Below are 60,948 nucleotides of genomic sequence, written 5' to 3'. Positions count from 1 at the left end.
GTGACCGCTACTTTCAGTTAATCCATCTCAATAATCAACAAGCGCGAGGCTTCTTCCTTTTCTCTTGGGAAAAATACCAGTGCCCTCTAGTGACCAAAATGCACCTCGCATAGTACCCTTCATAAGAGTAATAATAATAACCCGATATTAGAGATAATTTTAAAAAATAAATTTGGGGGCATTGAATCCTGGACCAAGCATGAGATTATCCTGCAAAATCACGATCTAAAATACTCTTCCCCCGCCTTCCATGTTTTCAAGAGTAAGGAATACACAAAAAATAATCCCCTGCAGAGGACAGAATTTTTTTTTATCCACTGTTCTCTAAGACTTCCGATCTTTATTTGAACTTCTCTGGAACCCAGATAATAATCTCATTATCCTTATCTTCTAATGCAAATGACGACTGCGTTTATTATATAGTACGCAGTAGTAATTGAAATTATAGATACAGAAGCTCTAAAGACTTAGTCATCGGTGGTGGCGGAAATTTACTGTAGCATGCCTGCTTGTGCAATTGTTCAACCCTTTGCATTCCAGCTGCGCGAAGCCCCCAAAGCGACGTCACGCTTGCCCAGGGCACTTTTCCTTCTGTCCAAGCGCGTTCCAGTCTACCACACAGCCGGGGCGCGCAGGGAAGGGGATCGGTCCGAGCCGCGCCGTCCCCGGTTTGCCTTTTATTTGCAGACGAAGCCCGGGGGGACCCTTCGCGGCGGAGGATTCAGAAGACCAGCCCAGGCTTGCCCTGCTCCCCAGCCTGCAGGTGGCAATCTCGTCCTTCCGCCGTAGAGGAGTGGCGGCCGAGTCCAAAGGCGCTGCAAGCCCTTCCCCGCCTCGAGCGCTTGGAATTCGCCGCGGAATTCGGCCTAGCCTTCCGGGACCCGCCCCTGGGCCCCTGGCCCCGCCCGTCTCAGCGGGTCAGCGCGCGGCGATTGGCGGCGGGGCAGGGGCGGAGCTCCGGGAGATGGACTGAGGGGGTCGGGCCTGGGTCGGGACAAAAGCCTGGAAGGGCCGCCGTTTCAGATTTCGGTTTCTGCGGAGGCCGTGTCACCGGCCGAAACAGCTGGAGCACAGCTGGGATTGCCAGAGTGTGCGCTTGTGGGTTAACCGTGAGAGGGCTGTGGCGTTCCCGGGTCATTGCAAGCGTACCTTCTCCTGCAGGTAACCACAGGCTTCGAGGGGCGTCTCCGGCCCCTGGCTTTTGTGGGGAGGTTCTGTCAATAGCTGGAGTGGGAAAAAGGAAGGAAGCTCAGATCTTGGGTATGGTAGGGGCAACTTAGCGGCGAGTCGTGGTCGCAAGGCAGGGGAAAAAATTCCAGGTATTGGGCGTGGGAAAAAGAAATGGGGAGGAAGAAGGTGCTGGATGCCTGGATGTGTAGAAGGTCCGCTCTAATGCAAGGGAGGACGAAAACTGGGCGGCGGAAGGTTGCATGCCATGACAGACGGAAGGCCAGGTCTGCAACAGAAAGGAAAATCGGGGTGGGAGGATGCAGGGACGCGTGGAAGACTAAGTCTTGCGTTTGCGGGGAAGAAAACGTGCGGTCTCGGGAGCTGGAGGACTTGGGAGTGTGCATCGACCTTGGGCGGCTGGGACTGGCGGTGCGGCGAGCTGGATGCGTCCGCCTGGAGAGCCTGAAGGGGGTCGGCGAGGGGCGTTCGCTAGGCCACCTGGTGGCGGTCGGGGGCGGAGTGAGGGTGGAGGAAACCACGCCGCCGCCGGCATCTCGAGTTCTGGGAGAGGCGTCCTTCGGCCTGCTCCTGGCGCCCGGGTTTTAAAGGTCCCGGCACCTGGGAGGGAAGGGGCGGACGTGGAGACCTGGAAGGAGAAACCGAGCCAGCTTCGGTTGCAGCCCTCTTGCACAATGGCCACAAGGACGCATGCAGGCCATGAGCCCGCTGGTCACAGCGTCCCCTAAGAACGTGCAAACCCCAAGACTAGCTAACGGACGACGAACTTGGGACTCCCCACGGACGCACCCTCCAGTGTGTGCAGAGATATTTACTTCATTTGAAAGGCGCCTGCGGACCTAAAACTGCCCTTTGCCCCGCCCCGCCTGGGAACACTCAGCACTGTACTTTAAACCAGACAAACCGGGTTTCCTGGCCCGTATTGAAATCAGCTAAATTCTCCTGACAGGAATGCCTTGTACCTTACCGTTCTCTTCCCTTTTTTGATTTGTTTTAGGAGATAAACTGCACTCAGCTGAGTCTGCAAGATTGAGAGGAGTTGGGGTGATTATACGTTGTAAAGGTGAGAATTAGCAATTTCTCCCATTCTTTGGTATGGCAATACTGCGTTTAATTGGTCTTGGAGGTCTTGGAAGTGGTCGGAGCCACTGCAAGGGAGTGAGTCAGGAATATTTCCAACAATAAATTGCACTTGCTTCCTTGTTTCTTTCAGTCTAGTCTTCTCTGCAAGAAACTTTGGTTTTTGGGGGGGGTTTTACCCAGAAATTAATGTAGTTTATGCACTCAGCCCCCCAAAAAATGTGGCTAAAAATTTTGAATCATGAAAATAAAATTAAACAGGGTGAGCAGCTCTTTTTTCTTAAACTACTTTGTATTAGTCCAGGTTTATTTTCTAGCATTGCACATGTGTGTCAGGAGATTGGAATTCAGCTGCTTTCAGAATAAATGAACTGGCTTGTTGGAAAAAGCCTCCCTTCTGAAGTCAGGGTTTGGGTGGAGACAGAAAATCTGAGGGACCAGGGTAGAAAGTGAATTCAGTGGTGGCTAATGCTCACTGCATGGAATTCAAATCTAGGAGAAATAAAATAGTGTCCTGCATTGTGGTAAGCCAGGGTCTACAATAAAGCTTCACTTTTTTAGTGAAAAGATAGTAAAAATGTAATGGATAAGTAACGTGAAGAAAACATGAAGTGTTTCAGTTATGCATTATGAAATATAGAAAGATTACTGCAGAAAGTGTTTCAACTGAGAAGAAAATAGTTAACTAAAAAACATTGTCACTCATTATTGAAATTTCAAGTATGAGGTATGACCTTTTATTAACTGTATTTGCCATCAAAGAAAAATAGCCATCATAACCCTTGCCTAATACTATGTAGGAGTATGGCCTCAGAAATGTATCAAAACTAAGATAAGTTTGCTGCCTCTTTTTGTTTTGTTTTAAATACAGGGACAGATGTGACAGTGGGATCAGCATGACTAAATCATACACTTTAAGCTGTAGTTTAAATTATACTTGAAATTACAAATGGGAACTAGCTGACTCATTCACACCAGTTTGTTCACTTTTTTATTCTAGTTGAGTTCCAGATGGTTCCCCAGTAATGGTCTAGGGAACCTCCTAAATACTAATAAGCAGGATCCCAGAGTTAGAAATTGGGAAGTGAAAATGGGCCTAGGGGTTAGGAATATGTCCTGGCTTGTGGTGAGGAACTGAAGCTCACAGTCTACTAATCATTACGTTTTAAAATTTAAAGACCAAATTACTTTAGCTTAACTGTTTACAGGCCTCTTACTTCATAATTTTTTTAGTCAGTTCTCCTGACTTCCAGTCCTCAGCCATAACTTAAAAAGAATAAAAGCAATCTGCAGTTATGTTGCTAGGGGGAAAAAAAGTTTCCATTAGAGCACCATGAAAGGGAACCTTTAGCAGGCTCAGAGCCTCCTCTGCCTCTCAGGAAACATGTCTTTCTTTAAGCCTCATCCAAAGGGTGTACCCCTGCCCTCTCTGGGAATCAGATTGATTTGAATCTGGCATCCCCCCACATCCCAAGAAGACACCTCTTCCTGGAACAATTCCAATCCCCTGTCCCACCCACTGGCGGCTTGTCTTTGCCCACTAACAGCCAGAAGAACAGTCCAGGAGTTGGGATACCGAGGACAGGACAGGGGCGTGTCCTGGTCAGTAGTCCTTCTCTATACGTACAGATTTCTCTAACTGAGAAATCACTTTGTATTCAGTGTGACATCCCCAATATCCATTATTGTCTCTAGGAAAATATAGTTCCACCCGGAATTCTTCATCTTTCACTTTTTAAAGGACTTATTAAAGTTTCTTTAAAATGGGTCCCTAGAACTTGTTGAATCTCCTCAAGGATAGTTGTTTTAACCAAAACAGCCTCTTAAAAGAGGGGAGATAGTAGCACACATCATTCTGCTCCTCTTGAGGGCCCAGTAAAATGAGGACTTGGGTAGAGGTTTTCAAATAAACATGATATTGTGGAAATAATCTCACTTTATAGGACACACCAACAGTCAAGAATAATGATTACATTATTAAGGGCATGTGACAGGCTCAGGCTCCCCGACCCTCCAGCCGATCCTCCAGCCGGATGGCCTTGTGAAAGCTTTTTTTTCTTTTAGCAAAGTAGAATGGAAAAATAATTTCCACCTTACAGGGTTGTTGTGAGTGTTGATTCAGAAACCACACAAGAAGCATGTAACACAATGCTTTATACAGCAAACGTATTCGATTCTAATGGTTAATGTAATTGTTATTATTAGCTTTTTATGCAGTCATGCTGTTATGAATCGTTCTTTTAGTAGTCACCAAATTGTATTTTGTTTTTACATGGTAATGAGGCAAACGATGAGATGTGTGTCTTATCATTTTTCCTCTTGAAGGTTTATTGAAGTCAAAATGTCTCAAAAAATCCAAGGCGGTTCTGTAGTAGAGATGCAAGGAGATGAAATGACACGAATCATTTGGGAGTTGATTAAAGAGAAACTTATTTTTCCCTATGTGGAATTGGACCTGCACAGGTAAATGAATCACTCTGCCAAGCAGCAAAGTCAGAAAGCATATGTGATTTCAGGGTATAAGTCGCTTTTTTACATAGATACCACTGTATCTTGTGTATAAAGCTTTTGGTGAGCTTACATGCAAATGAATGTGTAACTGGTGTGCCCCTGGTGCAGAAAGCCAAACTCTGACAGTAGGTGTTTGCAGCAAAGTAAGGGTTTATTTGCAAGAAGGGAGTGGGAGACAAGTCTCAGATCCACTCCAAATTGGTCTTTGAGTTGGGGTTGTTTTTAAAGGGGAAGAACTGAGAAGCTTGTGAAATTTCTGTGACATTTCTTAAATGTTCGTTTCAGTGGGTCAGGATGTGTCCTGTTTACCTTCTCTGGCCAGGTGGTTCATGGCTTAGGGGTCTGTTAGCTCATCTTGACCTGGAGAAACAACCTGAGTTTGTAGTAACTGATGATATCTACAACAGCAATTTTAGTCATCTGATTCTGGTTGATTAGTGTTAAATTAGCACAGGATTGAGGTCAGAGGGGACCAGCAAGGGGATAAAGTTTCAGATAGAGAGATTAATCATAAACTCAGTAAGGGAATTCGATTTTAGGGGGACTGGGTTTCATATATATATGCAAATGAATCTTCTATTTTAATTTTAACATAATACTAGAAACACTGAACTTGTCATTTTTCAGAAGAGAAGAATTATGATGGCAACAACGTAATTCTCAGGTCTTTCCAAGCCTCTATTTCCTGTGAGGGTTTTATTTGTAATAAATCAGTGGCCAAGAGCAGCACGAGGTATTATTTGCGGGGGGGGGGGGGGAATAATAGAGCTACATCCTCTGTTAATCGGTAAAGAATGTAGTTAACACAATTTTGTCCTTTGAGAAGGTTAGTGTATTTTCTGTCACTCTACTTAACTAGTCAGTGGACCTTGTTACCTTTTCATTCCTTGTCTTTTACCCTTTTCATACAATTGTAGCACAGAAAGAATTCTTGACGTTATCTAATACAACCCCGACCTTTCAGAAGTTCCCTAAACCATTTGTGTCCTGGAGATTGGAGCCTTTGCCCTGTATTAAAAGTATGTGGGGGGCTTCCCTGGTGGCGCAGTGGTTGAGAGTCTGCCTGCCGATGCAGGGGACACGGGTTCGTGCGCCGGTCCAGGAAGATCCCACATGCCGCGGAGCGGCTGGGCCCGTGAACCATGGCCGCTGAGCCTGCGCGTCCGGAGCCTGTGCTCCGCAACGGGAGAGGCCACAACAGTGAGAGGCCCGTGTCCTGCAAAAAAAAAAAAAAAAAAAAAAAGGTATTTGGGGACAGATATGGAAATCTCTATGGAATTCTTTCATTTTTTTTCCCCCTATGTTTTTCGTACATTTGCTCATGCTCGTTGTACATTTGGACTAGGTAGAGACAGAATTTTCACAGGGGTGGAGTGGCTGAGGACTGGCAGGGTAATATGTTGAACAACACATTTCATCCAAACTATTGGCAACAGTAAGTGTGTTTGCCTTGACCCAGAATTATTCCTCAGACTGTCCTGAGGACCTGTTTTTCGCTTGGGTGTAGACATTGAATTCACATGTTGTCATTAAATGCCCTTTTTAATTATTCTAAGCCTAAGGTGTTGATAATATCTATATTGCAGCCATGAGAGGGCGGGAGCAAATATCTGCAGAGGTCCACCAAACACACAGGAAATGACACTTTAAAAGCATCATCCAGGGACTTCCCTGGTGGTGCAGTTGTTAGGAATCCGCCTGCCAATGCAGGGGACACAGGTTTGATCCCTGGTCTGCGAAGATCCCACATGCTGCGGAGCAAATAAGCCCACGGGCCACAACTACTGAAGCCCGTGCGCCACAACTACTGAAACCTGCATGCCTAGAGCCCGTGCTCGCAACGAGAGAAGCCACTGTAATGAGAAGCCCCCACACTGCAACTAAGCGGAACTAGAGATAGCCCAGCCACAAAGACTCAATGCAGCCAAAATTAATTAATTAATTAATTAAAGTTAAAAAAAAAAATCATCCAAGTGGTTAAAGAAGCACTTTACAAACATTTTACATGACAATAGGTGAATTTGCAGAACTCTTCCCAGTACAGTAGCTGCAAAGATGCTTTTGAGCTGCCTTAGTAAAGATGCATAAGGAGTTTTAAAGGACAGTCATTATGCCTAGAAGGCAAAGAGTCACTGGCTAAAGACTAAAGAATTTTTGGAGACTTAAACAAGTGTAAGTTGTTCCAAAATTGGTATTATTATTACATGATTGGTTCTTTTTGAGGGGAGTGGAGTGATTCGTTTGTTTTATTTTCTGTTGGCTAGGCAGTAATCGAGGCCATTTATTCATTCTCTTCGCTTAGAAATGTTAAAAAGAGAAGCAAAAAATCCACTAATTTGCTGGCAGGTTCTTCTGATGAAAAATGTTTCCCACGAACATAAATACTGCTGACCACATTGCTTGTTTAAGTTAGGAGTAGACATTTATAGATATTGAGCACTTCCTAAACCATAAGATAAGAAAGTCAGTGGCTTTGTGTCGATGAAAAAAAAAATTAACCAATAATCGATCTAAGAAAGAAATGGAAAATTTTATTCATGCCAACTTGAGGATTATAACCCAGGAGACAGTCTTTCAGAAAGCTCTGAGGACTGTTCTGCCCGCTAGAGGTGAAAGAGCAGTTAAGGAAGTTTTTGAGTAAAGGGTTGTATTGACCCAAATGATGTATTGACAGTTTACACACAATCCACATCTGTTCGTACAAAGCAAGTAGTGGGTCATCATGACCCCTTACAAGACTAAGAAGGAAGGATATCTCCTAAGGAGGTCTGGTTAATGCAAATGCATGATACACCCTCAGGGGGAGGGAGGAAGCCAAAACAGTCAAAGCAGTTTGGAATTATTATTTGGAAATACATTGTAAGATTGGATTCCCTTTTGCATTTCCATCACAAGTTGGGATATCTAAGGAAAGGAAAATACAGGAACTGAAGCGAGAAATCTAGAGGCTTAATGGTTCAGCAAGTTTTGAAAGCTGAAAAAATTTGGAAAACTTTTAAAGCCTTGGAGAACAAAATAAACTGTTCATTACTGTTTTGTTTTTCCTGCTTTGGGCAAACTATTACATACTTTAAATAAAGCTTTACGGTCTTTTTCTATACTTCATGGGCAACCAGCATTCTTTCCTGCTCTGAATAACCTGCAGTCTGGGTGTGGGTGTGTATTAAGCTATAGTTCACTGGGGTATATAAAACCACTGCTGGATTCCATTACTTATTCTATAAAGTGCAGGCTTGTTTCCAGAAGAAAGAGATTTGCCCAAGATTTAGGGAAAGGTTCTTCAGATGACTAATTGTCCTTAATGAAGGGGTCATTAGCTTTTTTTGGCAAGTGTCCGTCTCATCTGTAACTCCAACCCTTCAATGCCAAAATACTAGAAACCCTTTAAACCCTCTGCCCCCTTTATTTTTAGAGCACAGTATTTACTAAGGGAAAATTAGTGTTTGGGCTTGCATTCTTATGTTAATCGTGCGGAAGGCAGTCTGCAGAGAGGTTGCTGGTGTGCTAATATTGCCTCTATGGTGAAGAGGAAGCAGCAGGGCAGAGCGCAGTGGTTTCCATTTAGTTTCCTTCTAGACAGCTTCCCACACACGGGGAGGCATGCGTGGCCTAGCAGTCCAGCTTTGCTTGGTGCTTTTTTTTAGTTGGCAGCCATCTTCTGTGTCTAGGATACACTAATGCTAAAACTTGGCAGATTTGGGTACATATGGAGTCTTCACTTTCTGCAGGGCAGGCCCTGCATGCCATCACCATGCACAGAGTAGTGCACGGGGATAGGATAGGAGTACCCTCAATCTCCTGTCAGTTTGCCTGGAAAGTTACGCTTACAATTTTTCCCTCCCAGCTATGATTTAGGCATAGAGAATCGCGATGCCACCAATGACCAGGTCACCAAGGATGCTGCAGAAGCTATAAAGAAGTACAACGTTGGTGTCAAGTGTGCCACCATCACCCCCGATGAGAAGAGGGTAGAGGAGTTCAAGTTGAAACAAATGTGGAAATCGCCAAATGGCACCATCCGAAATATTCTGGGTGGCACTGTGTTCAGAGAAGCTATTATCTGCAAAAATATCCCCCGGCTTGTGAGTGGATGGGTAAAACCCATCATCATAGGTCGTCATGCTTATGGAGATCAAGTAAGTAGTGTTGGCATAACTTGACTTTCCATATTCTTTTTTCACGGGCTTTGACTGCCCAGCAGTTCTGATTTATATGTGCTTTATTCTTATCTTTATTTTATCTTATCTACTCCCATTAAGTGAGGTACAGAATTGAGAAATGAATGTATGTATACATTTAGATAAAAGTAAATACAGATAAACTTACAGATAGGTACCTGTCTCAACACAAATGATTTTTTTCAGGCATTTTTTTTCTTCCTTACCTTTTTATTAGATTAAACCATATGATGTGGACATTTTTATTTAGATAATTGCCTGTGGTTTGGCCAAATCAGTGGTTCAGCTAAACCCTGTGGCTGTACAGTAAGGTCCCTTTACAGGTTTTTTGGTGTTTGTTTTATTTTGCTTCGCGTTTTAAAAAAAAAATTGTTTGTTTTAATTCCAGTGCCTGGTCCCACCCTACACCAGCTAAGTCTGAATTCCATGGCATTTTAAGGCTCCCCAGGTGATTCTAATGTGCAGACAGAGTTAAGAACTATCAAAGATTATATTAAACATGATCGTTTCATGCATAAAAGGAAAAACTGGCTCAGTAGTTGAAAACAGTCTCTTTAAAACATTCCCTTCCTGCTTGGGAAAAAAATAGTACAGTTTCTGTACTTCTATACAAGTAGGCTTGTTGCCAAATTAAACAAAAATTGCCAGCTAAACAAAATAAAAGTTCTGTGTTGAAACTGAAGTTTTAGACTTTCATAGAAAGCAGCTTATGTCTTAAAAGAGCCTTAAAAACAAGACTCCCTGATGCTGACACCCAGAGGCTTTGATGTAGCCGTCCTTAAAAATAGTATGGGTAGTGCAGACCACTCTCCGTTCCTGGGGGCAGGGTCACCAGGTCGTCCTTGAGGGGTAGTTCACTTTGTTCTACCGTGTGGCTCAGACTCTCCCTTCATCCTGGCCAGTCCCTTCACAGACACCTCTCAGAGGCCCAGGAGAGGGGACGTAGATGGGAGTGTTACAAGCTCACTAATCCTGGGAAAACCACTCTTAAGTTCTTATGAGTTCAATGATGTCCTTTCCCTCTCTTTTTTTTTTTTAATTATTATTTTGGCATCAATCACCTGGAAGAATAGTCATTCTATTTATTAAAGTCTAGATTGAAAATTCCAAACCTCTAGAAAGCATTTATTGTACTTTGGTGCCTCGGTTTCTGCCTTTTGAGAAATGGCAATCAATTACCACCCATAGTGAAGGACTTTATATGTCAGAAATATTCTGCATAGAGTAGATATTTAATCTGGATCGTTATCTGACAGCTTTTCTACCAGCTGTTATTAGTATTATTCTACACAAACGTAGACAAATAGGTTTGGCTGGCATCGGCTGGTACCTGACTCTGAAAGTATTCTAATCTAAGCCATTGAAGAAGATACAAGGCAGCAAAGATTGACATAAGCCTAGTGTGGGCTGGGCACATTTTCCATACCCATGACAAAGGTAATTGTTCTCCACAGGCCCTTTCCTAAGGGTCGTCAGCCTGTTGCAGCTGCTTTCAGAATGATTGCTTCATGTGGACAGGTCCTGGGCTGGGCATTAGTAGCAGTGATTACCATGAAGAGACCGAGTCCTGAAGGTCCAAGGACCAGATCCCGAGTCTTTTGACCCTAGATGCATTATTTCCACTACATCACAGTTCCTTCCTTGTAAGATTGAGGGAAGAATCTAATGAGGTAATAAGGGATACAAGTTAATCACTTAAAGTATGTCATACAGTGAGAATCAGGCATTAGCATTCTCATCATCATCTTCAGTGCTATAGCTAGTATATTATCTCCCTATAGGAAGACTTCCTTGACCTCCAGGTTATAGTCATTCCTCTTCCTCTGTCTTCCAATAGCACTTTTTTTTTTTTTTTTTTTTTTTTTGCGGTACGCGGGCCTCTCACTGTTGTGGCCTCTCCCGTTGCGGAGCACAGGCTCCAGACGCGCAGGCTCAGCGGCCATGGCTCACGGGCCCAGCCGCTCTACGGCATGTGGGATCTTCCCAGACCAGGGCACAAACCCGTGTCCCCTGCATCGGTAGGCGGACTCTGAACCACTGCGCCACCAAGGAAGCCCCAATAGCATTTTTTATCTGTGCCCCCTTTTGACATTTGAAAGCTCTAATGTTACTTCTTTTGTATGTCTTTGTTAGGTCGTAAGCTTCATAAGGGGAAATACTCTGTTATTCTCTCTCATACCCATATCTGTACTCAGAAAACTGCCCCATGCATGGTAGGCCCCTGATAAATATTGATTTCTAATGTGTACTACCACTAACTAGGACAGTTTTGGGTTTTTGTGGGAGGTATTTTTGTTTTTGTTTTTTTAATATACCTTTTTTCCCCCATACAGTACAGAGCAACTGATTTTGTTGTCCCGGGGCCTGGAAAAGTAGAGATATCCTACACGCCAAGCGATGGATCCCCCAAAACGACATACCTGGTACATAACTTCACAGGTATGTATAAGTCCACCATGAGCTACATCTTTCATTTTTTTAGTAGATCATTTAGACAGCGTTATTACTGGTTTTTTAAAGTTCTGTGAAAATTGTGTGGCTGCCTAAAAATACAACCTGAATCTACAGCATTTCCATAGCACTCAAAGTCAATGCGATGGCTTCCTGTGGCATTGCTAAAGGCATAAAAAGAAGTAGCCACTTAACTGGAAATGCATATAGATAATTGGAAATGCAAGTAGATAATTATGCGTCTCTCTTAAAACATGGAGGGAAGGTTGACAGGAGTCTGTTGTGCACAAATTAAACATTAATAGCCCCAAATCTCCTGTCATGTAATCCTGCCCTTTGGCTCTGGTAGGGTTTGTATTTGAAAATGGCTGCATTATTTATTTGCTGAAGTTTTCTTCTTGTCCTTCTGAGTATTTGTTCTGTGAAAGTGGAACGTTTGGTTTTTTTGCCTCTTCTTTCCCCCCGTCCTGCTGCTTCTAAGGTCCATTATGGCAAATCCATCCCAAAAGCTGTTGAAAGAACAGAGGACCCTCCTTCTCCACTGTTAAGGTTGTTAAAAGCACTCACACGAACAAAACCTCAAAACTGACCTAGCTGTTGTTTTCCTTGGCTCCTCTAAATCATATCATTTTAATGGAATCTACTTCTGCCAGAGTTTCAGCAGCTCTAACATCCTTAGCCCAAGCTGGCCCTGGGCAGTGGCACAGATTCAAGTTCTAGCTTTCAGTAATAACAAAGTTCAAACAATAAGAGCTGTGAAACACCAGTGATTACATGGAGTGTAATTATTTCTACCAATGACAGACGAACTTTCAGTATCCGCCAGGCAATTACAAGAATTTTCATCCAGTATTTGAAATGCAAAGTTTTCTCAGTAGCTAAGGATTGAGTTCACACTTAGAGTTTAAAAAACATGCTTGAAATTTTTAAAGTATGAAAAGAGTTTAAAAATTATTCACCTCCTGAGTGTATTTCTGGTCCATTTCAGTAGCTTTTGGTATTTCAAGAACTTTAGGATCCTAAAGACTATGTTTTTCTCATTTATGTTGCCCTTTCAGAACAAGTTAGAATGTCCTTACCTAGAACTGACTTTCCTCTGATTACGTGTCTCAGGAACTCATGGAATATTGAAGTTTGAAGCCTGGACTCAGACATGAGAGCTGGGAATTGGGTGTTTTGGGGATGGTGGGTGTATATAGACTTGTTACAACTATACCCTGTTTACCTTTCTTTTTTCCCTCATTGTCGTCCCCCCACAGAGGGTGGTGGTGTTGCCATGGGGATGTACAATCAAGATAAGGCAATCGAAGAGTTTGCACACAGTTCTTTCCTGATGGCTCTGTCTAAGAAGTGGCCTTTGTATCTGAGCACCAAAAACACTATTCTAAAGAAATATGATGGACGTTTTAAAGACATCTTTCAGGAGATATATGACAAGTAACTACAGTTCTTTTTCTTTTTTGTCACATAAGCTGGCATTTACAATATAGAATTTGTATGCTTATCCCTTTGATTGTGGGACAAATTGAGTGAAAACCATCACTATCCCATTCAGATAAGGACAAAACTGAGATTTAACAGGAGTGAGACAAAACTCTTGAATTGCTTTTAGAAGAGAAATGTGTTCTCAGATAAAGTCCCCACATTTATTTTCTTCAGGGCCAGAGTTATTTAATGTGTGAGTAAAGGTACCCTGTTAGTGATAGAAAGTTCTGATTTTTCATCGGTGTGAGTTTGCGTTTGGGCCCATTTCCATTCTTTCTGAAGCCCACTGTTATGATTTGAAACTGCTTTTGGGGGCTTCCCTGGTGGCGCAGTGGTTGAGAGTCCGCCTGCCGATGCAGGGGACACGGGTTCGTGCCCCGGTCCGGGAAGATCCCACATGCCTCAGAGCAGCTGGGCCCGTGAGCCATGGCCCCTGAGCCTGTGCATCCGGAGCCTGTGCTCCCAAAGGGAGAGGCCACAACAGTGGGAGGCCCGCGTACCGCAAAAATAAATAAATAAATAAATAAAACTCTGCTTTTGGGAATTCCCTGGTGGTCCAGTGGTTAGGACTCCACGCTTTTACTGCCAAGGGCATGGATTCAATCCCTGGTCCAGGGAATTAAGATCCCATAAGCCGTGGGCCAAAAAGTTTAAATTAATTAATTAATTGATTGATTTTATTAAAAATAAATAAATAAAATTAAACTCTGCTTTAGTGGAGTCATTTGAACTTAAGTCTACATTTATAACAACTTTGAGTTCAACAATACCTGAGCACTTGTTGACTTTTAAGATGTCATCCCTCCCTTTTAGATACAAGCATTCAGGCCACGGCTAGGATTTTAGGTATCTTTCCTGAGACATTTTAATTCCTCCTACTTCCTATCTTATCAAACCTAGAAGCTGTCCTAGTTTCCTGAATGATATTGAGCAGCAAAGTAGTCTTTTTCTCCCCAATTACATTCTTAAAGTAAGCTGAATCTCATGAATCTCATTAGTGGTGTATTGAAAACTGTGAAAGTAGTACTTGGAACACTCCACCGTCTTGCTTAATTCTCGCATCTCTGCAGAGTGGATGAAATCACCCTTACAGAAGGGGAAGTTGGGGTTTCACAACTAGAAAATGAGTGGGCAGAGAATTGAGCCCATGTCTGTCTGGTTCCCAAATTTGTGTTGCTTCAACTAAAATGTGCTGCTTCCAACCCCACCCCGACTCCTTTGGAGAGGCACGTGGTATCCCAACAAAACCAGTTTTTTTTGTCGGTTGTTCTCTTTTGTTTCTTGTTTCTTAGGCAGTACAAATCTCAGTTTGAAGCTCAGAATATCTGGTATGAGCACAGGCTCATCGATGACATGGTGGCCCAAGCTATGAAATCAGAAGGAGGCTTCATCTGGGCCTGTAAAAACTATGATGGGGATGTGCAGTCGGACTCCGTGGCCCAAGGTAAGGAGCTGGAGAACCAAGTGGAGGTGGGCTTGGCCTGCAGCAGACAGGTCAAGCCCTGCTAGCTCTCTGGTGCAGGAAGGGGGATTCTATAGCCCTTTGCTGCTAAAAGTCGTGAAATGTTAACACCGCAAGGCGTCCAGGTCCGTCTTCTCAGCTGACAGATGAGGAAATTAAGCTCAGACTGGGTAGGCGACTTCTGGCAGGGACGCACAGGAATTAACTCGTGGGTTGAGACTCCCGGCTCCAGCCTCAGAGGCTGACATAGCTTATATCTCAGCCCTTTCCCCGCTTGAAGCTTCCCTGCCTCCAATGGTAGCCCAGCGGCCAGATCTGAAAACCACTCCCCACCCTTATCTGCCTTCTGATGAGAACCTAAAAAGCTAGGGGACTCGGGCAGGGAGGGCTCAGGGTTGTCTCCTAAGCGAGGGGCCTCCCTCCGAGAGCCCATTCATCTGGAGACAGTTACAGGTCATGCCCCTTTTGCCAGCCTTGACGGCTCTTCTGTTACCCTGTAAGACACATGTGTTTACTGCTTAGCTTGAAACGCACAGAATTGAGCAAAGAAGCCCCGGGCTCTTCACAGAAATTCCAGGAACCAGGAGCTTCATGCCAGAGATAAGGACCAAATGAGCAAAAATGCTCCCTTCCCTGATTTCCTGGGCACCAAGTTGCCCTCCAACTTCAGTTACTCAGCGTAGCTGTGTAAACTGAATTTCCCCCAATGAATGTTTGTGGTAGCTTTAATTATGTTTGCTTTTCCCCCAGGAAGTACTACTTTTTCTTTCTCTTACGAAAAGTTAATCATCTCCTATCAGTGTGAAAATCAGTAAATCTGCCTGGTTAAAGATAACTTTACTGTCAGATAAATGAGTTAACCCAGTTCTCCTTCTTTACCCTCCTTCTGTTTCTCTTACGTCCTCACCATTGTTTATATTGAATGCAGCAGAGGAAGGAGTGTTGCTTTGTGGTGACTCTGTGGTGCGTAAGAAAGGTTCCTGGTAATGACCCAAATCATTCCATCATTTCTAAATGTCCTCATGGCAATAAGAAGAGGGTATCTGGAAGGATATCTCCAATGTAATTGTCAAGTTATGGAGGTTCAAAGGATTTCAAAATAGGAATGTGGAATTGCAGTGTCCAGCAGTACACCGATAACATACCTCTCTGTGTCTGAGCAGCGCCTGTAGATAAAGGTGACCTCAATGTAGCTAAACAGATTAAAAGGCAACCAAGCTGTTCTTTCTTTCTTCTTTTTTTTGCGGTACGCGGGCCTCTCACTGTTGTGGCCTCTCCCGTTGCGGAGCACAGTCTCCGGACGCACAGGCTCAGCGGCCATGGCTCACGGGCCCAGCCGCTCCGCGGCATGTGGGATCCTCCCAGACCGCGTCACGAACCCGTGTCCCCTGCATCAGCAGGCGGACTCTCAACTACTGCACCACCAGGGAAGCCCCCAGCCGAGCTGTTCTTACATTCATTCTTCTCTAGAGGGATGAACTACTTTGGACTCACACCAAACATTTTATTTCTGTCCTCAGTTTTGACAGTGGTACCAACTAGTGTTTCCTAATATAAATAGACACATTCACCGTGAATATGGCCCTAAACGTCTCCAATCAATGAATATTTGAGACTCTACTAAAGCCTCATACCAACACAGTGATGGGAAAGGAGCTGCTAATTCAGCACAGAAATTGCCATTGTACTCAAAGATGAGTTTAAAAAGGGTTTATTTACTTATTCTCAAACAGAGTAGCAGCCTATTATAAATTTGCATTATTAACTCCACATAACTCCACAGGTGTTATTGGGCGGTAGCAGAAATGGAGAAAAGTGTTCTTGGAATTCGAGTGTAAAAGAAGAAAAAAGAAGAAAAATCAGTTGTATGGACTTAAAAGTTGTAATGTGGTTCTCTGAATAGGAAACCACAGAATAGAGTCGTTCTGGGGAGGCTGTGAAAGAGAGCAGGGGCGGGTGGGAGGTGCTTGGATCCATCCCATTCTGTGTTGTTTTTTTTTTCTGTTTGTTTGTTGGTTTTTTTTAATTTATTTATTTTTGGCTGCGTTGGGTCTTTGTTGTTCTGTGCAGGCTTTCTCTAGCTGTGGCGAGCGGGGGCTACTCTTCGTTGAGGTGCACAGGCTTCTCATTGCGGTGGCTTCTCTTGTTGCGGAGCACGGGCTCTAGGTGCGCAGGCTTCAGGAGTTGTGGCTCACGGGCTCTGGAGCGCAGGCTCAGTAGTTGTGGCGCACGGGCTTAGTTGCTCCGCAGCATGTGGGATCTTCCCAGACCAGGACTTGAACCCGTGTCCCCTGCATTGGCAGGTGGATTCTTAACCACTGTGCCACCAGGGAAGCCCCATCCCATTCTGTTTTTAATCAGCTTTCTCTTCCCAGTCCCACATGAGCCTGTGAGCAGCTTGATGGCGGGAGACAACTCATTAATCTTTATTTTCCTGGAACAGCAGAGTATCTGCACATAAGCGTGACTGTAATATATTGAGCTCTTACTCTGTGGCGGGTACTAGTCTAAAGAATAGGAATATGTATTCTTTTCATATATATTCACGAACGTATGCATATTCATCTAGTTCTCACAACAACCCTATGAAATAGGTGTTTCTACTATTCCCATTTTACAGGTAAGAAAACTGAGCCACAGTAGTTAGGGAGTCACGGAACTAGGGTGGAATGCAGGCAGTCAAACCATGAGTTCTTCATCATGGAGCAGGTGCCTCTGAGGTAGATAGGTGAAGAAAAAGCACAGCCTTTTCTGAAAGGCAGAAGAATTATTGGTGACTCCATGTGCTCATGTTTATTTTGCTCACTGAGACCTGTCAAGACGAAGTCATTTTCTCTCATCTCTGGGAGACCCAGTGCTCTGCGTGCAGTTGAATCCCTTACTTCATGTTCCGCCACTCATAGGTTACGGCTCTCTTGGCATGATGACCAGTGTTCTGGTTTGTCCAGATGGCAAGACAGTAGAAGCAGAGGCTGCCCACGGGACTGTAACACGTCACTACCGAATGTACCAGAAAGGACAGGAGACGTCCACCAATCCCATTGGTAAGACATTGTTTGCTGCTACGTTGATTTCCAACCAGAATAGAAATCTCCAAAGGGGCTCAGACGTGTTCCTTTGGCTGCCCAATGCCTTGTATATAAAATCCTCACCAAACAGCTGATTTGCTCTACTCATAAGAACTGTTTTAATATGTTTCTTAAAATATACACAATATATGCTTTTCCAGTTTGTGGGAGAATATTCATTACAGAGAAGAATGTTATCAACAAGCATTTTCCTTTTCCTCTGCTGCAGTGAAATGTCACATGTAGCTAAGAATCTAAAGCCACATTGTTAGATCCTTTTAACTAGGTTTTAGGGATAGCACTTTAAAACAGATTATAGCCTGGAAAGAGGAGAAGAGACCAATATAGACAAGAGGTAGAAGAGATTGTGACCTTTTCCAAATTCGTAAATGCCTTAAGCGTCATGTATTCCTACCCTGAATATGTGCTTTCTTAAAAGTCTAACAAAATCCAAAACATTTCCTCTACAAAAATGCAGGTTTTTTGAAAAGTTTCAATTTGGTAAAATGTTTCCAACTTTCCTAAAACTTAAAGCTCATGCAGATAGCATCCAATGAAGTCAGTTACCTAAACAAACAAACCAAAAAAATGTTCTATTTTGGGGAACTGAGGTACTTGGGAATATTTCTAACCAGTGTGATTGAAGTGTGCTTTTTTTTTCTCCCTGTCTTTTAGCTTCCATTTTTGCCTGGACCAGAGGCTTAGCCCACAGAGCTAAACTTGATGATAATAAAGACCTCAGCTTCTTTGCAAAGGTTTTGGAAGAAGTCTGTATTGAGACCATTGAGGCTGGCTTCATGACCAAGGACTTGGCTGCTTGTATTAAAGGTTTACCCAAGTAAGTATAAGATGCCCTAAGCTCTGTGGTCAAATTACCATTTATCCTCCCTGGACTCAGAATATCAAGTGCTTTTTGGAGTTGCATGAATTAGTATTTGTCATCTGGTTCAGGAGTCAGCAGACATCTGTAAATTGTCAGATAATAAACATTTCAGGCTTTGTGGAACATACGGCAATTATTGAACTTTGCCTCCATGGCAGTAAAGCCGTCAGTGGTGACACAAAAGCTAATGGGTGTGGCAGTGTTCCAATCAAACCCTGTGTACAGAACTGGGCTGCAGCCCAGACTGGGTTCATGGGCCAAGCTGTAGTTTGCTCACCCCTGATCTAGTGACAATCAAGTGGGTGGCAAGGTTCTGCTTAATTTAACAAGAAAATTATAGGCATTTAGAAACAAAGGGACCCCCAAGACTATTTTATTCCACCTCTTTATTTTCTGCAATTTACAGTAAGAAAAGTAAGCAGTGTAGGTATAAGATGTCCGGTTTATCATAGTCCCTTCCTTAAGTATCTGTAACCAGCAGTCAGATATTTGAGGGCCCATGTATCACCCAGGACTTTTTTGAGAACATGGTAGCCTGTATCCCAGCTGGATCAGCTGCTGATCAGGGATTCCTCCCTCAATCAAAGTTGGCTACTATGACTCACATCTAGAAACAATACTAAAATTTAACACCAATCCCGTGTCCCATCCATGTGTCCTCAGAGATCTCTGTTTGGGTCAGTATACCTCAGTAATGGGGATACACTCCATCACTACATCTTTCTTATCTTAAATTTCCAGCAACAATACAGTGTTTGAAATGTTCCTATGGGTGTGTTACTTCCAACCTGATTTGAATAGGCACCTATTAGCAGGATTAGATAGCCAGTCCATTGTCTTTTGCTTTTTAAGTAAGACAAAGGTAGAAATAAGAGCACTAAAGCTTTTCTTTTTTTTTTTAATGTGAAAAGAAGTGATGAAATTGTCTTTATTTTCAGGTTATAAATTATATATCTATAAAATTCAAACAATTCAACAAAAAAAGGCTAAGGTAGCTGGATACTAGATAAATAAGCAACAACAAAGTAGCTTTTCCTTACACCACCAATAAACAAAAATGGAAATGGAAGAACCATCACATTCACAGTGGGAGCAAAACTATTTTTTTTGAAATATTTGAAAAACATATTTGAAATATTCTATTATGATAGCATCAAAAAGAATAAAATACTTAGGAATAAATTTTTACAAAAGGTTTTTTTTGAGGACATGTGACATTTTGTGGGGATATGAGTAAAAGCATCACTACCTGGATATGTTCTATTATTTTTAAGAATGAGGAATAAGAAGTGGGAAGATTTCAGTGTCCCAGGCATTAGTATGAATGAAGCTCTGGGGCAGTTTCACCCTCAAAGCTACATGGCCAGGAGCCTCCTGTGAGTGTGTGTGTGGCCCAGCCTCTGCTCAGACTGCCTGTAACCTGGGTTAGCCCCTTGAACCTTGAACGCAGGCATTGGCCATAAACTTATAGCTTGTTCACATTAATCAGTTTTCTTCTAGAAATAAATAGAATGTTACTTTAAGTAGCATGTCTAGGACTTTTCCTCTACCTGCCACCAGATCAAAGACAAACTAAATTTCCTTCTTTTCTTTTTCCTCTGCTGTTAGTGTGCAGCGTTCTGACTACTTGAATACATTTGAGTTCATGGATAAACTCGGAGAAAACTTGAAGACAAAACTAGCTCAGGCCAAACTTTAAGGTCATCCCTCGTCTTTGGAGGATGTGTGTTTTTGGTAACTAGGTCCACTGGTTTACATTTTTCTCTATAACACTCAAGAGTAAAGGCAAAATCAATTCTGTAATTTGTTTAGAAGCCAGAGTTTATCTTTTCTATAAGTTTACAGCCTTTTTCTTATACATACAGTTATGCCACCTTTGTGAACGTGGCTGGGGACTTTTTTTTAAATTTTATTTTACTTTCTACTAGTAGCCTAGGAATTACTTTAGTGTCCATTTGTACTCACTGTCACTTTTCTTCATGTTCTGATATAAATGACCAAAATGAAGAGTGCTTGAAAGGGTAAACTATAGCCACAGTACTATTCCCTAAAATTGTATAAAGTAGAAATTCATTCCCTTTCCCACTTTCCATGGCCTGTGGCACTGGGTGTTTTTGATTTAACGGATGTCCCATTATGTGAGGTGGAAGCTGTACGTTAAACTTGTGCAGGAATGAAAAGCATGGCTGTAACTAAAAGGTGTTGAAGACACAGTCATCCTTGTAAAGAGCTCTAGCTAAATGTTTCAAAACTACTACATATTTTTGAGCTCACTAGAGAATCCAGAATAAATACTAACTAGGGGTTTGTCCTCTGTATTTGTCTCCTCCTCCACGCCTTGTGTGGCCTAAGTATTATGCTACCCTGAACAGCATATTTCATCCACGTGCAATACTACAAGCTGCACCTTTCTTGGACTTCTGCTGACCTGTTTTATTTCCTTTATATAAATGTGATTTTTCAGAAGTTGATTGTAAACACTATTCTAGTCCTGTTCTTAATCTAAACTGTCAATTTTAATTAAAATTAAGTGCTGATGACTAGCCTTCTGAGTTTTTATTTATCAAGTATACTTCAGTTGCCAGGCTAGGTCCTAGCCATAGGAATTTGATTTTAAAAAGTCTCTGCCCTCTGGGCTTCCCTGGTGGCGCAGTGGTTGGGGGTCTGCCTGCCAATGCAGGGGACACGGGTTCCAGCCCTGGTCCGGGAGGATCCCACATGCCGCAGAGCAACTAGGCCCGCAAGCCACAGCTGCTGAGCCTGTGCTCCGCAACAGGAGAAGCCACCGCAATGAGAAGCCCACACACCGCAACGAAGAGTGCCCCCGCTCGCCACAGCTGGGGAAGGCCCGCGCGCAGCAACTAAGGCCCAATGCAGCCAAAAATAAAAAATAATAATAAAAAAAAAAAAGTCTCTGTCCTCCAGGAGTTTACTGAGGGGAAAATGGGTAAGCAAACAAACAGTAAGATGTGGATTCTACAGTGAAAGGGAAAGAAGACCAAAGATAGAACAAAAGGGTAATAATGAAATATTAGGGAATTGAGTCTATGCATATGCTAAGGGGGTTAGGTATTACTAGCACGTAAGTTCATAGAGAACCAATTAAGACTTAGGAAGGGAGGGACGTGATCATATTTTCATTAAAAAAATTAGCGCTCTGGGCAGCTTTTATGAAGAATGGATAGAAGTGGAGTGAGGCAGGGAGTAGTGGGCACAACTGAGGAAGGAAGACCAGTTACAAGGTGGGAAAAGGTGAAGATCTCAACTGGGACAATGGCGCTGAAAGTAGAAAGAATGGGGTGGATCCTGAGAAATGAAAGTGGAATGGATGGGGATTGGGGGATCCCAGGATATGTGAGGGTTGAGGGAAAGAAACAAGTCAGAGAGATTCCCCAAATTTCTGACTCCATACCTGGAGAAAGGTTGGTCCACATCCCAACATTATCTGTATTTGGGGGAAGAAAATTGAGGCTTGAGAGTTTTGTTTTTTTGTTTGTTTTTTTGCGGTACGCGGGCCTCTCACCGCCGTGGCCTCCCCCGCCACGGAACACAGGCTCCAGACGCACAGGCCCAGCGGCCACGGCCCAAGGGCCCAGCCACTCCGCAGCACGTGGGATCCTACCGGACCGGGGCACGAACCCGCGCCCCCCGCATCGGCAGGCGGACCCCCAACCACTGTGCCACCAGGGAAGCCCTTGAGAGGAGTTTTGATCAAGCTGACACAATACATCTGTGGCCATTTTGGCCTGGAATCCAGGAATCCTTATAGCTGAGCTAGGGCTGTTTCTACTATGCCAGCATACATTCAGGTTTGGATGGAAGGGGAAAGCATCCCGTGGAACAAAATGGTGGCGTTGGATTGGTTGATCTTAAATAGTCCTTCCAGCACTCACACATCCTGGGAGTCAATCAGATGTGTGTTCGTGGTACCAAACCCCACTCTGAACGATGTCTATCAGGATGAGCATTTGGCCAAGAACCAGTTAATGTTATAAAATAATCAGCAAGGGCTTCCCTGGTGGCGCAGTGGTTGAGAGTCCGCCTGCCGATGCCGGGGACACGGGTTTGCGCCCCGGTCCAGGAAGATCCCACATGCCGCGGAGCAACTAGGCCCGTGAGCCATGGCCGCTGAGCCTGCGCGTCCGGAGCCTGTGCTCCGCAACGGGAGAGGCCACAACAGTGAGAGGCCCGCGTACCACAAAAAAATAAATAAATAAATAAAATAAAATAAAATAATCAGCAAATGAACAGATGCTGACCAATACATCCAGAAGCTAATGGTTTATTTTGTGACTAGAGGATCAGAATTGTTGGCCTGGAGAATGACTGGTGCTTAACATAACACTGAAGGCAGCAGGATCCAGGGACAGAGAAGATGAGAGTTCTAAATTCTCTGTATTGTAAGTATCATTTCTTAGGTAGAATTTTTAACTGAAAATATTTAAGATCTTATCTTAATTAGAATCACAGCTGCCTGTATTCTTGCTTGATACAATCTTTCTGAGACACTTCTGACAAGTGATTTCCCATCTTCCATTTGAATATTTACCTAATAAAAACTTCCCCCAGGGCTTCCCTGGTGGCGCAGTGGTTGAGAGTCCGCCTGCCGATGCAGGGGATGCGGGTTCGTGCCCCGGTCTGGGAAGATCCCACATGACACGGAGCAGCTAGGCCCGTGAGCCATGGCCGCTGAGCCTGCGCGTCCGGAGCTTGTGCTCTGCAATGGGAGAGGCCACAACAGTGAGAGGCCCGCATACCGCAAAAAAAAAAAAAAAAAAAAAAAAACTTCCCCCAAATTCAAGGTTTTATCTCTTCCTGTGAAGAAGGAAATAAGATTAGAAACCAACATAAAAAATATTAAGGAAGACTTTGAATATTTATATAAATACTAATAAAAATGTACTTTTGTCACTTAATATTTTGTTTCATAGTCCCTGTTTTTAATACTAGAGAGAATATAAAATCCAAACTGCTAATTCCTCTGCAACAAGAAATTTGAACAACTCTGAATTTGGATGCTTTCTCAAACCCTGAAAGAGGTGAATTTTGCAGACATTGTAGCATTGTTTATAACTTGGAATTTTGATAGTGCAAATTTAAAGAAAAATTATGAGAACGGCATGAGGAAATCCCATAGTCCTTTACCAAATTCTTACTCACACCCTTTTTCTTTCCTGAACCATTTCAAAGTTGAAGACTTGTGCCCCTCTATCCCTAAGTAATCCAGTGTGTATTTCCTAAGAAGAACAAGGACGTTCTCTTATATAACCACAATACAATGATCAAAATCAGGAAATTTAATATCAATACAGTATAGTCCCTTGAAAATTTAAATTTCAACAACTGGTCCAATTATCTTTACAGCTTCCCCTCCAGGATCCAATCCAGGATCATGCTTTATAGTTAGTTGTCTTATCTCTTAAGTCTCCTTTTGAAACTGTTCCTAAACGTTTCTTTTTCTTCCCAGAACTTGACATTTTGAAGAGTATAGGCTAGTTATTTTGTGGAAAGTCCCTCTATTTGAGTTTGTCTGATGTCTCCTTGCAATTAGATCCAAGTTACACATTTTTGGTAGAAATACCAGAAACACAATTGAAGTGGTATAGTATCCTTCTCAGGATACAGTAGTGGGGAAAGGGGGAAAGGACATATGTTGGTTTGTCCCAATATTGGTGAAGTTAGCTTTCCTTTTTTTGGTGGGGGGGGGGGGGGTGCTGCACCTTGTAGCATGTGGGATCTTCGTTCCCCGACCAGGGATGGAACCCGAGCCCCCTGCAGTGGAAACGCAGAGTCCTAACCACTGGACTGCCAGGGAATTCCCCCTGTAAGATTTTTTTTTTTTTTTTTTTTTTTTTTGCGGTACGCGGGCCTCTCACTGTTGTGGCCTCTCCCGTTGCGGAGCACAGGCTCCGGACGCTCAGACTCAGCGGCCATGGCTCACGGGTCCAGCCGCTCCGCGGCATATGGGATCTTCCCAGACCGGGGCGCGAACCCGTGTCCCCTGCATCGGCAGGCGGACTCTCAACCACTGCGCCACCAGGGAAGCCCCCCGCTGTAAGATTTTGACACTGCAAATTTCCCACATAAATTCCAAAGTGTTTTACTATTTGATAGAAGCTGAAAACTTTGATTCTGAATTTTGATTCTAACATTCTAGAGCTACTCTCACCTCTTTAAAAATTTCCATATTTTCTGGTTGCAATTATTCCACTTGCTAGAATTACTCAATGGGTTTATTTTTCATGTTTCTATTTTTATTGTTTGAGAGAGCCTGCATGTTGGTGACTTGTTTATTGCTGCAAATTAATTAACACAGTGGAGTACTAGTCCATGAAACCTACAACTTGGATCTCAGACAATGTTTTAATTCTGTTTTTTCCATCTGTATCAACTTATTTATATGAGGGTTTTTTTTCTGTTCTTATACATTTGAACACAATTCACCCAACAAACAGATGAAGTATATCCTCTATTCTGACACTTTCTTGGGATATCAGTGTCCCACAAGGCCCACAACCTCTAGGTTGGGGTACTTCTCTTACAGTTAAGGTTATACCAGAGGCTCAAATTGTACCAGGCAGCTTGGGTTTTGAGTCATTGGGTTCATTACAGTGTTTCTTTACTGTTGTGATGGGAATGACTTTCAGAATTTATTTAGAGTTAACTTGGGTCTGTTTCCATGAATACCTTCTTCAAATGTCCTAAAGCTATGGCAAGATACACAACATCTTTGTACAATAAGTGCTTTAATCCTCGCCCTTTTGCACAGTTACGTCTAACTCACCTGGTTTAGTGATACTGGTTCTATTTCCTCAGACAATTACTGGAAAAGTATCAGTAATTGTGATACTGCTTCACAGACTCCCAGCTGAGCACAGGAGGAGATTTAAGACATCAGAGGATGGAATTATCCTACCGACACATTTATTTCTAGTCTAATTCTCTTTTAGGAAGTGGTTTGAGGTTATTCCTCTCTCAGAGTCTCCGGTGATAGACTCATTAGTGATTTTGTATATAGAAGTGGTATTCAGATCTTATCATTTGCCTGTACATGAGGCATTAACCCATTTTTGGATTCTCAACTACGTTTGGAATGCTTTCAGTGCTTCCCATAAGAAACAAGGTGGCATGTGATACCTTCTCAGAGTCAAGAAGACATAAGCCTTTCCACCTGAAATAGTTTGCAGATGGTTATTTTAATTATATAGTGTCAGTCACCCTTGAGAAATAGCAGGCCACTAACTATTTTGCCTATAAATACCATAATAGGAATCAAGTCCATAGGTTTATTTTTTATGTAACTAATACCAGTGTTTCTTTGCTATAAACTTCGTTGGGTTTGAAGCCACAGATTAGAAATATAAAACCTGCTATAACCGTGAGGTTATCTGATTATGCAGTAGAGGTTACCATACCCCATTAAGAATAATCTGTCAGTCAGGGCTTCCCTGGTGGCGCAGTGGTTGAGAGTCCACCTGCCAATGCAGGGGACACGGGTTCGTGCCCCAGTCTGGGAAGATCCCATATGCCACGGAGTGGCTGGGCCCGTGAGCCATGGCCGCTGAGGCTGCCCGTCCAGAGCCTGTGCTCTGCAACAGGAGAGGCCGCAACAGTGAGAGGCCCGTGTACCGCAAAAAAAAAAAAAAAAAAAAAAAAAAGAAGTATCTGTCAAAAGCCAGTGGCAAGGAGAAAATCTTGAAAGCAGTGAGAGAGAAGCTACTTATCATGTAGAAGGGATCTTCAATAAAATTAACAGCTGATTTGGACTTCCCTGGTGGCGCAGTGGTTGAGAGTCCACCTGCCGATGCAGGGGACGTGGGTTCGTGCCCCAGTCCGGGAAGATCCCACATGCCGCAGAGCGGCTAGGCCGTGAGCCATGGCCGCTGAGCCTGCGCCTCCGGAGCCTGTGCTCCGCAACGGGAGAGGCCACAACAGTGAGAGGCCTGCGTACCGCAAAAAATAAATTAATTAATTAATTTAATTTAATTAACAGCTGATTTCTCATCAGTAACCATGGAGTCCAAAAGACAGTGGAATAATCTATTCAAAGTGTTAGGGGCGAAAAAATAGTCCAGACACACTTGAGAATTGTTGAGTCTATATGTAAGAATAGCCTAGGAATTGGAATGATTTCTGAGGGTAGTTAGATCACTTTTTTTAATATATAAATTTATTTATTTGTTTATTTTTGGCTGCATTGGGTTTTCATTGCTGCATGCGGGCTTTCTCTAGTTGCAGTGAGCAAGGTCTACTCTTCCTTGTGGTGCACGGGCTTCTCATTGCGGTGGCTTCTCTGTTGCGGAGCGCAGGCTCTAGGCATGTGGGCTTTGGCAGTTGTGGCACGCGAGCTCAGTAGTTGTGGCTTGCGGGCTCTAGAGCGCAGGCTCAGTAGTTGTGGTGCATGGGCTTAGTTGCTCCGTAGCATGTGGGATCTTCCCAGACCAGGGCTCAAACCCATGTCCCCTGCACTGAAAGGTGGATTCTTAACCACTGCGCCACCAGGGAAGTCCCAGTTAGATCACTTTTGAACTTCCTTTCTCACTACCAGGATCTGTTCAACCTAAAAATATGTCAATGAATATGTCTCAAAGTAACATCCAGCATCTTATTGGTATCACACAAACATTTTTTCCTAATCTGCTGTATAAAGAGTATGGATTTCTAACAACCACTAAAAGGCCTTGTTAACAACTATTAACTCTGCATATATTTATATCTATCACACATACTTCATGTCTATGGTAAAAATATTAGGAAAAAATACAAGTAAGTATTGTATAGTTTGGAGCTCTGTACTACCTATTTTGTTTAATCTCTTTATCAACTTGGTTTTTAGGGTTAATTGATACACTATTTAGTAAATCTTCTATATTGGTAGAAGCCATTTCACATGTCTTTGGATGACAGTGTCTTAGTTTCCACATTATCCACTCAGCAGTCAGAGATTTCACTTTCAAAATAAAAAGGAGAAAATGCATTTTAAAGGTTCTTCTTTTTGAGTCTGGAGGAGTGAATCACTAAGGGACCACCGTCAAAAATAGAGAACTCCCAAGAAGATTGCTGGTTCCAAGCTAAAGATGAGTTCGGTTATAGACACAATGAATTTGAGATAGGCAGAACACCCAATTGGAGAATTCCTAGCAGCATTTGAAGATGAAGGATTGAAGTCAGGGCTAGAGATGTAGTCAGTAGCTGAAGTCTTGAAAATAGATATGCTCTAAGAAAGAATAGCAAAATAAGAACAATAGATGGTCAATGATTGCCACATTTAGGAATCAGGAAGAAGGACAAAGGAGGAACAGTCTGACAGACAGGGGAGGTCAGTGTCAAAGAAAGTCAGAAGAAAAGCTAATTCATGTAGAAAGGGGTAGGCATTCAAGTAGATGTTAGAGAAAAATGTTAGAGAGAGAGAGGGATCAAGGTGAATGAAGACTGAAAAACTCTCACTGGCAACTCCTGACAATTAATACTCTAAAAGGCCTCCTAAGATTTTTAAATAAACGTTTAAATAAATGTTTTACTCATTTGTATGAGGCTTATCACATTCCCATCTTCTAAACTGATACACCTTGCCATCTATGACTAAGAATCACCTTGAACAAAGGCAGTAAAACCATTATCAGTAAGGGAACAAAATAAAGGGCATCACATAAGCAACTGAATAAAGTTATTTTTTTAATTGAAGTATAGTTGGTTTACAATATTATATTAGTTTCAGGTGTACAACATAGTGATTCAATATTTTTGTAGATAATACTCCATTTAAAGTTATTACAAAATAGTGGTTATATTTTCCTGTGCTGTACAATATATCCTTGTTGCTTTTTCACTTTATACATAGTAGTTTGTATCTTTTAATCTTCTACCCCTAATTTGCCCCTCCCCCCTTCCCTCTCCCCACTGGTAACCGCTAGTTTGTTCTCTATATCTGAACAACTGAATACAGTTCTGAGAGAAATTTAACTCTACTGAAACTCCAAGCCTGTGTATTAATCCAACAGATATTTTTTGGGGATCCGCTGTGGGCCAGTTACTGGCCTAGGCAATGGGCACACTGCGGTGACTTACACTTGACCTCTGCCCTCTTGAAGCTTAATATTACACCATTTACATGCTATCCAGAGAGAGGGGGGCTGGTAAGAATATATGTTATGTATATTACATATCACTTTAGATCGGCATTTAGGGCCTACATTTATAAATTATATAGGCAATTTTCATCAAACAAATGTAAATCCATTTATCATTTCAATAATTATATCAATTCCTCATGGAGGATTTGGTCTTGTTTTTATTCAGATACAAAGTGAGTAGGCACTTTTGAAGTTTTGAACTTTTGAAGTTCAAAAACTTCTGAACTTTTGAAGTTTTAGTCTCAAGTGGCATAATTATATCTTAAATATAGTTTTCTCATTCTGATCTGCTTATGGAAAAAAATTAGTTAACATTTTGCAGGGGGTAGGGTGGACTAGGAAAAGAAAATACAAAGAAAAGAGAAAAATGAACACCTGCAGAGTCTTAGACAGTGAAAGGGTGACCAATTCTAGACATAAGTTAGAGTGGTTGGGGTATATGAGTAGAATTACCCACGTAAACTGGAGTTATGGAAAAGCAGATTATAGACTGAGTTCTATGCAAAGTTAATGACCTTAGCATTTATGCTGACAAGCTGTATAATCAGAAAGTAAATTGTTTTCTGGACACATGGTTTTCTGTAAATAAGGTTAACCTTATACCAGGCTGAAGTTACAAGCCTGCAAATAGACCATGTTTCCAAAGTTTGTATAATTCAGTTGTTTGCCACTAGAACACAATTTCTTGCGGAAGTAACGTAGTAAGTGTTTAATTTCTAACTAGGTTGAGAGAACTCACATTTGTGCATGTGGTCCTTGACATGCATTTGCATTTAATTCCCACCACGATATATCACTGTATTTTATAGGGGGAAACTGAGGCCCAGAGAATAAAAGTGATTGCCCAGGGGCGGCTAATAAGTAGCAGAATAGAGGTCAAACTTCTGTCAGCTACACAGAATGTTTCTCAAAACATGAACCACGGGCCTCATGAACCTGAGGCTCACTAGGGATGGGCAGAACGCCCAACAGAAAATTAAATGGAAAACCCCCAACTGGATATTCACATGCAGATTCCTGGGCTCCATTTACGGAATCACACTCTGAAGGCAGCATTCCAGGAATCTTCAGGTTAAACAAGCTTCCCAGGTGATTCTTATGAATGCTAAAGTTTGAGAACCACAGAAGAGGGTTAGGAAAAAGCCCCCAGATGTACGCAAAGTTTTGATTGGCTAATAACAGCCATTTAATAAAGAGGAAGATGATGATGAATTGCGAGTAATCCCTAACAGGTGCAATTAAAGGTGTATTACTTACTTTATGCCCCTTGTATTATTTACTTGAATTACTTGTATTATTTATACCCCTTGTGTTATTTACTTTATGCCCCATCAGCAATTTTCATTTATAGAAACTTTCTCTGAGGTTCACTACCCAACCTGTTGTTTTCAACTGCCTTCCTTTCTTCCACTTCAGAACCCATAGACTTTATCAAATACTCAAGCTAGGGTTAGTGTCACTGTCATTCTTTTAAGAACTCCCAGTGGTGAGGTCAGGAGAGTGTCAGGGCCAGCTGTGGTACTTTGTAAAACAGGTCATTTGTAAAGCAGGAGTTCTTGATTCTCTAGCTATTGAGATACTTGTCCTAGTTTTCAGGCAACTCTATGATATCTTCCCCAACATCTCCTGGATAAAATGCACATTTGAATTCAAAGCCACCTTGGATGTGAAAACCTTAATGATAAAGGCCAGTAATCACAGATACATCAGGAGATATGCAATCCCAACATTGTTACAACTGCAGCAGGGAAATATAGCTCAGGTTATATTTTAATGGTGTTTTGTGATAACTCAGATAAAGAGTTCAAATTGATGATGCAGGAACTGTTCCATCATCATTGATGATGCAGAAACTGTTCCATCATCTGTGTGGGTGTGTGTCCCCAGCACCCCTACCCTCCTCCCCCTGTCCCACACATACAGTTTTTTTCCTCTCTCATTTTTTTCTTTCTGTGTAGGGATTAAGTATTACAGACAAGGTTGACTGGGGCTGAGTTAGTCAAAGTGAATCCAGATTCCAGGGTAACCTCCAAAAACACCCATACAGATCACAGGCAAGGACTAAAACCTAAGGGTTAATGATTCAGCATTTTCCAAAGTCTGAAGTTCTAAGTATTTATCCAGATGCTACCCAAGGGCTTCTATTGCTGCAGCGTATCCCTGCTCTGCCAGGCAGCTGTAGTCAGCACTTTTGGGTGAAATGACCCCTCCTTGGTTTCTGACCAGGCACTAACTCTCAAGGGAAATTCAGACTCCTTGGGGGTGACCTCAGGACACCACGCTCCTCCGAATCAATTCTGCCTCCCCTTCTGTCAATTCTTCCTTCCAAAGGTTGTCTGCTGTCCTGACCTGTAGGTGCAATAACTATGTGGTCAGGAGGTAGGAGTAGGGTGGGAATTATAGGATAATTTTTTTTAATGGTGCAGTGAAAAGAGGGATTTGATTTAGCACACTCTGTGCTCAAATTGGGGAAAGGGAGAAGACCTTTTTTAATGCTGTGTATTACAAAGTGGGCTTCCAACTAGCTGAAATGTTGTTCAAGCAACAAACAGTTTCCATAAAAGAATGTTCTTTGTCCCAAGGAGCAGATTAGCACCCAAAAGTACTTTTAACCCATACAGAAGAAAAAAGTTACTCCCTCTGGGGTTGAGGTAGAGGGGGGTAACTTAATAGAACCATCATTTATTTTTAGAATGTACACTTACCCCACAGGCAAACCACAGGGTAGAGGTCATACAAGGATGTGCTCAAGATAGAAGCCACTCCATTGCCAAGTTCTTGTGGCTTGCTCTCAATCTCTGGGGAAAAGAGGGACCAAGTCATTTAGTGTCATTTTGGAATTAACCCAGAGCTGAATGGGCTACTTAATATCTTGCTTGTCCTTTTGTTATAGTTTGGATACACAGTAATAATAACTGGAGCTAACATTTATGAACCTCATTAAGCACTGCCCTAGATTCTTTACTCGATTACTTGTTTCATGCTTGCAATAAACTGTGGTGCAGGCACTATTACTTTTTCATAAGTAAATAAAAAACCTGGGGCACAGAGGTGCCCAGGTCACATTGATGGTATTCTGGTCATCTTTTGTTGCCTAATGAATCATCTCAAACCCTAGTGGCTTAAAGCAATAATATTACTTTATTACCTCGCTAGAGGTTGACTGGGCTCAGCTGGGCAGTTATTCAGAGATGCTCACCTGGGGTCTCACACGCGGTTTCAATCAGATGGCAGCTGTGGCTGTTTCCCCACTCATGTGTCTGTTGACTGGGACCCCAGATGGGGCTGTCATGCAGAACCCCACAATAACCTCTCCATGTGGCCTGGACATACCTATAGCATCGCAACTGGACTCCAAAAACAAGCATCCCAAAAGGACCGATGAAACCTGTACGGCCTAAAAAAACAAACAAAAAAACCCTTTTTATATTGAGTTAATTATAGACTAACAGGAAGTTGCAAATATAGTAAGAGTCCCATGAACCCATCACTCAGCTTCTCCCAGTAGTGATCTTCTGTAACTGTAGGCCAATATCATAACCAGGAAATTAACAATACAATTAACTAGACTGTGAACTTACTCCATTTTACCAGTTATTACATGCCCTCATTTGTGTACGTGTGTGCCTGAGCGTGTGTTCGTGCAATTCGATTTCACGTTAAGATGCATGTAATTGCCACCACAATCAACATACAAAACTGTTCCATCCAGGGACTCCCTTGTGCTATTTCTTTATAGTCACGCCCACTCCTCCCCACCCTGATACCTGTCCCTTGGCAACAGCACACCTGTTCTTCAACTCTATAGCTTTATCATTTCAAGAATGTTACATAAATGGAATCGCACAGTATGTACCCTTTTAAGATTGGCTTTTTTTTCACTACACATAATGCCCTTCAGATCCATCCACTTGTGCATGTATCAATTGTTAGTTCCTTGTGTTGCTGTGTAATGGTCCACATATGCCTTTTAAGACCTAGTCTTGAAAGTCACATAGTTTTACTTCTATAATTAGAGACCTGTCCAGATTCAAGGGGAGAAATCTGCCCCCTACCTTGATAAAAGTGGAGTCAATATCCCCTTATAAGAAGAGTATGAGGGGGCTTCCCTGATGGCACAGTGGTTAAGAATCCACCTGCCAAAGCAGGGGACACAGGTTCAAGCCCTGGTCCGGGAAGATCCCCCATGCCGTGGAGCAACTAAGCCCGTGCGCTACAACTACTGAGCCTGCGCTCTAGAGCCCGTGAGCCACAACTACTGAGCCCGCGTGCCACAACTACTGAAGCCTGTGCACCTAGAGCCGGTGCTCCACAACAAGAGAAGCCACCGCAATGAGAAGCCTGTGCACCGCAATGAAGAGTTGCCCCTGCTCTCCGCAACTAGAGAAAGCCCACGCGCAGCAACAAGACCCAGTGCAGCCAAAAATAAATAAATAAATAAATTTATAAGGGGGAAAAAAGAAAAAAGAAGAGCATGAGGAACAGGAGGATTGCTGTGGTCATCTGGGAAAATGTAACCTGCCACAGATGTTAAGTGGCAAAGATGGGATTCAAACCCGGGTAGTTTGACTCCAGGTCCCATATTTTTAGGGTAACAACATGGCCATTCTTGTCACAACAAAGGGAATGAAATCGTTACAAACTTAATTGAAGAACAGGCTGATAAGCATATTTAAAATATGCAATATTTGTTATATTTAATTAAAAGAATTCGGAGACAATTAGGAAAGGCTTAGCAACATTAGAATCCTATATGTTCGCTGAAAAAAAAAATGATGATAAGAAATATTTAGGTAAGCATCCTGGAAGTAAAAAGACAGATATTATAATTCCTTTTTCATTTTACAGAACTTCTGATCTCTTAGCTTTCTGTTGACTGGAAATACTCCATGAATGTTTACTACTTAGGAAGATGTCTAACTGAAGTTGGAACCTAAAAAGCCCTATCTTAGAGGTAGATTGTCCAGAATACTTTTCTGAGAGGAAAGAATTCTGGAACCACAGCACAGTTACTGCCCAAATAAGTTAATCTTCTGTCCTCTCTAGGACTATCACTAGCCCATAGGCACCTTTGAGTGAATTAGAAGAAGACACCCCTTCCTCTGGGCAGATGCAGCCTGGCACCAACTCTCGTAGCTTAGCCTTTGTTGCTGTGAGATAATAGAAAATGTATATATTCATCTCTGCTCCCAGTTCCTGGCACAGAGCTCCTAAAACCCTTGTAATTTCCTAAATAGATACACCAGGAGCATCTTTTATTCTAATATTGGTCTTTGACCCTGCATCCTGACACGAAGCTCCTAAATCCCTTGGAATTTCCTGGATAATAGGAATGTATTTTGTTCTAATGAGGTGACTCTTGGTGGGCTTCTGGATGGGACCGGTCATCATAAAGACCAAGCCGTGATTAGAAGCATGAAATTTTCACCTCTACCCACCCACCCAGTTCTCTGAAGAGGGGCTGGAAATTCAGTTAATGTTCGATCATGCCTATGTGATGAAACTTCCATAAAAATCCCCAGTTGGCACTTTTATTCTCTGAATAAACATAGCAATCAGTTGAGCTCTACCTCCTGCCCTGCAGTGGTAAAGGGTAAACCTAGGATGATAATTCAAATCTCTGTTATTCCAGGGTTTGGGTTCATCACTAAGCTGCATCCATTTCTCTCTCCAAAAGACAAATAAAAGTACTCTTATTTTTATGGCTAAGTAATATTCCATTGTATATATGTACCACATGTTCTTCATCCATTCCTCTGTTGATGGACATTCAGGTTGCTTCCGTGTCTTGGCAATTGTAAATAGTACTGTAGTGGACATTGGGTTGCATGTATCAATATCTTTTCCGATTATGGTTTTCTCTGGATATATCCCATTTGCAGCAACATGGATTGACCTAGAGATTATCATACTAAGTGAAGTAAGTCAGACAGAGAAAGACAAATATCATATGATATCGTTTATATGTGGAATCTAAAAAAAATGATATAAATGAACTTATTTACAAAACAGAAAGACTCAGAGACTTCAAAAACAAATTTATGGTTACCAAAGGGGAAAGGTGGCAGGAGAGGGATAAATTAGGAGTTTGGGGATTAACATATACACACTACTATATATAAAATAGATAATCAACAAGGACCTACTGTATAGCACAGGAAACTCTACTCAATAATCTTTAATAACCTATATGGGAAAAGAATCTGAAAAGAATGGATATATGTATATGTATAACTGAAGCACTTTGTTGTACACCTGAAACAAACACAACATTGTAAATCAACTATACTTTAACATAAAAAAATTAAATTTAAGAAAGTACTCTTAAAAACAATCTACAGAACCTACCAACTTTTCACTTTAAGTTAGAACCTTGGAAGGAATGAAACTAAGCTCTGTTCAAATATGGTAACAAAAAAGTTGGATTTAATCAAGCAAATAAATCAGAGAAAGTAAGGAATTAGAAGTGAAAAGGAAAGTTAGAGGAAAAAAGCCTTTCACTGATTTTTTTGGATTTCCCCTCAGATTGTCACTTGTATACTACTATATTATACTGATTACAATAGTCAGTTCAGTTATTCCAAATTCCGAGATGAAGAGTTTACAGTACAGTATTTGTCATCTTTGTCATCTTTCTGAATGACGTTCTTTATAGAACCCCCTTTCAGAGCATTTCTCAGCATGGTACATGCCTTTAGAATGTAGCATAAATTTTAAAATAAATTGAGGAGGCAGGAATAGACTGGGATAGGACTCCTTATTATATAGAAAGACTTGTTTAAGCAACTATCGTCACTCAAAACCTAGAGCCCGTGTCCAGTCATTTACTCTAACAGATCCCATGCTGAAGAACATTCTCAGCACTGGCAGGGTGTCTGGGCACCCAGTCCCCCACTCCACCAAGCTAGACAAGGCTACAGCAACACTCCCAATCACCCCTGAGTTATGGTGAGTAGATGCAGAGTCCCTGGGCCCTCCTGGACCTTGGGTGCTACCAGGCTAAGAGCAGCCAGAAGTAAACCTGGCCAGGCAATCACAGAAGTTTCTTTTATGCTGAGGTGAATGCTAAAGAGGAACAGCTTCAATAACAGCTCTGTTTGACACCCATATGACATTCCTGGCCTGACCCCGTGAGTCTGTGGCATCACCACTTCTATACATCCAGAGCCGCCATTTAAAAATGTCCCAGTCTTGATTGTGTGCCAGTGGCATACAGCTGGGTGTCCACAGATGTCCTCAAACTTTGTTTTGTTTTTTTTTCTTTTCTTTTCTTTTCTTTTTTTTTTTTTTTTTGCGGTACGCGGGCCTCTCACTGTTGTGGCCTCTCCCGTTGTGGAGCATAGGCTCCAGACGCGCAGGCTCAGCGGCCATGGCTCACGGGCCCAGCCACTCCACGGCACGTGGGATCTTCCCGGACCAGGGCACAAACCCGTGTCCCCTGCATCGGCAGGCAGACTCTCAACCACTGCGCCACCAGGGAAGCCCTTTTTTTCTTTTCTTAATTAATTTTTATTGTAGTATAGTTGCTTTACAGATGTCCTCAAACTTTGTAAAAGCACCATTTCCAAACATTTCTCTATTAGTGCCTTTATCTTATCCTCAAGAATAGGAGGTTATCTTTGAATTCTGCAGAGAACCAAACAGTGCTTGTTATGAGGTAGCAAGTTTTGGCTGATTTACAACACCGGTAGAACAAATTCTATATCTAATCACGGTTGGGCATGATTGCCTCCCCACCACCTTGCATATCCTTCCTTTAGAATAATTTTTGTATCTTCCAAGCTAACATCTGACAACTTTAAAACTAAGGAACAACTTCTTTGCATTATCTAAAACAAGATTGGCAATCTTTAACCTTGGTGTCCAAATTGGCCCATTGATTTAGGACACAGGTCATCAAAAACAGTCACATTCTGTCTAGAAACTACTATCAAAATCTAGGGCATATGTGAGAATATCACCGGGTGTGGGTCATGCTACCTTGAGAGAAGCAGGGAAAGAGCTATAAAGAGAACCCAGAAACAAGGAAATGAACAATGGATAGGAGGAAGAGAGATTTTCACCCCTTCCTCTCCTCTACCCCTGCTCTTGGCTGTAGTAGGTTAGGGAGTCTTCTGTTGCCAGATTTAATAAATAAAACTACAGTCTGTCTAGTTAAATTTCAGATAAATGATGAATAATTTTATAGTATAAGTATAACCCTGTGGAATATTTGGGACATACTTATGCTAAAAAAATTATTTACTCTAACTGAAATTCACATTTGACTGGAGCAAACTGTACTATGGTGAGAAAAGCAAAGATTTTGAAACAAGGCGAACATAGATTTGAATCCTGCAAAATTGCTTATTATTCATGAGGCCCTGGCCATGTTATATAGCTACTTTGAGCCTCAGTCTCCACATCTTCAGATGAAGAATGACATTACTCCATAGAGTTGTCATGGGGATTAGAAATAAGCAAATGCTGCAACTAGCAAATGCTCAACAAGATGATGTCCTCTGGTTAATCCTCTTAAATTGTTGTTATATTTTCTGCTTCATTCTTCTTTCTACTTCTGATCTAAAATACATCTAGGGGCTTCCCTGGTGGCACAGTGGTTGCGAATCCGCCTGCCAATGCAGGAGACACAGGTTCGAGCCCTGGTCCGGGAAGATCCCACATGCCGCGGAGCAACTAGGCCCGTGCGCCACAACTACTGAGCCTGTGCTCTAGAGCCCGCGAACCACAGCTACTGAGCCCACGTGCCACAACTACTGAAGCCCGCGCATCTAGATCCCATGCTCTGCAACAACAGAAGCCACCGCAACGAAGAGTAGCCCCCGCTTGCTGCAACTAAAGGAAGCCCGCACGCAGCAACAAAAGACCAAATGCAGCCAAAAATAAATAAATAAATTTTAAAAAATAAATAAATAAAATACATCTAAAATCCAAATATTTTTACAGCCTTCTTCTCCCCCCACCCACTACCACTCCACTTCATGTAATATGGAGAACACATATTAATTTTCCACAGCATTTTTCCCCCACCACAGATAATTTATTGTCATAGGAGCCATAAAGTGTCATAAAAGTATGGCATTTTCATTTGCAGCCACATGGATGGGCCCAGAGATTATCATACTAAGTGAAGTAAGTCAGACAGAGAAAGACAAATACCATATGATATCACTTATATGTGGAATCTAAAATATGACAAAAATGAACTTATCTACGAAACAGACTCACAGACATAGAGAACGACTTGTGGTTGCCAAGGGGGAGAGAGGTGGGGGAGGGAAGGAGTGGGATTTCAGGGTTAGCAGATGCAAACTCTTATATACAGAATGGATAAGCAACAAGGTCCTATAGGGAACTATATTCAGTATCCTGGGATAAGCCATAATGGAAAAGAATATGAAAAATAATGTATATTTATGTGTAACAGAATCACTTCGCTGCACAGCAGAAGTGAACACAACATTGTAAATCGACTGTACTTCAATAAAGTAAACTAAAAAAAAAAAAAAAGACAACTATGGCATTTTAATTCCCCAGCTCAAGATAGGCCTGGAGGGTCCTGCAAAGTTGAGAGCTGGGACTATTGCAGGGACAACAGAGCACAGTGTGTTTAGAGGGGGGTTACAGCACAGAATACCAGCTATCAGTGTTATTCCTTAACCACTGAACGATAATGAAGCTATTCACTGGAGAGAAGCTAAGAGTTTAGTAGGTCTCTCTTCCTACATAAGCTCTGGAAAAGCCAAAGGGAATGATTTTTAGGGTTAAAAAATGGTTTTGGCTTCTCCCGCCTGAGTCGTTAAGGAGGAGAGAGGGTTGTCTCAGTACAATCCAGATCAGATAATTACAACTGACCTACTGAAAACTGTAACCACACTTAGAACACAAACTGCTGCTGAGGGGAGGAAATGTGCTTGGAAAGTTTTATTAATAAAGTATAGCATTATGAAAGAAACCTCACAGACATGAAAAGAAATGCTTTCCTCGGAAACCACAAGCGTACAAGTCCTGTTCTCCATCACCTACTGGAGCAGACTCTACAACCCAGGAATTGAAGGACTGCTTTCAATAGCTGAGGGGTCCAGTGTACTCTGGAAAATTTGCCAAAATCTCTCTTTGTCTGCTCACACAAAATCCTGGTGATCCCCCATCATACAGGGAGACTCAGCTGACAGTGAGACTGATGACTCCACACAATGTTAGGGGAAAAGTAAATGGAGACAGCCATTCTATCAGCTTCTGTCAATATTTAAATGCACCCGTCCCTTAATTCAACAATTCCACTCTGAAAGATCTCTCTTAAGGACATGTTTATTCACGAAGTTAAATATGTATTTTTAGAAAACTGTCACTGCAAAATTGCTTATTGTAGCAAACAGTTAGAAATATCCTAAATGTCTCTCAATAGAGGAACAGTTGAATGTATGACAGTGTAGTTTTACTGTGAAATATACACCGCAGTTAAAAAGAATGAGATATGTTTATATATACTAATAAAAGCTTTCTAAGACAAATTTTAAGAAGGTGGTTGGGGGGGGCTTCCCTGGTGGCACAGTGGTTGAGAGTCCACCTGCCGATGCAGGGGACACGGGTTCGTGCCCCGGTCCGGGAAGATCCCACACGCCGCAGCGTGGCTGGGCCCGTGAGCCATGGCTGCTGAGCCTGCGCGTCCAGAGCCTGTGCCCCACAACGGGAGAGGCCACAACAGTGAGAGGCCCATGTACCGCAAAAAAAAAAAAAAAGTTTCCCTCAGATTAAAGGTTAGTGTAACTGCAATAATGGAGCATTACCTAGGATGTCTCTAGGTCTTTCACATGTCAGTGTTTCCCAACCTCATCTGCATATTGGAACGCCTGGAGAAATGTAAAGAATATGGATGGCTGAGTTCCACTCTCAAAGATTCTGAGTTAATTGTTCTGGGGAGTTTTAGAGGCACCTCAGGTGATTCTAAAATACAGCCAATGTTGAGAACCACTGATGCAAATAGAATCTTGGTCTAACTCTGCAACCCCTGGTCCTCCAGACTTGCCCAGATATGCTCAGATTTGTCAAAATCCTAGGGTGAGCATAGTTATAGCTTTGTTACCCTTGTGTTCACAGAGAGGATTACTAAAACTCATTTTATTTATTTATTTATTTATTTATTTATTTATTTATTTATTTATTTGGCTGCACCGGGTCTTAGTTGCGGCACGTTTGAGCTTCGTTGCGGCATGTGGAGTCTGTAGTTGCGGCATGCGAACTCTTCTTAGTTGAGGCATGCAGACTCTTAGTTGCGGCATGTAGGATCTTGTTCCCTAACCCTGGACCCCTGCTTTGGGAGCATGGAGCCTTAGCCACTGGACCACCAGGAAAGTTCCTTTTCTTTCTTTTTTTTTTTTTTCATGTAAAACCTGTGAGCTATGCTCACATATGCTTCCTTACCATACACTATCTATATGTGCACGCAGGGTTTTTTTCCCCTACCAAATGCAAATGCTAAAAACACTACCATCTGGTCAACCCCTGCTGACCCTTAATTGTTCAACCAATAAGGGCAACCAATAAGGGCAAGAACATTTCTAAAAATGAGAGAGAGATTTTATCTGTTAAATGTGTTCGGAGTTCTCATTACCTTCAGAACATAAAAAAATTTCCCATTCCATATACTGTTTAGTGGATGCATGATAAGCACGAAGCGTTATTATGCATCTTATTTGAGAAGCACAAAGATATTGCTAGAAAACACGATGCTTACACTGTAGGAGCTTACCACTGAAATAAGGAGATTCAACATAAACCACTAAGAGAGTACTTTTAAAGAGCAAAGGATGAATAAATACAGTTGAGTAAGATGCAAACACTGCGATATTAATGACTACCTCAGGTCAAAATATTTTTTATATTTAGAAATTTTTTCTAAAGTTTGGAACAACCTGTGAGGTAGATTCTCCCTGTGCTTTAATTTTTTTTTTTTTTTTGCGGTACGCGGGCCTCTCACTGCCGTGGCCTTTCCAGTTGCGGAGAACAGGCTCTGGACGCGCAGGCCCAGTGGCCATGGCTCACGGGCCCAGCCACTCCGCAGCATGCGGGATCCTCCCGGACCGGGGCACGAACCCACGTCCCCTGCATCGGCAGGCGGACTCTCAACCACTGCGCCACCAGGGAAGCCTTCCCTGTGCTTTAAAGAACAGAGAAATATAGTGCAGAAGTTAAGTAACTTACCCCAAATCACAGAGTTACTATTCCATTATCATACTATGTAGTAGTATTATTCTTCAGTAATTTAAATATACATTTTGATGAAGACAAAAAATTCATACCAACATTCTGTGAAAATGTAATTCCATTTCCACGGTATCAAGTCAATATATTACATGCAGCTATCATGACTCTTTTAGGAATTTTAGAAAGTTTAAAGAAGACATTGAAATGTCTGGTGAAGATGCAGTGCTTGGGAAGTCAGAGCTGATAAAACGACTTCCCCCAGCAAACCATCCCCCTTTCCATCCGTGGTTTCCTTATGTATAAAACATGGATACTATTTTTACACCTGCCTCAAGGACATGCCATGAGAACAGAGAATTTCCTCACTGCGGTGTAAGAGTGGTTTTGTTTTGATTTTAATGTCCTGAGATTAAGAAGTTTGAGAGGTGGGTTTTCTCCCAAAGCTAAAGCAGCCAAGGTGGAGGGTGTCACATCTTCCTGGGTTCTTCCAAGGCTGAATGTGTCCTCCATGGGGGTTGCGAGGAAGAGGCAGCAGCCTGGCCCCGGCCAGAGGTCACCCTCCATGCCCGGCAGGTGGTCCTGGCATTGTGGCAGGACAGGCATACTGCTAGCATTGCCTTCACCAATGAGTCTTTTTTTTTGTTTTTCAGAAGTAAAGAATGTCTGGGGTTTTTTAAATTATTATTTATTTTATCTATTTATTTTTGGCTGCGTTGGGTCTTCGTTGCTGTGCACTGGTTTTCTCTAGTTGCAGCGAGCAGGGGCTACTCTTCGTTGCGGTGCCTGGGCTTCTCATTGCAGTGGCTTCTCTTGTTGCAGAGCACGGGCTCTAGGCACATGGGCTTCAGTAGTTGTGGCACGAGGGCTCAGTAGTTGTGGCTCACAGGCTTAGTTGCTTTGCGGCATGTGGAATCATCCTGGGCCAGGGATCGAACGTGTGTCCCCTGCATTGGCAGGCAGATTCTTAACCACTGCGCCACCAGGGAAGTCCCATCAATGAGTCTTGGCAACAAGCAGCCCCTGACGGACCACTGAGCACCCGAACCTTCTCTCTGTCTCCAAGGACCAGAGCTGGGGAGGGGAACACTGAAGTTGACGAGTACTTGGTTGAGTTGGACAAGCTTCAGCAACCTCAGCTGGGGTGGGGGGGATTGGAGGTGGGTGTGGGTGTGAGGTTGAGGGGAGGGTGAGGGCAGGGGTGAAGAAGCCTAGCAAGGTCAAGGCTAAAGTCTTCCAGGAGTTACCCTGAGGAAGGAGCATCTCCTGAGAAAGAAATTGTGGAAAACGTAATAAAGGAGACATTACCAACATGGAGTCAATAAGCTGAAAAATAACTTTTAGTTTATTCTAATACTTTATTTATAATTTCAAAGAAATTGTAAACAACTACACTAGAGGAAAGACAATTTTCTTTCCAATCTCTCTATAGAAAATAATTATTACAAAATCTTTGTCACATCAAGAGGTAATCAAAGAGTATGCAAGAAAAGAAGATTTTAGGGTATGTTCGTGAGCTAATAAAGATAATATTAATACTGAGTTTTTAAATTTATTTTTAATGTTTGTGGTATTTGTTAGCTCTTTCAAATGTGTAACTTGTGGTGATTAATAGTTCTAAATAAACATTGAATCTTGTATTCACATTTTTGCATTCCTTGTCTTCAAGAGCGTCCCCAAATTGTATAAACTTCAGGCTCACAAAACCTGGAACGTTCTGAGTACAATATAAATTCAATATGGAGTGAACAACTAGTCTATAAAAATCCAAATCTAGAGTGTTACTGTCACTCATAGAACACCTGAGATATCAGGTAGATGAGAGACTTGGACGGTGGAGAGGGGTGGAAAAGAGAGCTAAGTGGCAATGATAACAGACACCCAGGACTAGATGGCGCAGAGTGACAGTCTGCCCATGTTCAAGGGCATAGAGGACACTCACAGGCCACGGTTAGGAGTTTACATCTTACTCTAAGAGCAATGGGAAATCATCAGCAAGCTTTAAGCAAGGGAGGAAGTGTTCAAGATGAGGAAGCAAGTGTGTGAGCAGGGACACCACTTAGCAGGAGAGAAATGGTGACAGTTGTTCAGGATTTCCCCTGCCCCATGTCTACGGTCACCAAGTAGAATCAACCTACCTGTGAGGAGCCCGAGGTTCACTGGCTCCCCCAGAAATCCTTGCTTGACCAGTTGACTCCTGAGTCTGCAGCCGAGCGCTACAAAAACCCCTGGGGGAGGTGGACGGCTCGCATGCTCTCAGCTTTCCATGAATCATTTAGATGGGAAACTGAAGCCTGCTCAGATAAAATGATCCGTGAACTTCAGGTCAGGATCATACTCCTGTCCCAAATGTACAGCTTTTTCTCCCCCTTCAGGGAGTGTGGGTGTACTTAAAAAACAAACTATTTTCATTCAGTCACCGTTTCCTAGCAACCAAAAAAAAAGCATCTATTTTCCGGATGCCTGTGAGCCCCAGCCCAGTGGATGCTCAAGCACGGAGAGAACAGAAGCACTGGGATCACTCGGTTGGTGAGAGATTCTGAAAGGGGAATCCGTTAATAGAACACGGTCTGAAGGACCTGTACCACAGATGCCGGGGTGCAGAGCGGGGACCTGCAGGGAGTGTGCAGATTTTCTTCAGGGCGTGATATTCCTATAGAAATTGGGGGCTGTGACTTCTGGGGGCGGTTGGCTTCTATGAAACAGCTAATGCATGAGGCAGCTGACATCTTTCCAGCAGCTCTTTTACGTGTATTTCCAGCCAGAGTCTTGTTTTCATTAAAACTCTATAGACAGAAAAGAGGGGCAACTGGCTGAATTCAAATCTAAGCTGAACAGAGTCTGTGCAAATGGTCCTCTTTCAACTAGGCACAGACACTCAATGCATGGAAGTCACTGAACTGGACAGCTGGCAGAAACCTCTTCAATCATTCAGTGCTTTTTTTTACAGAGGAGGAAACATGAAAACACAGAGAGGAAAATGAACTCGTCCAAGGTAGCCTCACAGGGTCTCCTAACCTCCAGCCTAGTGGGAATGGAAGATGCTCATATTTTTAAAATCTTTATGAGAATTCCCTAGTGCTCCAGTGGTTAGGACTCTGTGCTTTCACTGCTGAGGGTGCAGGTTCATTCCCTGGTCAGGGAACTAAGATCCCGCAACCGTGTGGTACGGGTGGAAAAAAAAAAAAATCTTTGCATATTATGCCACATTGAGTAGTAAGGGGGAGGAAGAATGGGTCTAAGAGGAAGCTGTCCCAACAACCAAGAGACTCACATTTTATAATTGGTGTTTCTGAAATTCAAAGGACTGGCTCAGAATTACAAAACAAGAATAGGTTAGAGCAAATGCTAAATCTTTTGCTTTTTAAAAAGGCATCTTGGGCTTCCCTGGTGGCACAGTGGTTGAGAGTCCCCCTGCCGATGCAGGGGTCACGGGTTCGTGCCCCGGTCCGGGAAGATCCCACATGCTGTGGAGTGGCTGGGCCTGTGAGCCATGGCCGCTGGGCCTGAGCATCCGGAGCCTGTGCTCCGCAACGGGAGAGGCCACAACAGTGAGAGGCCCACGTACCGCAAAAAAAAAAAAAAGGCATCTAAGCTAAGGAAGTGCCACTCCCCCACCCCAGTCAAGGAATTGAGGTAGGACAAATGTTCTACCAACAAATGTTTTTTAAATTTTTGAGTTAGAAGAATGATAACACATGCCAGCCTTTATGGAGTTGTGGAATGTTAGGGTGAAAGGTGCTCTGGGTGCTGTTAACCAGGCTCATCACGTTTTAGATGACACCTGAGACTGGGGTGCAGAAGAGCCAGGAGGCTTGGCCACGGCCATGGCCACAGCAGTCAGTGGTGGAGTGGACTCCACATTCTGGCGTCTGGCCTCTCCAGGTGCAGCACTGTCCTTGTCTTGGCCACCAGGCAACCTTTCTGGCTTGCAGTGTCCTCTCCCAACTGATTCTCCTGTAGGGTGCAACATTACTCTCTTTATAGTTAATCCATTCCTATGGAATGCTCTGACTTTACTCCCTTTTTTACATTCCATCCAAGGCTTTAGCAGATGTAGCCACAGCATAAATGGTCCAAAATAATTAAACCAATTCAGTGAAGAATTTATTTAAATCAGTGGCATCCTGTTTCCTCTCCGATTATTGTTGGAGAGCTGAATCGAATAAAGTTTAATGTTTATATGCTACAATTAAAAACAAGTTTCTAGGGCTTCCCTGGTGGCGCAGTGGTTGGGAGTCCGCCTGCCGATGCAGGGGACACGGGTTTGTGCCCCAGTCCAGGAAGATCCCACATGCTGCGAAGTGGCTGGGCCCGTGAGCCATGCCCGCTGGGCCTGCGCATCCGGAGCCTGTGCTCCGCAATGGGAGAGGCCACAGCAGTGAGAGGCCCGCGTACCGCAAAAAAAAAAAAAGTTTCTAAAGTTTTTTTTCCCAAGCATTTCAGAGTAGTGATTTAAAAACATGTGCATAATTTCAAAAGTACAGAAGGTAATATAATGAACATCTATGGACCTATCATCCCAGAGACAACAAATGTTAACAATTTTCTTATATGTGTATTAGTCAGGGTTCTCCAGAGAAACAGAAACAACAGGATGTGTATATATACATAAAGAGAAAATTAATTTACTGAATAGGCTCATGTGATTGTGGTGGCTTGACCAGTCCAAAATCTGATGGGCTAGGCTGGCAGGACTGAGACTCAAGGAAGAGTTGCAATGCAAGTCTGAGGGTGGTCTGCTGGCAGAATTCCTTCTTGCTCGGGAAAGGTCAGCCTTTGTTCTTTTAAGGCCTTTAACTGATTGGATGAGGTCCACCCACATAATGGAGAGTAATCTGCTTTACTCAAAGTCTACTGATTTAAATGCTGATCTCATCCAGAAAACACCTTCACAAAAAGAATCAGAATAATGTTGGGCCAAATATCTGGGCACAGTGGCCCAGCCAAGTTGACACATAAAATTAATTAACCATTACAACTTGCTTTAAATCTTTTTTAAGAAACAAAACATTGCAGATAAAGTTGATATCCCATTTATATCTCTCCCTGGGCACTCCATTCAATAGTGATGATTTGTAAAATTAAGTCCTTTTTGTGACTTCAGGCCCCCTTTTTTTTGTTTTTTTGTGGTTTTTTTTTTTTGCGGTATGCAGGCCTCTCACTGTTGTGGCCTCTCCCGTTGCGGAGCACAGGCTCCAGACGCGCAGACTCAGTGGCCATGGCTCACGGGCCCAGCCACTCCGCGGCATGTGGGATCCTCCCTGACTGGGGCACGAACCCGTGTCCCCTGCATCGGCAGGCGGACTCTCAACCACTGCGCCACCAGGGAAGCCCTTCAGGCCCCCTTTGACAACATCACCTGAACTTCAATTTCTGGTTCAATGTGGGGGTGAGAATTGAAGGTATGGCCTCACCTTTGCCATCACCACACGTTCTTACCGGGACCTGCTGGCCATGGGAAGTTGTACCTGGGTTCTATAGAAACCTCCATCATGAGCCAGGAACCAGGTAGGGTCATGGAGAGTCACTATGTTGAATGCACACAGAACTCAAACATAATCAGATCACAAGCCATCTATGTTGGGACTTTTCTGTCTAGATAGTCTCATCCACGAGTACATGAGCTGTGTCTGTTTTATTGATACTTGCAAGGTTATGGCAAGAATAAGTAAATGATGAACACTGGAAAAGTGTGGAAGGAATAAGAGGTGTCAGATAAACTCAAGGTACAGTGCACTGGCCTCCAGACAGCTTTCTGACCTGGAACCTGCTGGATAGGAGGCCTGCACACTCTCGGATCCCTTCCAGAGCCTAGGACTCCATGACTGGTATTAGGAGTGATAGCATCCCTAACTCAAATTCTCTCTGATTTGCTGCTGTAGCTTCTAGGTTCAGAGAGGCTGGGTCTTTCCAAAGGAAACCAGGTGCAGTGTAGCTGCAGATACCTGCTCAGCTGGATAAGCTTTTAATCATGGAAAGAAGGCTACTAAAGAAGGAAATGAAAAAACTCCTGTAAGTCTGATTGAGAATAACTTACATTTACTGCACTGAGCATTTGGTGGGGTTTATGTCACAGATGGCCTGGATATTGGCAGTGGGGTAAAAACCTAAAGAAGAATCTGTTCCTGGGCTATAGGAGAAAGCCAGATGATCTGGCCTCTGTCTCCTGCCCAGGAGGCCTCACATGTGGTGCAAAGCAGGATGCTGAATCTCTTGGGAGGATGTTTCTGCCAGCAGCGTGCACATCTGAGGCATCCCCATTCTAGAGTCTAAGATCTGAGCCCACAGTCCCAGCCTGTGCTGGGCAGGGTATGCCTTTGAAAGGGCCCGACTGGTAAAAGGTATAGATTTCTGGAAAAATGTACCCAAGGGCCCAGCATTTAAATTGCAGACTCTGCTTCTTCTATTGTCAGGCTTATTGATTAAATAATTTATCTCCATCTTCTGCACTCCGAACTTTGTTTTAAACACATAAAGAAAACATTAAGTTTTCCAATGGAAATTTTTTTCCTCCTGTGGTAGCTTTTCTTTGACTTGGTACTTTGTTAAGAGGTTGGTGAAAATCACAGACCATATAAAAAGAGGAGAAAAAGGTTATTATGTTATATTTCATGATTATAGGCACAACAATAATACCCTTTTATTAGAGATCTTATCATAGTCTCCATTAAATGTCCTTTCTCTGCCTACTAAGATAATTATCTTTTAACAAGTTCTTTAAGAAATGCTGCAATAGGGGCTTCCCTGGTGGCGCAGTGGTTGAGAGTCCGCCTGCCGATGCAGGGGACACGGGTTCGTGCCCCGGTCCAGGAAGATCCCACATGCCGCAGAGCGGCTGGGCCCGTGAGCCATGGCCGCTGAGCCTGTGCGTCCAGAGCCTGTGCTCCACAACGGGAGAGACCACAACAGTGAGAGGCCCGCATAGCACAAAAAATAAAAAGAAATGCTGCAATAAACTATGTATGAATTCACACATGTTTACATGTATGTTTTTGGAGGTCAACATAATAAAGAACAAACCATGATTAGGAATACCAGTTCCTCTACATATCTCATCCAAAGAACTGGAATTTCAAAACTGATATAAATATAATTTTTTATGTATATATAGTTTAATTTTACCCAAAGAATCTATTTAGGCTACTTTAAATAAAGTGTCTTGGAATTACAAAGCAAAATTTCAAGAATTTTTGTCCATCTAGAACAGCTTAATGACTCAGAAGAAGGGCTTTTCGAACCCCAAAGCAAATTTATCCCCAGCATAGGAACTTGCCCAGAGTGTTTGGTAGAGACCTTGACAAACAGAACTGTCCTTATGTAACATTGTGAGATGGACCTTGGAGACCCCAGAGTCCTTTTCCTATATCTATTCCCTCTTCTTGACTTTCCCAGGGTAGTCCTCCTTTCTATTCACCTCCCAGGGCCCTTATTCCACCCTCCCCTTATTAAAAGTCCGTTAGGAAAGCATCTGATAAGGATACACTAAAGTGGAATCACTAATGTGTTTTTACACATAACCCCTCCTAACGGTATTTGCATTCTAATGGGAAAAAAGCCTTCGGGCAAAAGAACACATCTGTGTGGAATATCATATATCTGGAAGTTATCAACTTTGGACATCCTGCCTGAATTTAGCAAGGGCAGCAAGGGAATCTTTATTTTAAATAGTGGGTCTCAATCCTTTCGGTTTTGTAAAATCTGTTCTGCCTTTGGGGATTTATCATACTCCCTGCTTTCCTAGAAATTCAGTCCTATGTGAGTTTAATTTTACGATAAATGTGATTTGTTCATGATGGTTAGACACTTCAAACCTGCAGGGTTGCAGAATGGCCGTTTAAATCAAAATGAATATTAACTCAGCTACCAGAGCCATCGGTGACTTCGCTTGTATTTGGTGGAGGAGGGAGGGATGGGGAAGGAATGTTCTTCTGCAGACCGTGCTCCCATGTCTTTCCCGCTGGTTCAATCCTGCTCTCTTGCTTTTAAGGGGAGATTATATTGGCATCAGACTTCGGGAAAATGAATTTGACCCAAAAGGAAGAAGGCAACTCACCTTTCTAGATGATATGGTAAAGAAAGGCATGCTGCCACGAGTCACATTTGTGTCTTATGTGTATTATGGGAACAGAACAAGGATCTAATATCTATCATAAGCAAGGCTAATCTTGATCTCCCCAGAATGTCCTCTTCCTCATCTTCTCAACCTAGGATTGTCCATGTGGTCTCTTCAACTCATTAAACTGAAAGCAAGAAGAATGAGAAAATTAAAGTCATGAGACTTTTGCTCTTTATTTTCTATTAGGAGAGAAAAGATTTAAAAGCAAAACGAGTACAAGATTAAATGTGACAGACATGATGTTAAAAGCTTGCTGACGAGATTAACTATCGTGTAGTTCTCAAATACAATTTTTTACCATTTATGGAGAAAACCAAATAATTGAATAATCCTAAAACCCTTTTTTATTATATTATACATGTTGAAACTCAGATTCATACTATGTAATCAAAGTTCACTTCACATAAATTAAGGAACCTATGTAAAGATCTAATCCAAAAGAGATTAGTAAACCCTCAGCTTTTTTATGCTACCCATTTACTATTCTTGCACTAATGAGGAAGAAGAAACCACCTGTCCCTCCCCGCCCCCTCCCCTTCCCTGTCTGATTTCTCTGGAGCTGAATGAGCAGTTAAGGCTTGGTATTCTCAACCACTTCTCTGTGCACGTATTAAATGGAGAAATTAAATCAATTAGATAAGTGCTTCTCAAACTTTAATGAGGTCTTATTACAAGACCGTTTTGATTAAGGGGTTCAGGGGTGGGGCTGGAAATTTGCATTTCTAATGAGCACACAGATGATGCCAGTGCTGCTGGTCCAGGCATCAATCTTTGTATTAGGTTTCAACAAGTGAGCACGGCCCTCCCTTCCTTCCTTCCTTCCTTTTCACTTTGGTTCAGTCCCTGAAATAAATAATTACATTCTTATAATTACATTGTTTACACAATGTTAGAGTTACATAGAACCTTGGAACACATCTACAAACACAGAAACAAAACTGACCTTCCTTTTACTGGAGCTGGGGTTAGGGAGGAGAAAAGGAATGTTTTGATAGACAAATGGCAAAGATGCTTAGAAATTATCAGGAAAAGGTAGTGGGGAGGATAGGAATGAACATGGAATTGGTCCTCAGCTTTTTACCGCATATAAGACTCTTAGAAAGTCACTTGGTCTACCTCCAGTTCTCTGCTTCTGCTGGACCCTCCTCCTGGGAGGTCCTTCTCCACCTGTAGACATTCTCCTCATCCCCCAAGCCCCAGCTCCATTGACGCCTCCTCTCTGAAGCCTCCCGGGATTCCCCCAACTCCTCAGATGGACACACCACCTCCCCTGTGACCCTGGGCACTCAGTTCTGATGTTCCACAGAATTAGAAATTGTTCTCTGTGTCCCTCTTCCTCTATCTTCCCCTTTTTCTATTTTAAAATTCAAGGAAACTGTGGCCCAGAGAACAGCAATTGCTCACCCAAGGATATAGTACCATGAGTTGTTGGCAATACCTAGATTTGAACCAGATTCCCTGATTCCCAGTTTAGTATTCCATGAATCTATCTTTTCATTTCTGGCTCATGCGCGCACGCACACACACACACACACCACTCTAGTGTGAGGTAAATGTAATGCCTGAAGAACACGAGTTATTTCTGCCTGAGCATCAGGTTACTGGACACAGCTGGTGATCCTCACCTTTGTGGACAAGACAAACGAGTAGAATAGGCTTAGCAGTGCCATTGTCATTGTGCCCAGCATGTGCTTCAGCCAATGTCTCAGCCTGTTCCTTTGCTGTCTGTGCTTCCTGCTTCCAGGCACACTATGACTTGGCCATCAATGTTGCTCTGCAGTGGCTGGATCACTCAGAAGACTTAACTTGGCTGGAGTGGGAGAAAGTGTAAGTTGAATAGTTCTTTTTCTCTTTCTTTTTTTTTTTTTTAAACTGTGATTAATGACAGAGGAAGTTCACCACAAGGCACTCAGATTTGAAAATACTATGGGGTACGTATCCCCCTCCAACTAGAAACCTGAAGAAACCCTCACAGTTGTCAATTCGAGGAAGTCATATACATGCTTACATATTTTGCATCTCTGTGAGTTGGTTTCTGTCCGATGCAGATCTTTCTTGCATAGAATGTTCTGCCTTAGAAATAAAACTGTGCTTTATTGTGTACGTGCCTTGACTTTTTTTAAAAAAATGATCAGTTCTGTGGGTAAGGCTGCAATCTTTTCCTAAGAACTATTAAACACAACTTCTTAAGCATTTAACCAGATGTGCACCTGAGCTGAGCGGCTTGAATCACCACAGTTTGAATCCTTGCTGGGATTACTGACATCTTCTCCCATGTGTGCCGAGCAGACCCACTCAGTTAGGAAGAATATGAAGCTAATGAGGCCGGGATTGAATCACTTGTTCTGGAGGCCAGCTGTTTTTTCTGCTCTGTGACTTTAGAACATACACCTGGTGCTGAATGGTTGTATCAGTATTTAGTTGTAATAAGCAGAAAATCCAGTTTAAAACGGACTTAAGCAAAAAAGTAAATAATTTAAAAAAGGAGAGAGGGAGGAGAGATTTATTGCCTCTGTATCTGGAAAGTCCACAGCTAGGTCCTCATTAGGCATGGCTTAATTCAAAACTCAAACCAGGTCATCAGGATCTACCTCTTGGCTACTTCCTCTGGATGGACGCTATTCCTAGTTTCAGCCCACTTTATCACAACATTCAGGCCAGGGGAGAATGGACTTTTTAAAAATCACAGAATTGTGTCTCAATGGCTCTGTTTGCTCTGACTTATCTGGGGGTGCTAGCTAATTTAGGCCACAGTGTGTTTTCCATCCTTGGAATCTAGGGGTGTCATCAGCTTCCCTGGAAACTTACAGGCTTATAGGGGGTTAAGGCAGTTAACCCCAAGCAAACTGCCACAAGAAGGGGAAAGGATATAGGTTGGTGAAACCACAATTTTCCACCGTAGTGGCCAGTCCACCAGGATTTGATAGCTGCGGAAATGTGGATAGATGAGGGCAAATTCGTCACCACTGTTGGAAGATTCAAAATTCAAAGTGTACACTTTACTGATAATGGATTAATCATATCAATTTTGTGAATAGCATAGCACACAGCCATTGGTAATTACTTATTACTTATGATTATTGTCACAATCTTAGCAGGCGTCAAACAAAACAAGAATAAACCCTCCATTCTTATTTATTCACATTCCCCCTTAGGAAAATGCCATTTCGGGGTAGACCCATATATCCAAACCACAGAGAACGAGAAGCAATGATTTTATCGTCTTATGCTGGAATCTTAATGGTAAGGAAAAGAACATTATTTGCATACATGGAGATTTTGTATCTACGATGTGCATTTTCGTATTAATGAATATTTATTTTACTTTTTCAACCAATGTTTCTAAATATGTAGAATTTACTAATATTAAATTTTTATTTTTAAAGATTAATAAAAAGACTGACTTCTATATTGTATCGTGAAAACATTTATTTAAGGGGAAAAAAATAACACATAGATCATTGGTATTAGGATACTCTGATTTATCCATTTGTTTAGAAGACATTTATTTGGTGCCCATGGTCTCCAGGCATGGTACTGGATATATGGGAGCTATAATAGCTTTGTTTTGTAATAAAAGAAAAGCCATGATATGATAATACATTTTTGTTATTGTCGTTGTTTAACAGAACAGTATCCCAATTGAGGAAGTCTTTAAAATTTATGGGGCTGATTCTTCTACCAATTCTGGTGCTACCAAGGTAGGGACAACCTGAGACTATCAATATAAGGGATTTTTAGAGAGAATTTCTTTCTTTTATGAATTCATAATGTTGCATTTCCAGGCATGAAATAACAGTTTTATATCATGATGGATAAAACCAGATGTAGCCATATCTTACTTGGGTAATAACTGTAAGATGCTTTCCTTATGTAGAGGACTATATTCATAATACCAAATGCATTTTATGGAAGGCCAAATAGAGGCAGCCAATAGAGCACCAGGCTCAGAGTCTAGATTCTGCCTCTGTCTCTGATTAACAGAATTTCTCACTTACACCTTTCATGATGTGGATCTGGTAAGTCCAAGCGCTCCTCTTGTATGATGTAATAACTTCTAGCACGAGGACAAGACCTGCAACATTCATTCTCATGAGAAATTATCTAGCTTACTGCTGCCACATTTCTCCTGCCCACAAGACTGCTTGGAAGTCAGTCTAATAGAAGCACTAACGATCTGGGAGTCCAGAGACCCAGGGTGAGTTCTGACTGGGTCCCTTTCCCTCTTTGGGCTTCCATATACTCATCTTAAAAAAACAAAAACAAAAACGGAGTATTCTGAATGGTCTTTACAGTCAGTTCAGGTTTTGCTGTTTGTGAATGTATGAACCTTTAGTAAACGTTTAAAATATGGGCTTCTATTTAGAGGTGAACTACTGATCTCTTTAGATACTTCTAGAAAAGGGAAGAAGAAAGGGCAGATGGGGTGGGGTTGGCAGGGATGTGTAGTGGGAGGGAGTCAGGGAGGGAAGCAGGGAGAACCCACAGCCTCACATGAGGACTTCTACTCACACAGCAGCTTTCAATGCCCCCCACCAGGATTTGGAAGGGAGGCGAGGTCAGGGGCAGGGCTACGGCCACAGGAATGCCTGCATCCTTTGTTCTCTTACCTGCAGGCCATACTGCAGACAGTGGGGTCCTATAAAGTAAAAAGTCCACCAGGGCCAGCTTAGGAGACAAGCATTTCCTCAGAAGTGTTGTAACTGAATCCAATGGCCCTCTCACCTTGATCCGTATGTAAGCTGGCCTGGTCCTGAGACTCAAGTTCCCTTGATTACAGAGGAAATCAGCACCTCCTCTCTGATCACTCTGGTTTCAACTCTATCCATTCATTCATTCACTCACTCATTCATTCAATATAGTTGTAGGTGCAGGGATACAAGGGTGGGTGAGTCAGAAAAGATGACTTTCTCATGAATCTCATATCTTGGAGCTGACATTCTACCTTGGCTGAGGTATAAGCCACACCAGACTCAGTGCTCCTCAGAGACCCAAGCTGTTCTTGGCTTTTAAAGAAAGCCCAGCTCTTTTGTGTTCTTACAGAGACAAGTAAACCATGCTGCTTCATTCCTGTTTGTTTTTTCTGCAGCTTTCTCCCTTCCAGGCTGCCCTCTTCTCCCCTTTCCTCAAACCCTCCCCGCCAACACACACATATAAATATCTGAGCCCAAGCTCCACTGCTTCAGACATTGTGTTTTCTCCCCCTTCATCTTCTGTGTCTGGGACAGGTCTAGAGCAGGCCATAGGCACCTCTGGTTGGTTGGTCTCAGCTCAAGTGGCCAGAGAGCAAATACGGAAAATCACATCCTGGAGGGAATGGCACTGTGAACCCCTCCGGTCTGAGCTGGGTTATCCATCAAGAAGGTTTGCAAACATGGGTGTCAGAGTAGCTCAGATGAGCCAGGTTCATTAAAGGGGCCAGAACAGGAAGCCGCACTGTTTAGAGCGGGCTGGCCAGTCCCTATCCATCCATCCGGCCTTTCATTCATTCATTAAAGAGCCTTTATTCAGCACCTTCTCTGTTCTTCACAGTCTCTGTCTTCACAATCAGTTACCAATAACAAAAAGTCCAGGTGTACAGGTAGACTACATAATGACCAGTTCTGCAGGGAAATAAATCGTACCCTCAGAGAGGGGGTGTTGTCAAACTCAAGTTCACGTGGCTGCTGCACAGTGAGACCAAATGACCGAAACGTCTAAGTTTGGAGCACAGCAAAGTTTATTGCGGTGCTGAGCAAGGAGAACGGGGAAGCTTCGGCTCAAAAGACCCGAACTCCCTGGTGGGTCTCAGGGAAGACATTTTTATAGGCAAAATTTGGTGGGAGGGCTGCAGAGTATGTAACCCTCCTCTGATTGGTTGGTGATGAGGTAACTGGGTGGTGTTCTGGGAATCTCAATCATCAGCCTTCTGGTTCCAACCAGTCTGGGGTCCGTGTGCTTCTGCTCAGCCTGAAATGACCTCCTCCACCTGGGTGGGAGCCTTAGTTCCCATAGAAGAACTCAGAGATACGTATCAGATTGCCATGCACATTCCCTGAAGAGGAACCAGGACCAGCCCCCATCTCTGCACTACTGTTCTCTCTCTGCGTTCAGTCACTCCCCTAACTGGTAACTGTTTGAATCTGCCCTTTGGAACTCAGGGAATGTCTGATGCTTTTTTTCTACAAACAAAAAATGGGGGACATGGAAAGGCTGTGGTGTTCAGGAGGGCTCCACAGGGTCCTGCTCAGTTTCAGTCCCCCCTTTCCTTTGATACTCCTCAATCTTGAGGGGAACAGGTGTTGGACAAGAAACAGAATAATGTTTTGGATAGAGAAGTTAATCATAACTCAGCAGAGGAACTCGATTTTAGGGGGACTGGGCTTCAGGGGCTTTCCTTAAAAGACCTGAGTTTGTTTATTGTTACAGAATATGAGTGTCCTGTATGTGAAAGGCCATTTGTGTAAGGGTTAAGCATGAGAATCCTAGAGCCAGGTAGCCTGGGTTCGAACCCCAGCTCTACCAGCTATCAGCAGATTAATCCTGGGCAAGTCTTCTAAACTCTATCGGCCTTGATTTCATTTGTAAAAACAGGGACCAGAAGATGGGGTTTCTGTGGGAAATAAGGTGAGTTATATCAGTAAAGCCCTTAGTGGTTGGCACATGGTAACCTCAAAATAATAGCTATGGTTAAGGTTCTGGTACCCAGGAGGAAGGGGGTGTATCTGATTTCCTCTATATTCCTCTAAATCAGGGTTTCTTAACATTTTGGGTCAGATCATTCTTTGTTGTGTGTGTAGGGGGTGGAGTCGGGGCTGTCCAGTGCATTGTGGGATGTTTAGCAGCATCCCTGGCCTCTGCCCATTAGATGCCAATAGCTTACCACTCCTGCCCCGTGATGTGACAACTAAAAATGTCTTTCAACGTTGCCAAATGTCCACTAAGAGACAAAATCACAGCTAGTTAAGAACCACTTCTCTAAATATTCAAAAATGAAATAGCTCATCAAGCATCCATTGTATTATTAATACATTATAAACCTTGCCTATTTTAGATAAAAAATTCTCACAAAGGGTATGAGATGATGTGAGATACAGACATAAGCATCTGAGGATCATCTACCCCTGTGGACCTCACAAGCTCCTCACTGACTCAAAGATGCCAGCTCAGGCCTTTCTCTTGTGGCTACACGTCGGCTGTACTTAGTCACCCCCTCCACATCTTAAAGAATTAGCAGGACCTCTTAATGGAAATGGAGCATTTCAAAGATGAAATTGTAAGATCTATTTTAAAACAGTCCTTTGGGATTTAACATAACTTCATAAAAATGGTTTTAACTAGGAGGTGTGGTTGTTCAAAAAAAAAATAGTTATTGACAAAGGTTCCTCTCTAACCGCTGCATGTATATGAATCACTTTTGATTCCTTTGGATAAAATGTCTCCTAAGCAACAGCTAAAATCCTTCCCACTCAAGAGCTTAAAGCGCTGTTGAATACTAATCAGATTATGTAGAATTTCTGGCCACTGGAATTGGCCACTTTGGTACCACATGGGTACTGTGTGTGGGCTTGATGGCTTTCTTCAGGACTATTTGCTGCCACCTAGTGACAGAAAGGCCTCCTGGACTCAGAATTGTTCAATTCTGTTAAGCTTTGCGTTCTGCTCCCGATAAGGGAGCTGGTTTTGGCTGACAGGGAGCCATTTTTCTGCTGAGGAACATGGACCCATAGGGAAAAAAGATTTAACTAAGAACTTCACACAAGTGAGGGTTATTTGCAGTTAGCTTCAGATAAATATAAGAGGTCCTACACAATTTTAAACTGAAGTAAAAGGAGCATAAATCTTCCTTCAACAAATAAAGCAAACAATAAAAATATTCTTCAGCTCCCCTTTGACAGAGAAAGAGGGGAAAAGGAAAGGGGGGCAGAGAGAGTGAAAACTGGTGTAACAAAGACAAAGGCAGGTAACTAGAGAACATCAGAATCGCTTCTTTCCACACCCTAGTGTCTGACCATCCATCATTTCACTCTATCCAGACTTACATCCAGAGTCCAAAGCAAGCTCTTCAGAGGCAAACAGACTGGTGTCTAGTCCCAGCTCTGTCACTTGCTAGCTGTGTGGTACACTGAAGATATCAGTAACTTTGAAGTAAAAAAAGAGCATATGATTAACTCTAGGTTTAGGATTTCAATGTCATCCTACTTGAAAAATAATTTTTCTTGTAAACCACGCAGGAAGCTATATTAACGGCTTGCATGAATCATCAGATTATAAGGAGTCATAGAATATGTGAGCTGGAAGTGACTTTAAAATCCTCAGCTTCTCTCTTCTCCTGTGGACACAGGAAAGCCTGTTTTTTTTTTTTTTTTTTTTTTTTTTGGCCATGCCACGCGGCTTGTGGGATCTTAGTTCCCTGGAACCCAGGCCACAGCAGCGAAAGTGCCAAGTCCTAGCCACTGGACCACCAGGGAATTCCCTGAAAAAGCCTGTCTTGAGTTTTCTAAGTGTCAAAAATGGCATCAGGGATGCCATAAGAACTGGTTCTCTTTCTTACATGTGGCATGTATCACCCTGCGGGGCTGTTATCATAGCCACCCTTGCTCCACACAGATACAAAGCCTTCTTGTAATTACTTTCTGTGTTTTAGGGTCATCTTGCTGAATAGATTAGATTACGTGCTTCTTGAGGTCAGAAGCCTTCATTCAAGCTTATGTTTAATTCTTTACAATGCTGGATATGACACAAACTCTCAATAAATATGTTTGCCATTTGAATAAAAGGCTGAGGTCGGCTGTTCCGGGTAAGATGGCGGAAGAGTAAGACGCGGAGATCAACTTCCTCCCCACGGATACACCAGAAATACAGCTACACGTGGAACAACTCCTACAGAACACCTACTGAACGCTGGCAGAAGACCCCAGACCTCCCAAAAGGCAAGAAACTCCCCACATACCTGGGTAGGGCAAAGCGGAGAGATTACCGCACAGAGGATCGGTGCCGAGCGGCACTCACCAGCCCGAGAGACTTGTCTGCTCGCCCGCCGGGGCGGGCGGCGCTGGAAGCTGAGGCTCGGGCTTCGGTCAGAGCGCAGGGAGAGGACTGGGGCTGGCGTTGAGAACTCAGCCTGAAGGGGGCTAATGTGCCACAGCTAGCCGGCAGGGAGTCCGGGAAAACTCTGGAGCTGCCGAAGAGGCAAGAGACTTTTTCTTCCCTCTTGGTTTCCTGGTGCGCGAGGAGAGGGGATTAAGAGCGCTGCTTAAAGGGGCTCCACAGACGGACGCGAGTCGCGGCTGAAAGCGCGGAGCCCAGTGACGGACGTGGGACGCTGGGGCTGCTGCTGCCGCCGCCAAGAAGCCTGTGTGCGAGCGCAGGTCACTGTCCACACTGCCCTTCCGGGAGCCTGTGCAGCCCGCCACTGCCGGGGTCCCGGGATCCAGGGGCGGCTTCCCTGGGAGAACGCACGGCGCGCCTCGGGCTGGTGCAGCGTCACGCCGACCTCTGCCACTGCAGGCTCACCCCTCACTCCGTGCCCCTCCCTCCCGCCCGGCCTGAGTGAGCCAGAGTCCCCGAAGAGGCTGCTCCTTTAACCCTGTCCTGTCTGAGCGAAGAACAGACGCCCTCCGGGGACCTACACGCAGAGGCGGGGCCAAATCCAAAGCTGAGACCCAGGAGCTGTGAGAACAAAGAAGAGAAAGGGAAACCTCTCCCAGCAGCCTCAGAAGCAGCGGATTAAAGCTCCACAATCAACTTGATGTACCCTGCATCTGTGGAATACATAAATAGACAACAAATCATCCCAAATTGAGGAGCCAGGAGTCAGTGCTGTGCCTCTGAGGTGGGAGAGCCAACTTCAGGACACTGGTCCACAAGAGACCTCCCAGCTCCACATAATATCAAACGGCGAAAATCTTCCAGAGATCTCCATCTCAACACCAGCACCCAGCTTCACTCAACGACCAGCAAGCTACAGTGCTGGACACCCTATGCCAAACAACTAGCAAGACAGGAACACAACGCCACCCATTAGCAGAGAGGTAGCCAAAAATCATAAAAAGTCCGCAGACACCCCAAAACACACCACCAGACGTGGACCTGCCCACGAGAAAGACAAGATCCAGCCTCATCCACCAGAACACAGGCACTAGTCCCCTCCACCAGGAAGCCTACACAACCCACTAACCCAACCTTAGCCACTGGGGACAGACACCCAAAACAACGGGCACTACGAACCTGCAGCCTGCAAAAAGGAGACCCCAAACACAGTAACATAAGCAAAATGAGAAAACAGAAAAACACACAGCAGGAGAAGGAGCAAGATAAAAACCCACCAGACCTAACAAATGAAGAGGTAATAGGCAGTCTACCTGAAAAAGAATTCAGAATAATGATGGTAAAGATGATCCAAGATTCTATTTCCAAGATCCAAAATCTTGGAAATAGAATAGACAAAATGCAAGAAACAGTTAACAAGGACCTAGAAGAACTAAAGATGAATCAAGCATCGATTAAAAACACAATACATGAAATAAAAAATACTCTAGATGGGATCAATAGCAGAATAACTGAGGCAGAAGAACGGATAAGTGAGGTGGAAGATAAAATAGTGGAAATAACTGCTGCAGAGCAAAATAAAGAAAAAAGAGTGAAAAGAACAGAGGACAGTCTCAGAGACCTCTGGGACAACATTAAACGCACCAACATTCGAATTATAGGGGTCCCAGAAGAAGAAGAGAAAAAGAAAGGGACGGAGAAAATATTTGAAGAGATTATAGTTGAAAACTTCCCTAATATGGGAAAGGAAATAGTTAATCAAGTCCAGGAGGCACAGAGAGTCCCATAGAGAATAAATCCAAGGAGAAATACGCCAAGACACATATTAATCAAACTGTCAAAAAGTAAACACAAAGAAATCATATTAAAAGCAGCAAGGCAAAAACAACAAATAACACACAAGGGAATCCCCATCAGGATAACAGCTGATCTCTCAGCAGAAACTCTACAAGCCAGAAGGGAGTGGCAGGACATAATTAAAGTGATGAAGGAGAAAAACCTGCAACCAAGATTACCCAGCAAGGATCTCATTCGGATTTGATGGAGAAATTAAAACGTTTACAGACAAGCAAAAGCTGAGAGAGTTCAGCACCACCAAACCAGCTTTACAACAAATGTTAAAGGAACTTCTCTAGGCAAGAAACACAACAGAAGGAAAAGACCTACAATAACGAACCCAAAACAATTAAGAAAATGGGAATAGGAACATACATATCGATAATTACCTTAAATGTAAATGGACTAAATGCTCCCACCAAAAGACACAGATTGGCTGAATGGATACAAAAACAAGACCCATATATGTGCTGTCTACAAGAGACCCACTTCAGACCTAGAGACACATACAGACTGAAAGTAAGGGGACGGAAAAAGATATTCCATGCAAATGGAAACCAAAAGAAAGCTGGAGTAGCAATTCTCATATCAGACAAAATAGACTTTACAATAAAGACTACTAGAAGAGACAAAGAAGGACACTACATAATGATCAAGGGATCGATCCAAGAAGAATATATAACAATTGTAAATATTTATGCACCCAACATAGGAGCACCTCAATACATAAGGCAAATACTAACAGCCATAAAAGGAGAAATCGACAGTAACACAATCATAGTAGGGGACTTTAACACCCCACTTTCACCAATGGACAGATCATCCAAAATGAAAATCAATAAGGAAACACAAGCTTTAAATGATACATTAAACAAGATGGACTTAATTGATATTTATAGGGCATTCCATCCAAAAACAACAGAATACACATTTTTCTCAAGTGCTCATGGAACATTCTCCAGGATAGATCATATCTTGGGTCACAAATCAAGCCTTGGTAAATTTAAGAAAATTGAAATTGTATCAAGTATCTTTTCCGACCACAATGCTATGAGACTAGATATCAATTACAGGAAAAGAGCTGTAAAAAATACAAACACATGGAGGCTAAACAATACACTACTTAATAACGAAGTGATCACTGAAGAAATCAAAGAGGAAATTAAAAAATACCTAGAAACAAATGACAATGGAGACACGACGACCCAAAACCTATGGGATGCAGCAAAAGCAGTTCTAAGAGGGAAGTTTATAGCAATACAATCCCACCTTAAGAAACAGGAAACATCTCGAATAAACAACCTAACCTTGCACCTAAAG

The 60,948-nt window shown here is 42.8% G+C and overlaps 2 protein-coding genes across 2 annotated transcripts in view; both read left to right on the top strand.

Annotated features, from left to right (window-relative positions):
• Positions 1-976: 976 nt before the first annotated feature.
• On the top strand, positions 977-20,849 carry IDH1 (isocitrate dehydrogenase (NADP(+)) 1). Its single transcript, XM_081243166.1, has 10 exons — positions 977-1,161; positions 2,186-2,251; positions 4,594-4,731; positions 8,624-8,915; positions 11,291-11,396; positions 12,668-12,845; positions 14,186-14,337; positions 17,259-17,399; positions 18,099-18,261; positions 19,915-20,849. The coding sequence occupies exons 3-10, from the start codon at positions 4,610-4,612 to the stop codon at positions 20,003-20,005; spliced, it is 1,245 nt and encodes a 414-aa protein (XP_081099292.1). The 5' UTR covers positions 977-1,161; positions 2,186-2,251; positions 4,594-4,609; the 3' UTR covers positions 20,006-20,849.
• Positions 20,850-46,617: 25,768 nt separating this feature from the next.
• Positions 46,618-60,948, top strand: part of LOC308621328 (uncharacterized protein C2orf80) — a gene marked incomplete at both ends in the record, with an annotated part of 18,876 nt that continues 4,545 nt past the window's right edge. Inside the window, 5 exons of the mRNA XM_081241761.1 lie at positions 46,618-46,658; positions 48,634-48,715; positions 50,507-50,589; positions 51,918-52,005; positions 52,392-52,463. Coding sequence (XP_081097887.1) covers positions 46,618-46,658; positions 48,634-48,715; positions 50,507-50,589; positions 51,918-52,005; positions 52,392-52,463 — 366 coding nt within the window. The remainder of the gene's footprint in view (positions 46,659-48,633; positions 48,716-50,506; positions 50,590-51,917; positions 52,006-52,391; positions 52,464-60,948) is intronic.

This window comes from Mesoplodon bidens (assembly GCF_964165515.1).
Source record: "Mesoplodon bidens genome assembly, chromosome: 8".
In the NCBI taxonomy this organism is placed as follows: domain Eukaryota; kingdom Metazoa; phylum Chordata; class Mammalia; order Artiodactyla; family Ziphiidae; genus Mesoplodon; species Mesoplodon bidens.
This window is presented reverse-complemented; position numbering and strand designations above follow the sequence as displayed.

Coding starts and splice junctions, on each gene's coding strand:
- IDH1 (XM_081243166.1), top strand. CDS start 4,610: ATGTCTCAAAAAATCCAAGGCGGTTCTGTAGTAGAGATGCAAGGAGAT. Junction 12,846..14,185: donor TTTCAGGAGATATATGACAA/GTAACTACAGTT, acceptor CTTGTTTCTTAG/GCAGTACAAATCTCAGTTTG. Junction 17,400..18,098: donor GACGTCCACCAATCCCATTG/GTAAGACATTGT, acceptor CCTGTCTTTTAG/CTTCCATTTTTGCCTGGACC.